The sequence below is a fragment of the Erythrolamprus reginae genome, chromosome 2 (genome assembly GCF_031021105.1).
Source record: "Erythrolamprus reginae isolate rEryReg1 chromosome 2, rEryReg1.hap1, whole genome shotgun sequence".
Lineage (NCBI taxonomy): Eukaryota > Metazoa > Chordata > Lepidosauria > Squamata > Dipsadidae > Erythrolamprus > Erythrolamprus reginae.
This window is the reverse complement of record NC_091951.1, coordinates 309,599,623-309,671,711: the sequence shown is the minus strand read 5'-3', so window position 1 is coordinate 309,671,711 and position 72,089 is coordinate 309,599,623.

Sequence of the window (72,089 nt, the reverse complement as noted above, 5' to 3'; positions counted from 1 at the left end):
TAAATTAAACATGCCCAGGGGGAGATGTTTCAGTTCCCCCATGCCTGACGGCAAAGGTGGGTTTTAAGGAGTTTACGGAAGGCAGGAAGAGTAGGGGCAGTTCTAATCTCCGGGGGGAGTTGGTTCCAGAGGGCCGGTGCCGCCACAGAGAAGGCTCTTCCCCTGGGGCCTGCCAACCGACATTGTTTAGTTGACGGGACCCGGAGAAGGCCAACTCTGTGGGACCTAATCAGTCGCTGGGATTCGTGCGGCAGGAGGCGGTCTCGGAGATATTCTGGTCCGATGCCATGAAGGGCTTTAAAGGTCATGACCAACACTTTGAATTGTGACAGGAAATTGATCGGCAGCCAATGCAGACTGCGGAGTGATGGTGAAACATGGGCATACCTAGGTAGGCCCATGACTGCTCTCGCAGCTGCATTCTGCACAATCTGAAGTTTCCGAACACTTTTCAAAGGTAGCCCCATGTAGAGAGCATTACAGTAGTCGAACCTCGAGGTGATGAGGGCATGAGTGACTGTGAGCAATGAGTCCCGGTCCAGATAGGGCCGCAACTGGTGCACCAGGCGAACCTGGGCAAACGCCCCCCTCGCCACAGCTGAAAGATGTTGTTCTAATGTGAGCTGCGGATCGAGGAGGATGCCCAAGTTGTGGACCCTCTCTGAGGGGGTCAATAATTCCCCCCCCCAGGGTAATGGACGGACAGATGGAATTGTCCTTGGGAGGCAAAACCCACAGCCACTCCGTCTTATCCGGGTTGAGCTTGAGTCTGTTGACACCCATCCAGGCCCCAACAGCCTCCAGGCACCGGCACATCACTTCCACCACTTCATTGACTGGGCATGGGGTGGAGATGTAAAGCTGGGTATCATCCACATATTGATGATACCTCACCCCATGTCCTTGGATGATCTCTCCCAGCGGTTTCATGTAGATGTTAAATAGCAGGGGGGAGAGGACCGACCCCTGAGGCACCCCACAAGGGAGAGACCTAGGAGTTGACCTCTGTCCCCCCACTAACACCGACTGCGACCGGCCAGAGAGGTAGGAGGAGAACCACTGAAGAACAGTGCCTCCCACCCCCAGCCCCTCCAGCCGGTGCAGAAGGATACCATGGTCGATGGTATCGAAAGCCGCTGAGAGGTCAAGGAGCACCAGGACAGAGGATAAACCCCTGTCCCGGGCCCGCCAGAGATCATCCATCAACGCGACCAAAGCGGTTTCCGTGCTGTAACCGGGCCTGAAACCCGACTGCTGGGGACCTAGATAATCGGCTTCTTCCAAGGACCGCTGGAGCTGGAGTGCCACCACCTTCTCAACAACCTTCCCCAAAAAGGGAAGGTTGGAGACTGGACGATAGTTATTAAGCACACCTGGGTCCAGGGAGGGCTTATGGTTTGTTTTATTTGTTCATTCATTCATTCATTCATTTGTTTGTTTGTTTGTTTGTTTGTTTGACTTGTATGCTGCCCTTCTCTGAAGACTCAGTTTCCCTCTCCTGTCGTCTGATTTGGTAAGTCCACTAGTTATAGAGCTTTTATCTTACTAGTCTAGACAAGTAACAATTAATGCAATTATTCCAGAACCCTAAGTAGTATTAGAAGGAAAATTTAGGCTACAAAAAGAGAATTCCATGAAGTTACAATCCTCTCCTTCTCCCACACATTCTCTAGCATAATATTCTTTTATTTGTGGCTTTTAATGTATCAGTTCTCTGGTTTAATCTTTGTAGGCTTTTTAGAATCACAGACAACAAGTGAATGACCACAGAAATTCAAATTATTTTTTAAAATGCATTGAGGAAAGTACCAAAATAAGGCTACTAGACCCAGGTCACAAATATATAGATGCTTACCAAAAAATAGCAAAGAAACTAAATATTATTTAATTTTTCATTATCAACTAGTTTTGCACAGATCTGAGATCTTTTCAACTCTGTTTTGAAAAAAAATAACAAACTCCCTGATTTTATAATTAGATTCATTGAAACTAAAGTCCTTTGTGTCCTCTCATTTATTTTATTCTTCAACAAATTTATTTACTCATTTTTAAAAGAAGGATCTTGCATTAATTGGAAGAGGGTTTGTGTTCTGCCGGGCTCTCTGATAGGAGCTTCCTGAAAATCCAAGGGTACAAATTTCAGACACATACACCGTTTGAAAATTCAAAACAATGTTCTTTATCACAAAATTCAAAATAAACAAAGCACTCTTTTTGTATTGCAAAGAGCACTCTTCCCAAAACAACCGGGTAGTCTGTACAATTTCCCTTAAGCAATCATTAAGTACTTAGCTAGCAGCTGTGAAGAAACTACACACCCCTTCTTCTTCCAATGAAGTGAGACACACACACGTTGCTCTGCTTTGGTTTCAAAGGCGTGAAAAAGCAACAAAGTCCAGCAACACAAGATTCCTGACGAACTCCAATCAGATATTTTTCCACAACAGCTAAACTCACATGCTGCTATTTATAGCAGCAGCCCTAATTACTGGAGCCCCACCCAAACACAGGTGACCTCCCTTATTTACTGTAATATGTTCTTACTTGGTCTCTTATACGCATAATTCTGCACTTGCGTTGGTCCAAAATGTCATCATCTGAATCAACAGAAGATAAGGGAGATTGACTGCCTGGGCTGTGTGCTCTCCTCTGCTGAGTCACTTCCACCTTCTTCTTCGTCCGAGGAAACTAAACTCTGTTCAGATTCTGAACTGATTCTATCGGCAATAACACAGGCCTGTGACATGTTGAATTTTCCCTTGCATCCACCTCCCCATTCCCTGGGGCAGGAACTGGGCCAGAGCCAACCACAACAGTTTGTAACTCATATTTTGCCTTGGGACACTTACTGCAATTACATAGGAAGGAAAGAGTACAAGTGCCCATTTACGCACAGCTTCTTTAAATATAAATGTTTTAAATGTATCATAAATATGCAGGATTGTTATTAAACCAAGAGAGGTTTGGGCAGATTTGAGGTTAAAGGTAAATATCTTTTTCAAGCCAAACCATAAAGTTCTTTTTAATTAACATTTTTTTCCCCTTCAGTATGATCAATACTGTGATCTCATTCAATGAGCTTCTATGTGCCAAGGGATTATATGAATTCCAAGAGACTTGGATGTTTAAAAAAATGGACAGCTACCAATAAAATACAAGCTACAGTGAAGGTAAAAGGAAACGTGTGCCTGTATAATTATTTTTATTTCAACTTATAGTTTCTTAACGAGAAAGAATATGGGTACATTAGTTGCCTTCAGTTGAAATGAAAGCATCAAGCACCCAAATAATTCTATAGTTGTTCCTTAAGGATGATTTATAATGTGTAGCCCTAATATTGGCAAATATGTAGTAAGTAGCCTTCCCTTTGACAAAAAAGCCAGATATAGCACTGACTTTTTTGACCCTCCTCTTCCTTCCTCTTCCAGCATTTAAGAAATACACCTTTTACAAGGAAATGTACACAGCATTTGCTTTATCCAATAGTATAGGTGTAAATCAATATTAATTGTAGATTGGTTTTGTGCCTAATTCAGTAATTTGGAGAACAGCACAGTTTTAAGCTACAAGCCTTATCACATTTACAAACCGTAGCTTTTTTTATCCCTTACTTATTAGAAGGGATAAACTACAAAAACTGCTTTTTTATTTCAGAAGATTAAATTTACAGCTAGAATAGACATTTCTAACAGTTTGAAACCTGTCTTACTTCAATGTCATTTTTTTCAAAGAACCTACCTTTGCTGGCAGGCGTGGGGGCCATGAGTGATGAGACTATCTCCGGCCGATACGAGATAGGATTGGATTGGATTGGATGAATGTGTGTGAGTGTACATGGGGTCTTTTAAAATGTTTTAGTAAATTTAGTAAAACTAATTTGGGGGAAATAATTATATTATATTAGCAGACATAGTTTTCCATTACTGAAGGGATTAAAGCTTTGGTTTAATCTTTAATGTTAAAGGGGTCAAACCTAAAGTTTAAGCTTTAATGTTTTAACAAAAGGTGATTTTTATAGATGACTAATTTTCACTAAGAAATGTCTTTGAAAACTGTGGATATAATTGGGAGACCTAGAACATTAATTAAGTCTATTAGGTTAGCTCTCTGATATAAATGGCACTTTCTGAATTGTCTTTCTTGAGTCTCTTAATAGGTAAAGTATAGTTTAGCTAAATGAAGTTGCCTCCTTCTCCATTAGCACTGCCTTGTCTAAACAATTTGGAATGTTGTTCTAATTTTAACCCTAAGAGCACTACTCTGTTACCGGAAAAAAAATTACAGAGAGCTCTCCTAAAATTTTCACCATTGTATAAAGACAAGTATAAGATAAAAATAAATATTGCTTTAAAGTTTTTAAGCAGCCTTAAGAATTAATTATGAAATAATATTTATAGTCTGCGTTTAGAAAAACAAAATTTCAAAAAACAAAAAAAATTCACTTATTCAAGCATGGCTTTCTGATAATTTTCTAACATCAGGTCAGACTGTACTTGGACATTTCAGACTGTCTGTGAATTGTAACTATTTTAAGCACTTTCACCCATTTCCATCTGGATCACTCAGTTTTGGAAGAAAAGTCAAGCAGCGTACTAGTTAACATGAGATCTATGTTACGAAGCCTGGCCTTATCAGGATTATGCAGCTGGTCACACGCTGCCTGATATAGTCATGTACAGCACATAGCATAGTTCCCTCTAAGCTGAGCAGTGAGCAATCGCTCACTTAAAAATCAACATCAACTCAGAGTTTTTCAAACCTGCCCAGAAGCCGAGAGGGAAAGAGTGAGAGGGAAGGAGAGAGAGAGAGGAAGAGAGGAAGAGAGAGAAACAGATAGAAAAAAGAGAGGAAGGAAAAGAGAAAGAAAAAGAATGGGAGTAAGGAAGAGAGAAAGAAAAAGAATGGGAGTAAGGAAGAGAGAAAGAAAATCAAAATCTAGTTTGAAACTAGCTCAACTATTTAAGTGGTACTGTATTTTGATATTGATAGAGTTGCCCTATTATGAGCTCACTGTTATAGACACACAGTACAGTATTTTATTTTGAAATTCTCTGAGGCAAAACAGGGTGGGTTTTTAATTTGTTTGTTTGTTTGTCTGTCTGTCTGTCTGTCTGTCTGTCTGTCTGTCTGTCTGTCTATCTATCCATCCATCCATCCATCCATCCATCCATCCTTCCTTCCATCCATCCATCCATCCATCCATCCATCCATCCATCCATCCATCCATCCATCCATCCATCCATCCATCCATCCATCCATCCATCCATCCATCCATCCATCTATCTATCTATCTATCTATCTATCTATCTATCTATTATTTCTGTGCCACCCAGTCCCGAAGGGACTGCCGCTCAGACACTATACTTTTCTGCCCACCCCCCAAAAAAATTAGAGGGAACATTGGCGCATAGTCTATAAGGAGGGGTTTCCAGGTGGAAAGCTCTCATGTAAAAGCATTCTTTGTGGACACAGACACTAACATCTGGTCAATTGTGGAGAACTAAATCACATGGCTTGTGTGTTTACCTCCTTAGTTATGCTTAACATCAAAATAGGACTTTTGAATGTTAATACCACAGATGTTTTTTTTCTGATATCCAAGTGTCTTTGAAATTAGGTATGATTATTAGCTGAATGAAGTGAAATCAAATAATCAGCACATTTTATTTTTTTTAGTTCTGTATAGTCAAAATGCTGAAGTAGTGAAAAACTGTGCAATTCACAGATTGATTAGCACCAAGTTTAAAATGTGGTCTCGTTGCAAAGCTGTTTGAGAAATAAATAGAAAAATCTGCCATCTGTGCTCTAAGTATCTAAGAATTATAGCAGCAGAAGATTGAGAAGTCTGAGAAAATGAAGAGATGGGAGATGAGTAAGGTCTTTCTCTCTGTGTGTATGTCATAATGATACTCCAAATCTTCTTCTTCTTTTTTTGGTTGAGATGAACTGGGAAAAAAATTATATATTTGTGTATTTTAAACATTTTCACCTTACTCCATCCATTCTTAAGGTTCTCAGAATGGCTCACAAAATCCACTGAATAAATAATGCCAGCCTCATAAATATAACAGGAAGAGACATACAAAAAGGAGAAGGGTTGTTGTTGTTGTTTTTTACAGAAGATTGGGGAGCCAATTTATGTCTGTGCCTGTTTTCATTACTGACACCATATCAAGCCCCACACTGTTCTGAAGGGTCCAATGGTTATCTGGTGCACATATTAAACTTCAGGAAAGCTCAATGCAAAAAGAGCCCTGAGAAAAAGAAAAAAAATACTTTTCCCTTTTCTATGTTTGTGCAGCTGTTTATAAACTTGATGATGTATGTGAATAACAGAATAATAGAATATTGATTTTATTTTATTTTATTGGATTTGTATGCCACCCCTCTCTGTAGACTCGGGGCGGCTAACAACAGTAGTAAACAGAATATGACAATCCAATATAAACAGTTAAAAACCCATATTGTAAAACCAACATACATACAGACATACCATGCATAAAATTGTAAAGGCCTAGGGGAAAAGAGTATCTCAATTCCCCCATGCCTGGCGGCAGAGGTGGGTTTTAAGAAGCTTATGAAAGGCAAGGAGAGTGGGAGCAATTCTAATCTCTGGGGGGAGTTGGTTCCAGAGGGTCGGGGCCGCCACAGAGAAGGCTCTTCCCCTGGGTCCCACCAAGCAACATTGTTTAGTTGACAGGACCCGGAGAAGACCCACTTTGTGGGACCTAACTGGTCGCTGGGATTTGTGCAGCAGAAGGCGGTCCCTGAGATAATCTGGTCCAGTGCCATGAAGGGCTTTATAGGTCATAACCAACACTTTGAATTGTGACCGGAAACTGATCAGCAACCAGTGCAGACTGCGGAGTGTTGGTGTAACATGGGCATATTTGGGAAAGCTCATGATTGCTCTCGCAGCTGCATTCTGCACGACCTGAAGTTTCTGAACACTTTTCAAAGGTAGAGAGCATTACAGTAGTCAAGCCTCGAGGTGATGAGGGCATGAGTGACTGTGAGCAGTGACTCCCGGTCCAAATAGTCTGTCAGGGGAGGGTTCCTGTTTTCTTTGCTGCCAGTTTATTCATGCCGCTCATGTAGTGCTTAAAACACAGCTTCTGCGCATGCGCAGGATAAAAAAACAAGAGAGCTGCTTCAGTGGGGTGGAAGGCCTGATTTGCTGCCAGTTCTAATGACCCAGGCCATCAGGTTACTACCAGTTCTATAGAAATGGTCCGAACCAGGAGGAACCCACTTCTGAGTCTGGTGGGGGAACATATTACATTTTTTCAAGGTTGCTTGCCCCCTTTGGTGTCCACTTGGCACCCAGACCTACCTATGGCTTCTCTTGTTCTGCCACATTCTGGCAAGCTCTTAGGGAAGCAGACTAAACCAGATGATGATAGCTGATGGACCTTAAACCTTCAATGAGACACCGCATTATGGAAAGACAGACTCTGAACCAGGGGTGGGCTCTGGCTAACCTCACTGCCAGTTCGTTTCTGGCTTAGCTCAATGCCAGTTTGTAAAAAACAGCTTTTGTGCATGCACAGAAGTGAAAAATAAGATAGCAATGTCTACGGTACTGCTGAGAGAACTGGTTTGAGGGCATATCCAGCCAGCCATTGCTGCCAGTTCGGCAAGCAGTGGCAAATTCCTGCTACCAGTTCTATAGAACTGGTCCAAACCATCTGCTCTGGAGACTGAGTGGATGAGATCATTGGAAGATGTAATGGTCATAAAGATGGTCTAAGGAATGCAAAGAAAAGGACATCCTGATCATCCACTATGCCTAATCAAATCTCCAGTTATCTTGATTCTGTCTTGCCCTATATTCAGATAGAAATTGGAAAGAGTTATGAGTTATGAAACTCATTCTCACTTAAATCCAAATGACATGATAGTTTCAACATTCTTGGGCTTCAGTTGGACTTTCCAGTATATCCGCTTGTTAGAAATGATTAAAGTTATAATGCAAGAACAGTTCCAATATTGCAAATTCACTACTACTATGACCCATGTCTACATAATATTTGAATCGCTCTTGGAAAAAATATTGAAGTTTTGAGGAAGTGATAAAAAGATTTTGATTAAGCCCCAGGGTTCTGCATATTGGATAACTCACACTTTTCTTTGTATTATTCAATAGCTAAATGAAAATGAAATCAAAATGGAACCATCTTCTAATTTCTAAATAAACACCATTATATCCAGACAGAAAATGTTGCTTAAAACATACCTTATTAATGAGCTATTATCACATATGGTTAAATATAATCCTAAAAATTTGTTAATCATTAACTTTTGACAAAGGTTAGTTCCTTGCAATTTTTTTCATACTTTTATACTCATATCTGATGAAATTTAAAAAGGCAATATTCACACTTTTCCATGTTTATATCCTTTTTCCCATTAGTATAAAAGCATTTTTATTTGGTAATGACCTAACTTGATGTTTTATTTTTTTGCATTTGTTTGTGGTTACTGAGTTTGTTATAGGGCATGTAAAAAATCAGCTATTGAAAATAACTTAAATCTTTTAATAGAAAGCACAAGTGCATACCATAATAAAAATCTACCTTGTGTTCAGGTCTGTTAATGGGAATGTTTTGCTTGTTTTAGAACTAATGTTCAACTTACAACTTGTTTTGACAGAGACCTCATCATGTTTCAAAATTGTGAGGTCATATGATGCTGCATTTTACAATCATCATGATTTATGACCAAATGGTCGGACTCCATTATAAGCATGTCAAGGACTATCTTCAATTAACAAACGAGTAACTATAGTTATGGAAAGGACCAAAATAGCTTGCATGTAAACTGCAGTCTTTCTCAATAACAAGTTTGTAGGTTTCTTGTAAATCTGTTATGAAAGTTGATTGAGGGTGGATGGTTAAACATATTTTGTTTTGTTTTGTTTTGTTTCTTTTTTAAATTTTATTTTATTTTTATTTTTTATTTGTCAGCAAGTGCAAGAAAACAGGACACATGTAAAAATGGCACAAATAAATGGATATAAAGAAGCAAAACATAAACACATAAAATGAGTACATACAAATGGGCACAGTAGGACAGGAATAGTAGGCATGCTGGTGCACATATAGATGCCCGCTTAGGGACTTCTTATGAAATATGTAAAAAAAAAGTTTAAGGTAAAAGGTATGGGAGTTAGAGAAGGGCAGCGCCGGACTTACCCGGCAGGCAGGCTTTGCTGGAGGGACCGGGAGACACGGTCCCTCATGGCGGCCGCCATCTTGGATCCCGGGCGAAGTCTCGCGATGCGAGACTTCGCTCGGGAGATCAGGGCCTGATTGGCCAGGCTCCTGATTGGTCCGGGCGGGGCCTGCTCGCCCTATATAAGGGCGAGCAGGCCCGGGGCTCTCCCTTTTCGCCCGGACTGCAGAGAAGAGCAGACATTCATTTGTCTGCTCGCGGCGGCCATTTTGTTTGGCGACCTCGTGCGAGGCGCCATTTTGTGGCCTGCAGCACAGCGGAAAGCCTTTTTTTACTACAGCGGAGCCAGCATCGGCTGGGCTCCGCTCCGGTTTGGAGCCTCATTGCCTGGTTTGGGTTGTGGGGGGGTGCTGCCTTCTGGTGGCCTCGCGGGCCTGCGGGGGTTACTGGGTGGTCTTTGGCCTGGGGATAAAGGCCTGGTGGGGGCCTTGCTTCCCATTGGGAGGGGGGTGGATTCGCTTCCTGGGAAAGTCTGCACTGCTGAGACCTGCTGTTTCAGGCAGGCCTTGCTAAGGGGTGCAGGGTCCTTTGGGGGGTTTGGTCACACCCTCTCTCCTTCCCTCTGTTAAAGAATAGAACCAAGCTTAGGTAATGGCCCCTAAGAGGAGGCAAGCTCAGGCCCTCCCTGCCCCACCAGTGGTGCGGCCTAGGAAGGCTGCCAGGCCATCTGCCCGGGCTCGGGCTGCGGCAGAGGGGCCCCCTGGGGGGGTACCGGCTGGGGGGGGTTTATACCCACGGTCCCTCAACCCGAGATGTCCCCTTCTCTCTCCTGGGCCAGGGTCTTGGAGCGGCTTGATGAATTGGAGAGGTGGCAGTCGGGTGCAGGCCCGGAGGGGCTTCCCTCGACTGCCACCGCAGCATGGGGCACAGACCCCGAAGAGGAGTCGACCCCAGAAGGGCAAGTGGCCCACAACGTGCAGATGGCCCACAACGGGCAGACGGCCCACACCGTGCAGACGGCCCACACCGGGCAGATGGCCCAGTCGGGGCAGTGGTCATCGTTCCAGGGCCCAACCAGGATGGGCCCACCGTGGATGGCTTCTACCCCTTATGGGGCAGGTGAGGTTGCACCACATGTAGGCACATCACCGCTCCTTCCCGTACAGGGTCCCAGGTTCATCCCGCCCGCATTGGGGGGTGGCAACAGCTTTATGGGGACGGCTGCAGGCACCTGTGGACAAGTCTGGTCCCCGCCGGCTCCGCCAGTAGGGGCGTCAGGGGTACCTGTCCCACCCGGGGCGGGGGTGGGGGGTTGGATCCCTCCTCCACCGGCCATCATGCCACCGGTCCCGTTCATGTATCCACCGGGGCTTGGGGTGCTGGGCTCGGGGGCCACCACGGTGTGGGACCCGTTCGCCAGCATCAAGCCTGGGGCCATCCCTTGTGGGTTGCCCGCGACGCCTTTAGGGTACCATCTTCACCCGTCAGTGAAGGAGGCAATCTGGCGGGGGGAGTATGTCGATCTTTTCTCCATTTTAAACAGGGAGGTCCCTAAACAGGACAAGGAGGTGGTCCCTGGGGAGAAGGTTAAGAAAACAAAGGTCACAAAGTGCTTCAGCTCGTGGCTGTACGCCTTTCTGACCTTTGCGTCGGTGGTAATTCAGAGGCAGCCGGGTAGGGCCGCTGCCTTGCTGAAGTACATCGACCTTATAGCGAGGGCCCATTTTGAATATGGGGCACCATATGGAGGCATTACGACAAGGGGTTCAGGATGCGTATTGCCCATGACCCCTACTTGCCTTGGGATATGGTGGTTCCGGACCTGTGGTTCCAGGCCACGCATATGTCAGGGAAGGAGGGCTGCGATAGGACCGATAGCGGTCACTTTATGGAAGAGGAGGCCGTGGCGGGTGCCGTTGGAAAAGGGGCCTCTTTGGTGTGTCACGAGTTCGCTGCAAAGGGGGCGTGTTTCTGTCCCATTTGCAGGTTTCGGCACGCCTGCGGGAGTTGTGGGGGGAACCATCCCGCAGCCGTGTGCCCCCGCCCCAAGAAGGGGATTGAAAAGAAAGGCTCGGGTCCCCCAAAGCCTCCCCCACCTGCTGGGGGAAAAGGGGCCCAGCCCAATTAATTTAATGGTGCTCGAGGGTTGGTTGGGTGACTACCACCCTCGCTCGAGAGCGGCCGCTCTCTTGCTAGGTTTTTCGGAGGGATTTAGGATCCCTTACCTGGGTGTTAGGAGGGCCTTCATGTCTGACAACCTTAGGTCGGTTGTTGGTCATGAAGACATTGTTAGGGAGAAGATTCGGAAGGAGGTGGCCGAGGGCAGGGTCCTCGGGCCTTTCCCGGAACCGCCCTTCCCGAATCTTCGCGTGTCTCCCTTAGGTGTGGTCCCCAAAAAGGCGAGTGGTGAATTTAGGTTGATTCACCATTTGTCTTTTCCAAAAGGGGAGTCAGTGAATGATTTCATTCCTGACGAGCTGTGTTCAGTCCGGTATGCGTCCTTTGACGCAGCCGTGACTATGGTTAGGAAGTGTGGGGTGGGAGCCCTTATGGGTAAATGCGACATTAAGTCGGCATTCCGGCTCCTCCCCATACACCCAGACGACTTTGAGCTGTTGGGCTTCCATTTCGAGGGGGGTTATTACGTGGACAGAGCCTCGCCCATGGGTTGCTCTGTCTCGTGCTCTCTTTTCGAGAGTTTTAGCACCTTTTTGGAGTGGGCGCTCAGGAGGCAAAGTGGTCTGGGTACTGTCGTTCACTACCTTGATGATTTCCTGTTGGCGGGGCCTGCGCATTCGGAGCAATGTTTCGCTCTGATGCGGGACTTCGAAGCCCTTTGTGCTCAATTGGGGGTGCCTTTAGCCTCTGAGAAGACCGAAGGCCCCGCTACCAGGATTACCTTTCTGGGTATTGAATTGGACTCAGAGGAGCAATCTTCCAGATTGCCCCTAGAGAAGTTGGTTAAGATTAAGCGGAAGCTTGATGAGGTGCTGGGCTGCCGGAAGGTGACCCTACGGCAGCTTCAGGAATTGGCAGGCATTCTTAATTTTGCCTGTCGGGTAGTGGTTCCTGGTAGGGCTTTTTCCAGGAGGTTGTATGATGCGATGAAGGGGCTCCGTTTGCCCCATCATCGTACCCGCCTTGGCGCTGGGGTCAGGGCTGACCTCGGCGTGTGGCGGGATTTTTTGGTTAGGTTTAATGGTTTGTCTTTCTGGAGGCACGAGCTTCTTTTGGAAGCTGAGTTGCAGCTCTGCTCTGATGCCGCGGGGACTTGTGGTTTCGGGGTGGTGTTAGGTGACCAGTGGTGCTGGTCGGCATGGCCTCCGGAATGGAGTGCCTCTTCGTTGGTTAAGGACCTGACGTTCTTGGAGCTCTTCCCCTTGATAGTGGCCTTAGAGCTTTGGGGGGAGCAGTTTAGGGACAAGACCGTGCACTTTTGGTGTGACAACCTAGCAGTTGTCCATGTGGTGAATGCCCTGTCCTCGAAGAGCGACAGGGTCATGCGGCTTGTCCGCCATTTTGTGCACAGGTCCTTGTCTCTAAACGCATTGTTTTTGGCTAAGCATGTCCCCGGGTTAGATAACGGGGTTGCTGATGCCTTGTCCCGTGGTCAGTTGTCCAGGTTTCGGACCCTGGCCCCGTGGGCCCGAGAGTTGCCAGAAGCGTTCCCCAGCCACCTCTGGAGTCTGGGGGGGATCCAGAGTGGTGGAGAGATGAGGCATCCCGGGCAATCTCCTTGTCTGTAGCGCCCGGCACCCTCAGGGCATACCAGCGTGCAGGTAAGGAGTTTGGGGAGTTTAGGCAGGGCAGGGGTTACCAGCTTAGTTGGCCTGTCCCTGTAGAGCATTTGGCCGAGTTTTGCGTCCAACTTAGGCAGTGTGGCCTGTCAGTTAGGACGATCCTGTCCCGGTTAGCCGGCCTCGCCTTTCTGTCCAAGGCGGGGGTGTTTGCAGATCTTTCGGGTGACTTTCGCATCCGGAAGATGCTGGAAGGCTGGCTTAGGGAGCAAGCGGGGGCCCCTGGTGACACTCGTCAGGCTCTGACGGTGGAGCAGCTGTCTTTAATCAACGTGGTTTTTGACAGTCTGTGTTCCTCATTGTACGAGGCCCGTCTTTTTAGGGCAGCGGCTTGTGTCATGTTCTTTGGGGCCCTTCGGGTCAGCGAGGCCATGGCTTCATCTCAGGCTGACACTTCGCTCCGAGCCTTCCAGTATGCTGATCTGGCCTTTAGACAAGGGGGGGTGTCCCTTGTAGTAAGGCGGTCTAAGACGGATCAGCTGCGCAGAGGGGTTACCATCCAACTTAGTGCGGCCACCGACCAGTCAGTGTGTCCGGTGGCCGCCCTACAGCTTTATTGTGGTCTGCGGGGGTCAGGTCAGGGGTACCTATTTAGGCATTGGGACGGCACCCCTTTGACCCGTTTCCAATTTTGGGCGCTGGTATCCAGGGCGATGGCCCAGGTGGGCATGGATCCCTCCGGTTACGGAACACATTCGTTCCGTATCGGAGCCGCCACTAGCGCGGCACTTTCTGGTTTCCCGGCCCATCGGATTCGGGAGATCGGCCGCTGGCGGTCAGCGGCATATTTGGGTTATGTTAGGCCCGCTGAGGATCCTAGGCAGGGCTTAGGCTAGGTAACCTCTGTGTGTGTGTGTCCTCTTGCAGGTCCCCAGGCTAACATGAAACCGACGGCGCTGCTGTGTGGCCACAGCATGATTTTCTGGGCCGGCCGCGCGGCAGCCAGGAGCGCCATCGGGACCCATCTGTCCCTGGGGCAGTGGGTCAAGGTTACCTGGATGGGCCGGAGAGGTATGCGGTGGGAGGGTCTCCTACCGGCGTTGTTGGGCGGTCAGCATTCTGTGGCTGCGCCCAGCAATATGGGGGGCGGCTCCTGGAGTCGTGCCCAAGGGGGTCTGGGTGGGCAGCGTCCTGTGGCCGCACCCAGGTGGCTGGTATTGCACTTAGGTGGCAATGACCTGTGCATACTGGGAGGCCTGGCGCTGATCATCCAGGCACGCGAAGACCTGCGAAGGCTTCGTGAGGTATGGCCCACCACGCAAGTGGTGTGGTCAGAAATATTACCTAGGCTTGTGTGGAGGGACGCCTCTTCCCTTAGGGCCATTCACCGGGCTAGGCGACGGGTGAATAGGGCTATGGGTAAAACGGTTAGGGAATTGGGTGGAGTGGTAGTACCCCATCCCCTTATCTCAATAGACCGGCCATGGCTTTACCGGGACGATGGCGTTCACCTGTCTGAGCGGGGGAATGCCATTTTCTTACAGAACTTGCAGCGGTCTCTGCGTGAGCTGGCGCAGCTAGAGGGGGGAGTCGGGGGGCCAAGATAGAGATCTGACCCCCACTCCTGTGGCAGGTTAGGGGCGGAAAACTGGGGTGGTTTATCAACCGCGTGTTCTCCCTTGGGCATCTTTGGGGATGATTGACAGGTTCTCCGCAAGCTCATGGAGGGAGTTTCTGCCTGAGCAGCTGGGGGGAACCTGTCTTTGGGTCCTGCACCTTTAATTACCGGATTCCGGTTAGCCGGTGGGACCCCCCTCATGCACAGCATGGCAGGGTCGCAGGTGACGGCCTGGCCCTCACCTGGACTTGCATCGAGATACGCCCATGAGTTGCCCAGGAATGTTTTTTGGCATAACGTCATTTCCGCCCCGGAAGTAGTTGTTTGACCCTGCAGGTCCATTTCCGGGTCATAGTTGATTATGCTAATTTGTGCAAAGTATTGAATAAATTATGCAAATTTATGTTAATAAAAATGACCCAATTTAAATCCAGCTCTGGTGTCCGTGTCGTTACTCCGTCTCTCCAGCAAATGAACAACATGATCAGGTAAAGTATTCCAGACATTTACTACTTTATTACAGGAGTCGTATTTTCTACAATCAAAAGTAGAGTGGATTATATGTATTGATTGATAGCCCTAGTGTTATTGTGGTTGAAATTAATGTAGTTGAAAACAGGTAGGACATTAAGATAGATGATCTTGTGTACTAACCTTAGGTCATAACATAGACAGTGTAGTTCAAGGTTATCCAGGCCTAAAATTTCAAGTCTATGGAATAAGGAATTTTACTGTGAGCAGAGGACTTGAGTAGTCTTCTTGTAAAATACCACCAGACCAGGGATGGGTTGCTACAAGTGTGGTAGGCAACCGCGCACCAGTAGTGGCTGCCAGATTGTGCAATTTGTGCATGACCACTCCGGTACCACTATTTCAGGTACTGCCATCTTTTTTGTTTAATTTTTGGTATTTTTTGCTTCCTGCGCATGCGCAGAAGCAAAATCTCATGAGGGGACACTCATGCTCATGCATGTTAGATTCTGGTGATTTTTTTTGCTTCTGCACATGTGCGAAAGTAAAAAATCACCAAAGTCTTATACGCACGTCCCCTCACAAAATTTCATACGTGCATACGCGGAAGCAAAATCAGGCTGGGGACACGCTTGCATGCATAGCAGACACATGCACAAGGCTCCCCATGCTGTGCATGCAGCACACCAGTAGCAAGAGGTAAGAACAGTCCTCCCCTGCTCTAGACCCTTTCTGATGTATAATGTCTGAAATATAGTGTGGGTTCCAGGCAGGGTAGCAGTATTCAGGGATAGGTCCGGCAAAGGTTTTGTATGCTCTAGTTAGAAGTAAAATGTTACCAGAGAGAAAACTTCATAAAATAAGTTTGACAACTCTTAATGCCTTTTTAGCAATGTTGTTACAGTGAGCTCTGGGACTTAGATATTTTGAAATGAGTACACTAAGGTCCTTGACAGAGTCATCTTTTAGATTGTTTCCATCCAACTTGTATTTGATGTTCTTGTATTTGATGTTATTATTTTTATTGCAGATATGCAGGACATTTGTTAGCAAAGATTTGGAATTGCCAATTGTTTGACCACATAATCTAGGTCCAGGGTAGACAAAGTTGGCCCTTCTATGACTTGTGGACTTTTGTTCCCAGAATTCCTGAGCCAATCATGCTAGCTCAGGAATTCTGGGAGTTGATGTCCACATGTCAAAGGAGAGCCAACTTTGCCTACCCCTGATCTAGGTCATTTCACATTGTCAGGAAGACGTAGCTGCTTACAATAATGCAGTTTTCAATATATACAGTATTACAATATTCTCAATATTGTTTTGTACAGATGGAATTAAACTTCCCACCTTTGTAGATTTGCTAAGTTATATATGTATAAAATGTATAACTGTTATATACACAGTTATAAGTTTTATATTTCAAAATCATCACTACAGCTTTAAGAGTGAGACTACATCTCATTATTATACCATATATCAATTCACATTTTAAACTCCGAGGTCTCTCAAACTAGATAAGTCTTTGAAGTTTGCCAACCAATAAGCTAAGGTTTACTGAAATGTAATTAATTCCATTAATTAAACATAGAATATGTGCAGCTGTAATCAATTCTTACTGTTTCTTCAGCATAAAATGATCCATATGTAATAAATCAGTATCCATTAAAATGCATACTTGCATCTGAATGTCAAAATGCACAGTGCAAAGTACACTGCAGTGATCCATGATAATCTAAATGCTCCTAAACTCTCATTGGTCTTTTTAGTAACAATAATTCTCTTGATGTATTAAAAAAAATCCACCCTAAACTCTGTTTTAAGTTGACCAGGTTCATCAAATCAAAGGAAAATGAAGCAATATTATCATTCTTGGTTAAAATTAGGGTGGTAAGATACTGTATATAACTATGGAAAAAATATTACATCCCTTGTTGGATCTGCCTATTTTTATTTCATGTATAAAGTAAAAGGTAACAGTTATATTTAATATCCAATACAGATTCTCTACTTTTCCCTTGAGCCTTGAAAGAAAACAACCTAACAGCTCGGGGCTTTGGGGAAAAGCAGTTTCTTTCAATGAATACCGAAGTCTAAAAAACGCCTAAAGTCAGCAGCATACAATTGATAGCTTTCACTTGACTGAGAGGACATTTTAAAGAAATTCTTGTCTCTAATGGACAAGATTGTTGCTGGATGTAGAAATGTCATACTATTCCCCCCACCCCCAAATATTATTCTCTGTAACATAAGTCCAATAAATGCCACATTTATAAAAAGCCCAGTAAATTCCTTGTTGTTTTTTTTAATGGCTCCCCCACCCTCCTTGCCTTTCGTAAGCTACTTAAAACCCACCTCTGCCGCCAGGCATGGGGGAACTGAGATACTCTTTCACCCTAGGCCGTTACAATTTTATGCATGGTATGTCTGTATGTCTGTTTGGTTTTTATTATAATGGGTTTTTAATTGTTTTTAGTATTGGATTATTATTATATGCTGTCTTATTATTGTTGTTAGCCACTCTGAGTCTCCGGAGAGGGGTGGCATACAAATCCAATAAATAGATAGATAGATAGATAGATAGATAGATAGATAGATAGATAGATAGATAGATAGATAGATAGTTTGATAAGTTTGATAAGTTTGATAATTCTGTTCAATGGTAGTCAGAATATATTAACCAAATGATATGATTGGAAAAAGAAAATAGTCCAATATAAGACACTAAAATAATTCACTGGTCTGTGGTTTTTTTACATTAACCAGTTTTTTAAAAATCAGTGATGAATTGGGAATTCCAAGTCTACCCTCAAGATCTGAGAGCTATGTCATAAGGCCTTGGGATCCTGGGAGACTTCTGAAATTTTAAGACAGTTCACCTATTCTGATTAACTCTCACTTGTGCCGTGTATTTTTATAATTTTTTTAAAGATAGTTTACACATGTGTTTATTATTTTTAATTAAGTGTTGCATGTTGTCCAAAGTCAGCTTGTGTGATATAGGTAGATAAATCGAATAAATAAATGAACAAAATCTGGTGTGGTTTACTAAAACGTAAAATGGTGCCATATAAATGGTTTGCAATAAGGTATACTTATTTCTTTCTGCATTTATTTCTAGAACTCAGTTGAATTACAGTTGAATATCAGAAAGCACACACAATTCATGCTGTAACTATACCCCATTATAATAAACCATGCTTTGTGCCTAATTTACATTAATTCAGCCAGGGATGGGCTTCAAAAAATTTAGCAAGAAGGGGTTCTCTACTTGATTGGTGGGTGGGCATGGCCATGGTGAGCATGGCCTAGTCAACCTCCTGCACCATGGCACAGAGAGCGTTTTTGCCCTCCCTGGCCTCAGAAGTCTTTCCTTGAGCCTCTGGAAGTGCAAAAATGACCTCCCCAGGCTCAGAAGGCCCATTTCAAGCCTTCCCAAACTTCCAATAGGCCTGTTTTTTGCCCTCTCAAATACTCTTTGTGTACTCTGCACTTACCTGCATCCAAAATGGACCACGTGAGGACTTCTGGGGGGCAGGGGAGCAGGGGCAACCAGGAGTAGGATTTGGGGATTCTCCAAACTGCACAGAATCTTAGCCACAAATTCTTCCAAACCCCTGCAAACCTCCAACAGCCCACCCTGCATTCAGCCAAAACTTAACAAAATAGATTATTACTTTGCAGCACTATCTTACAGTTGTTTTTTAAAAGGTTTGCACACATTAATAGCCTTTTTTGTCACATGTAACCTCTGGGAGATGAAATCTACATTTCTTTACTTATTAATATTCTCAGGAAAGGGAGGCAGACAGCAATTGGGCAAATGTTTTGCATGAAAGACATCCAAGGAGGGTAGCATTTGGAGCAAATTATATAGAATTACTGCACAATTTACATAATTAATCTAACTTTAATGATGACATGAAATACATGTTGACACTGTGGTGGATGACCATGGAAGAACATCCTCATGAGCTTTGTCCAATAATACCCAATAGTAACATTATGACATATGTGTGCCTAAAAAGCTGCTGAAAGACAAACCTGACAAAATTTGAACATTGTAATAAAATAGTTTCCTTCTTTCAGCTGGGTAGTGTTAAGAGGATCAGAACATTCAACGTTGTTTAAAATATTTTTCTTCTAAACATATATAATCAGTTTTCTATTTTATTGTTCTGGATTTTTCTTGTGAACTCCAATTTTTGTAGCTAATGATTCTATACATCTATTTAATTCAAAAGCCAAATTATTTTTATTTTGTTCAACTGTTAGCTAGCGTTTGGTCAAGGTTAGATACATATATAGAAAAGGGAAAAAAGGCTTACTTTTGATGCCCGGAAGTAAGATTGCAGCCTTAAATATACTTGCTTTTAAGTATCACTGAAGTCAGTTGGAATTATTCCTGGATTAGTAGTCATGCGATTTGGTTTTAAATCTTGCTGCCCTAAATAACTTCAAATCAACATCTCAAGAGAGATGACCCAGTCAAAAACGATCACTTCAACTACCCATGATTTTAATGTGATATTTCTTCAAATGAAATAAGTATATAATTTAGTCTGCATCATTATTACAAAAATATTATAAAAATTAAGATTCTAAAATTTTAACTAGAAACATCATAAATTAAAATTATATTGGCTTGTTTTTATACATGTAAACTATAATTTTTCAGTTGTCATTTAGAAAAATGAGGTTGCAAAACATACTCAAGTAAAGCAAGCAAGCCATGCTTTGTTTTAGGGCAAGACAAAGCTCAGTCATAGCTACTGCAAGCTGTACTGCCAGTAACAACAATGAAATTCAGCAAATAAGAAGCATTGGCATACATTAAATAAATTATATTCTGAATCAAAGTAAAGACAGTACAAAAATGAACTATTTTATGTTATGTTTGTGTCCTGCTCAAGAAGCCTTCCCTGGATTTGGCTATTCTTAACAACTATTGCCTTGTCTCCAACCTTCCCTTTTTAGGGAAGGTTGTTGAGAAGGTGGTGGTGCTCCAGGTCCAGGTCCTTGGAGGGGTGAAACTGTATCCTATGTTTTTTTTCCGTAACTTCAAGTTTTTTCCTTCCAAACATGGAAAATTTATTTACATAACAAACCAAAATGAAATTCTCACTTTTTCCTAAATTTAGTCACCATTATTCAGAGAAAACTTTGAGTTCTATTGTACTTAAAATAGACAAATAGAATAAGCTAATAGAATTCTTTATTGGCCAAGTGTGATTGGACACACAAGGAATTTGTCTTTGGTGCATTTATTTATTTATTTTATTTTTATTAATCAGATTTGTATGCCGCCCCTCTCCGCAGACTCGGGGCAGCTAACAGCAATAATAATACAATGTAAACAAATCTAATATTTAAGTTAATTTAAAACCCCAATTTAGAAACCAATCCTACATACTGACATACCATGTATAAACTTTATAAGCCTAGGGGGAGGGAACTCTGATATCTGGGGAGAGTTGGTTCCAAAGGGTTGGGGCTGCCACAGAGAAGGCTCTTCCCCTGGATCCCACCAAATGACATTGTTTAGTTGACGGGACTCGGAGAAGGCCAACTCTGTGGGTCCTAACTGGTTGCTGGGATTTGTGCGGCAGAAGGCAGTCCCGGAGATATTCTGGTCCGGTGCCATGAAGGGCTTTATAGGTCATAACCAACACTTTGAATTGTGACCGGAAACTGATCGGCAACCAATGCAGACTGCGGAGTGTTGGTGTGACATGGGCATATTTAAGAAAGCCCATGATAGCTCTCGCAGCTGCATTCTGCCCGATCTGAAGTTTCCGAACACTTTTCAAAGGTAGCCCCATGTAGAGAGCATTACAGTAGTCGAGCCTCGAGGTGATGAGGGCATGAGTGACTGTGAGCAGTGACTCCCGGTCCAAATAGGGTCGCAACTGGTGCACCAGGCAAACCTGGGCAAACGTCCCCCTCACCACAGCTGAAAGATGTTTCTCTAATGTGAGCTGTGGATCGAGGAGGACGTCCAAGTTGCGGCCCCTCTCTGAGGGGGTTAGTGATTCCCCCCCCAGGGTAATGGATGGACAGATGGGATTGTCCTTGGGAGGCAAAACCCACAGCCACTCCGTCTTATCAGGGTTGAGTTCGAGTCTGTTGACACCCATCCAGACCCCAACAGCCTCCAGGCACTGGCACATCACTTCCACATATGCTCTCAGTGTACATAAAAGAAAATATACATTTGTCAGGAATCATGAGGTACAACATTTAATGATTGTCATAGGATTCAAATAAGCAATCAGGAAACAATCAATATTAATATAAATCGTAAGGATACAGGCAACAAGTTACAGTCATACAGTCATAAGTGGGAGGAACAATGAGAAAAAACTAATAGTAATAGTAATGCAACCTTAATGAATGATTTGCTTAGCAGATTGATGGTGTTCAGGAAAAAACTATTCTTTTATCTATTTTATCTTGGTGTGCAGTGCTCTATAGCAATGTTTGGGGGGGGGGGGTAGAAATTGAAACAACACTCCAAGATGTGAGTGGTCCATAAATATTTTCACAGCCCTCGTTTTGACTCATGCAGTATGCAGGTCCTCAATGGAAGGGAGGTTGGCAGTAATTGTCTTTCCTGCAGTTATTGTTAGTACTCTGCCAAATGGTTAGGTAATATATAAATTGTTGTGGTTGGCTCTGAGCCAGCTCCTGCTCCAAGGACTGTGGAGCTTGATGTGGGAGAATCCTCACATTATCAGAGGCCAGTTTTACTGCCAACAGCTTCCAACAGCGAAGCGTCTGTGTCAGGGGAAGATTCTAGCAAAGTAGTATCAACGGAGGAGGTAATTACAGGCAGCCCAGTCGCTAATGACCCCATTAGTGAATCATCATCGTTATCATCAATATATTCAGAAGGGGAGGCATTCATAGATGTTCGCAGACGTAGGTTGATGTCAAGGAAGGAACAACTGCGCAAGTATTACTGGAAATAAGGGAGAACACCTGTGGCTGGGGCAATTAGGCTAATAGGGCTGCTGATAAATTGCCAGCATTGTTGCTTCTTGGCATGGAAGTTTATCCCTTTGGAGAGAGAGAGAGAACTTTGTTTTACGTCTGGATTGTACAAGGACTATTTGAACTGTTTCAGGATTTTACAGGACTCTTGGACTAATTCACAGTTAAGTTTAAGCATGAGGACTCTTGAAGGGGGGTGGCTGTGAGGTCTTCACAGCTGCATTTTATCTGCTTTGCTTTTGTTTTGTTTTTCACAGCATTTAAGGTTTGTTGTGTATGGGAGAGCATTTTGGCTGATTAAGAGTGTGTTTTGGACAGTATTTTCCTTTTCATAAACCAACTTTGTTTACTTTACAAATGTGTGTGTTTGAATTTCTCCTTTGGACTTAATTGGAGGCTTGTAACGTGAAGCCCGGCATAACATAAACAAGCCAACTATGTATGATTGTATGGATTGATGTAATACAGCTTTAAAATTTATACTATCCTATGAGGCCAATTTTATCTTTCCCTCATTTCCAGCACCTGGAGTTCAACTTCTAAGCAAAAGCTAACCTGATTGCTTTATAACTTTCAGTAGCCATGTAAAGACTACTTAGTTAACAAATATAAACTTGTTTTTCCAATCCCTGCAACCACCACTCAAGCACCCCAACACTGGCATTTTTTAATGGCTGGCTCCTGGGTCTCTTTTGCCTTGCTTTTGCTCTTTTGCCTTGATTTTTCCTGTGGAGTAGGGATAAGGTGTCCTGTTTGTAATTGCTGCAGAATGTTGATCAGCCCAGTAAGGCAATGACTTTTCCCTCATTCTCAGCATTTGGAAATCAACAGAAATTTATAGATGTGATTAAACAAATTAACAAGGCCTTACGCAAAGATTGTATATTGCATAAACCAGCTGCTTGTTTACTACTTTATCTTTTCATCCATAGAATTGGTTCAAGAAGGAGTGGTTTCCCAGTTGTGTAGCTCCAGCAGGGTTTTGGACGGTATCAGGTTTTTAGATCCAAAGTGGGCATTCATTTTGCTAAATTGATATTTATCATTTGTTCTGGGAAGACTTAATAATGAAGGTAAATAAGACCTGCTTCTGAATAAGCCCATAAGCACAAAGGTGACTAAAACTGATTGTTGTACTATTAGTATTCATTAAGGAATGATTACATTAATGCCTTTGGCTGAAATTCCCCAGGCAGTTACATTGCTTAAATTCCATTGACTTTGCTGAGATTTAATCAGCCTAATGCTTTACAGGATGGCAGCTTTTCTGAAGGCTAAAAAGTTGTAATTCGCCTGCTGGCAGACACTTATTGTTCTGAATTTTACAGTTGTTTCAAGGTTCAGAGCACCAGGGTAGGGTGCTGTCTATAGGGTGACAGAGATAAAGCTTAAAAATAAATGAAATGAAATAGAGACATCTTTATAGTTTTCCATAGTAATTTGAATCAATAAGGTTTCTCTAGCTGCCAGTCATGGGTTGACTTAAGAGGCTATCACAAAATGACTATGATACTGAGAACCAGTTCACAATAAATCTCTTTCTTCCCCATGCTGAAATCAGCAGGTTCTTGGCTTCCTGTTTCCTTTACTGAATATTTTTCTTATCATTATTTAAAAGTGTTATATCGTAGAAGATATACAAACTGAGGCAGACATGTTTGAAAGGCTTACAAGTTTATTCAGCTCAAGGTAAATACCAACAGTGAAAGCACTAGTCTATCTGCTTAGTGCGACACGTTGAGGCTAATAGAGAGCAGTGAAATCAGTACCTTTGACAGCTCCTTATATAGTTGGGCCAGAATAGCTGTGACCAATCAGCCTGCAACAGCAGCCCAGCATCAGCTGAGGATTTGAGGGAAGCCTGGATGCAGCAAAAACCATGTTATGTTTTGATGCGCTCTGAGTTTGTTTGCTTGCTTGCAGATATTCTATCTCCTATTCCCACTACTCATCTCTGTTTATGAAGCCATTAGTTAGAGCCTGAGGCCTTCCCTTACAAGATAAATTTAAGTAGTCTTAAGTGCAGCTATTGGGATGAATCATTTCCCCTATTATATAGATAATAAACAATATCTGGTTATTTCAAACATTTAAACTACAATAAAGGTCTATAGTATTAGAAAGAAATAAAGTATTCTGAGAGGATTCTGATTTTTATTAAAAAGGGGGTGCTGAATCTCCAGAATAAGAGATTACTTGAATAAGAGGGGCATGAATTAACCTTTGGATGGCACGGCTACTTATGGTTTGAGAAAAGGAACCACCTTGTAATAGATCATAGTTGTTAAACTCGACTGTGTCACATGATGATTTTTGCCTTTGCAGAAGTGGGGTGGGCTTGACCTGTGCATGAGGTATCTGATCCTTGGGCCACCAGTTTGACAGGCCTGTAATAGATAAAGAGACAAAGTTGTTGAAGAATGTAAACAAAACAAATTTGTCATATGATGAATGCTTCCTTTATAACTAATCAAATATGATAAAAAGATATATAATTACAAATTTGAGGAGGCAATATGTTCTGATTAGGCACGGGTATTAGTATTATGAGTCAGAAAAGCGATCTTTCCGAAAACCAGGCAATAACACATAATAAGGCAAATTTATTTATTACAAATTCACAGTTCACCAGAACCCCCCAAAATGGACAATTTGCATGCAGTTCATACATATGAAAGCAATAAAGCTTACCCTAAATACTCAGTGGGAATATATATCCATTAGTAAATCATTTTGCAATGCTCAAGTAATTTTTCCTTTAATGCTCAATAAGCTCTGCTATATAATTCAGTTGATGTTCAACTGCTTCAATTCCACAAGTTTAAAAGTGCCCCAAAGTCCCTAGAAAAGTGCACATGTGCATTCAACCAGCCTGTGCACTTACAATTCAGTTTTAGAAATTGGCTCGTGTAATGAATCACTAATGTTAAGAGGTTAAGTAATCAAAATTTAATATTAAATAGAGATGATTTTTCCAATATCCTTAATAGACTTACAATTAAAACCAAATATACACTGTACATGTGGGTAAAAGACTTTACTCAATAAATTATATTAAATGATATTAGAGTTTAGAGCAGTGAATAATATATTTGAGTCAAAATACAAGAAACCAAGTAGCATATATGAAATTAGACCGGTTAGGTCCTACAGAGTTGGCCTTCTCCTGGTCCCGTCGACTAAACAATGTCGTTTGGTGGGACCCAGGGGACGAGCCTTCTCTGTGGCGGTCCCAACCCTCTGGAATCAGCTCCCCCCGGAGATTAGAACTGCCCCCATCCTCCTTGCCTTTCGTAAACTTCTTAAGACCCATCTCTGCCATCAGGCATGGGAGAACTGAGACATCTCCCCCGGGCCTATACAGTTTATACATGGTATGTTTGTGCGTATGTTTGCTTTTAATAATGGGGTTTTTAGTGTTTTTTAAATGATTAGATTTGTTTTTACATTGTCTTTGTTATTGTTGTGAGCCACCCCGAGTCTACGGAGAGGGGCGGCATACAAATCTAAATATTATTATTATTATTATTATTATTATTATTATTAATAATAATAATAATAATAATAATAATAATAATAATAATAATAATAATAATAATAATAATAATAATAATAATAATAATATTCCAAATAAAAATAAAATGGCAGTGGCATATGACCAGGCTTGAAAAGCTGCTGGGTGAGTTGAACTGAAGATGACGATGAGGTTTCCACTCCCCACCCCCTGTCCGCTTTTTTTTTTTTTTTTTTTTGACGTTGAAAGGCTGTGAAGTTGAGGAAACTGAGGACCAGAAAAAGTTGAAGAAGAGTGGAGGGGTTAAAATTTGAAATGGATAGTGCAAATAACTTGACAGACAAAGAGACATAAATTGTGAGGCAGGGAGACTGAGAGATGGAAGTAGTGTGGAAAGTGAATGGAGAATCTATTGATGTGTGGATAGCCACTGTGGATTGTGTTCACCGAAAACTCACACACATGTGCATCCTCTTGTGAGATTTTGGTGCATTTTTGCTTCGTGAACATATGCAGAAGAAAAATCACACTAGGGACACACACATGCATGCACGTATAGCATGCATACGTACGAGAGATGACGCAAGCTATGCACATAGCTCACTGGTAGTGGATGATAACAACAATCCACCCTGCAGTGGATCCACTTCAGTGACATTACCAGTGGGTCACTACCAGTTTGGATAATCAGATCCAAACTGGGAGGAACCCACACCTGGTTGAAACAGATGTTCAGATAGATCAGAGGTCTTCAAACTTGGCAACTTTAAGACCTGTGGACTTCAAATTCCAGAATTCTCCAGCAAGCATAGCTTGTGGACTTCAACTTCAATTCTGGGAAGTCTTAAAGTTGCCAACCTTGGGGACCCCTGAGATAGAACAAGTTTATCTTTTGAAGGAAACAAACTTGAAACTGTGTGACAAAACATTGGAAGTAGGGTTATTTTACTCTGAGCGAAAGCAACATGTATGTTTCAGCTTGTTCATATTTGTGATTCTGAGGCAGAGTAGAGTCTTAAGAATAAAAGAAAGTATTGGATATTCATGCATAAGTAGATGGTTTTTTTCCTGTTTTACAATAAAGCAAGTATTATTTATTTATTTATTTATTTATTTATTTATTTATTTATTTATTTATTTATTTATTTATTTATTTATTTATTTATTTATTTATTTATTTATTTATTTATTTATTTATTTATTTATTTATTTATTTATTTATTTATTTATTTATTTATTTATTTATTTATTTATTTATTTATTTATTTATTTATTTATTTATTTATTTATTTATTTATTTATTTATTTATTTATTAGATTTGTATGCCGCCCCTTTCCAGGGACTCGGGGCGGCTCACAACACAATAAAACAATTCATAACAAATCTAATAATATACAATTTAAAATTTAAAAAATAGTTTAAAAACCCCATTTTTAAGCAGACATACCTACAAACATACCATACATAAATTATATAGGCCTGGGGGAGATATCTCAATTCCCCCATGCCTGACGACAAAGGTGGGTTTTGAGGAGTTTACGAAAGGCAAGGAGGGTAGGGGCAGTTCTAATCTCTGGGGGGAGCTGGTTCCAGAGAGTCGGGGCTGCCACAGAGAAGGCTCTTCCCCTGGGACCCGCCAACCAACATTGTTTAGTTGACGGGACCCAGAGAAGGCCGACTCTGTGGGACCTAATCGGTCGCTGGGATTCGTGCAGCAGAAGGCGGTCTCGGAGATATTCTGGTCCGATGCCATGAAGGGCTTTATAGGTCATAATCAACACGTATTGTTGCATACATTTTCCTTTCTTTCCCTTTCATGTTTTTTTTTATTTTTGATTTCTTTTTTCTCAGATAGACCAAGGGGCACAATGAAGGGTGAGCTTTAACCAATTCCCCCCCCCGCCCGATACAATTCAAAAGGTTACAGGAACTTTGCCCATTTTTCTTAATGTAGTAATTTTTAGAACTGACCCAGCTCCTGCAGCAGCATTTACCTGAAACTGAAAGCACTGAATTGGAAATTAAGTTTGGTATTTTGTGTCTCGTTTCTGCTTCAAATCCTTTCTGCTAGACTTAGAAATATCAATACTAATTTTGAAAGTAAAACTATAAGACTAAACATTTAAGATGCACCTTTGACTATTTCACAGTGAAGATACATTTTCAAGCAAGTAAAAATGTCAACAGCATTCTATTTTTAGAATAACTCGCTGCAGCTAATAACGTAGTTCTAAAATGACAAGAACAAGTAGTGATCAATTGCCTTGCTTTCTTTTAAAGAGAAACAAAATAATCTCAGTTGGGTTTCGTTTGTCATCCTTTTAATCCCAAAATTACATTTATTCAGCTTTTGTATTACATTATAAGCCTAAAACTATTTAGAATCCTTTGAAAAGCATCTGTTTACAAATTCTATTTTAAAAATAATACTCTAAGATCACTTTTATCTTTAGGTGTTCAATAACTGGGTTTGACAGTTTGATCATACAGGTTAACAATTAAATAGATAAATACTTGTAGCTGGTACAAATAAAGAAAATGGAGTGAAAAAGGAATGCCACTTGCTATTGTCATAAAATATGGCAAATATATTACTTTTTAGCACTAAGATGTTAAAATAAAATTAACAGTGAATCAAATCTTTACCTCCATATTTGGCATTGAATTTTTTATAAAGGAAGGAAGGAGACTTCCAAAGTAATACAAACTTCATAAGTCGTACATTTAATTCTTATGTTACATAAACAAGTGTTTGCATTTTTGCAAAATATAGATATATTTTGTGCTCTTTCAGTTTCTGTAATCTTATAAACTCTAGGCCTACCTCTCATGCAATCAGAGAACTATATATATACTAGCGTACCCTCCACTTTGGAGGGTAACCCCCTGTTTAATTTTTATTCAGAATAAGAATTGGAGGTCTTCTAGTTGAACCACCCTGCACAATTTATTCAGAATCACAGAGTTGGTAGGAACCTTGGAGGTGTTCTAGTCCAACCCCCTACTCAATTTACTCAGAAGAACAAAGTTTGAAGGGATTAACACTAGAGAGCAGCAGTGGTGGCTAAATGCATGGTCAGCCAAATTTAACAACTGACCAAAATTGCATTGGGGCTAGGAAAAACATAGCCCAAGCGCTTTCGCCGTGTGTGCATTGGTGATCTCGTGGGATCCATGAAAATCGCCGTTGCCAGTTTGCTCTTCCGTGTGCTGCGCTTTGTAGCTGGGGGGGCATGCCAGGTGAGCCGGATGCCTGCCCACCCTTCCTATCTTCCAGTGTGCTTTGAAGCAGTCATCTACGGGGGCCAAATAGGAATTTTTTGCAATCTCGGTCCTTTAGTTGCCTATTCCATACTGGGGAGTGAGGATGGACTGGTTAGGGGGTGTGGTGCATTTAGTCGCAATTTGATAATTGGCTTTCTTTTGGCAGGTTAGGGGTGGAAATGGGAAGTGATAGCAACTGTGTGTTCTCCTTTGGGGCATCTTTTGAAAGATGGGTGATTGGAGAGGGAGTGTCCTTGGGACTCACCTAACCCAATAACCGGAAGGGGATTGGATGGTGAGCCCCCCCACATGCCAAGGCATGGCCAGGAGCCAGGTGAAGGCATGGTACCTTCACCTTGCTCAGCGAGGAGCTACTCCCATAGTTGCCCAGGAAGGTTATTTGTGAATTATTTCCACCCCAAATTTTCTAGTGGCCTCTGCAGGTCCTGGTTATTGGTGGATAATCAGTTAAAGTTCATTTAACTTTAATAAAGTGACCCATTTAAACCCAGCTCTTGGTGTCCATGTTCTTATTCCTCATCTGGCACAATTACGTGCAGTTTCACAATTCTGGCGTGTGAGTGTGGGAACGACTGCAATTTTGTTTCCTGCACTGGTGCACGTAACAAAATATCACACAAACATGCATGTGCACATGTCGGGAAGCAAAAGCCTTGCTGAAATGCATGCATGTGCATCCTCATGTGATATTTTGTTACTTGTACATGATGAAAAGGAAGGGAGACCAATAGAGATCTATTTCAAGCTCTTTTGCTCTCTTCAGCCTGTGAAGTCTGCTTTGCAAGACAGCAGCTAATCTCTAGACCACAGGATCTCCTCTGCTCAGCTTTGTACTAGGGAAGAGCCGTATGATTTTTTCTGTTGAAGGAAGACCACACAGGTTCAAATCCTGGTAAGGGTATGGCTAGCTGAAGAGAGCAAAAGAGCTCAAAATAGATCTGTACTAGTCTCCCTTACTTTTCATTATCAGCAAAAATACATTACATGCATATTTTATTCATATATTCATTATCCTATTGATTACATGTGATGTGAGGATCTTGTAACAGTTATATCAATACCTATAAATACAGAGTTGAAATAAGTTAATTAATAATAGGGTGACGAAGGGTCAAGCTGTGTTTTCAAATTTTTTGAAAGCATGCAGGGATTTAAAAGGAATGAGGAGAATTTCCCATTGCTCAGTGGAAATCGAATTGTATGACATAGCAATCTGCCAAAGTATTTTATCTCTATCAGTAATAAACTACTTCTATTGGGCCCAGAGACTGGACAAAGAGGTCGCCAATAATAATTATTCAAAAAAGGTTAAAGAAGGTTAAAAATGCACATAGAAAGGAATGCCAGCTACAGTCTGCGGAGAGAGGTGGCATACAAATCTAATAAATTGTTATAGTTATGGTTATGGTTGTTTATTATTATTATTATTATTATTATTATTATTATTACTACTACTACTACTACTACTACTACTACTACTACTACTACTACTACTACAGTGTTCTGGTGGTTGGCTGCAAGCCCTGAAAACCTAGGAGACAGACAAAATTTTTGAAACTCTTTAGGATCTTGTCAGTATTGGACAGCAATGCCAGTTGGTCAGACAATTCTGATCAATTTATTGAGATTACAGAGCTTATTTTTAAAAAACTTGTGGTTAGCACTTCTTAGGCACCTGCTGTGTTGCGGAGAAAAGAAGCACACTTGTTTAGAGTTTCTATCCCCTCTGGAGAGAGGGGAGAAAAAGCACAGGTGAGGCATAAGACAACTTGTATTTATTAAAATTAATGTCAAACATGCGACTTGTGGAAAGATGCTGCAACATTTGTAAATGTGGGCATTAATTGCAAAATTATTTTTTCATCACTCATAACTATAAATAATTATTGCCCAAAGTAGTAACTAAACAAAGGCTACCTGTAGTCTATATAGACTATATATGTGTGTGTCTTCAGTAAATAAAACACTCATAAATATATGTTCATAACTACGCACTTTTAAAAAGTTGTGAGAAAATGGGAGGAGAACAAGAAGTATTAGTGTGTTTTCCAACTTAAGTTGTGCATGGGAAAAAAAGGTGGAATAAAAATCTAAGCAAAAAAAAAGCAAAAAGGAAAGACTTCTACAAAACATTACAAAAAAATAGTCATGGAATGGTCTGTACTTCACATGGATCATGCTGATCTATACAAGTGGTCTGGCAGTTTTGAAGAAATAAATTGTCCTGTAACTTGGTTCAGTAAATATTTGTAGAGCACTGGTGTTGCTGTCCCTGTGTCAAGCTTCTTGAATTGGGCTAGGTAGTGAAAGACAGAGCATTCACTTTACTCCTGGCTTGACGTGGCCATAAATCATCATGTATAACTTGGCCAAATTAGAATCTTTATGGCAGACAAAAATGGAGCCATAAACAACAACAGTCACTTGGCCATTCTCAGGACAAGGATGTAAAAGGTTTTTATACACTCCAGATTTAAAGTCAAGGCTTTTCCCACTAAATTTCTAAATTAGCAAACTCTATGGATTTATCTTTATATATTTAATAAATTTTATACTGGGGATGACTAGCATATGTGTGGGAAGGGAACTTTGACCTTTACCTATGGCTTTATAGCAAAAGCAATAGCACTGTTCTGACCTAAGCTTCCTTAGAAAACATGAAGCAGAGTCTTGGTAAAACCTCCTTTATTTACACAACTGTAAAGTCCTTTCATTGACAGTCCACAAGGCTTGGCAAACATTCTTTCAGAGGAATATTTATCAACACAAGCCTTATCTCACTTGGAATGCTGCCAGATAACCAGTTTCCAAACACAAACAAGGCAAAACGTGGCACAAAGTCAATTAGAATTTTGCACTCTAGTAATGACCAAATGAACTAATTGTTTCGTGCAAAAGCCCACATCCCATTTGTTTCTCTTTTATTTTCTATGGGAGGGGCCAATCATTCTCTAAGGTATGGCCTTACTCCCAAGGTGATCATGCTTTCTTAGTTGTTCTTGTCTTCTGGAAACTCTGCACATACACACACTGGGAACAGGTTCCAGCTGTTTCTCTGCCTTGCTTATGTTTGACTCCAGATGTAGTTGGACCCTCTCTGCCTCCAATGCTGAGCCTTTGCCCAAGCCTTACTCAGACTCCAGGACTGGCCCATGTTTGTCCCCAACCTCCTCACTGTCCAAATCTGCTGCCAGCTCCATTGGACACTGGCTGGCCACAACAAGCATTTAGACTTAGCACTTTACAGCACACTCTGGGCAATTTACAATGTTAACATATTGATTAGATTTATTGGATTTATATGCCGCCCCTCTCCGCAAACTCGGGGCGGCTCACAACAATAATAAAAAACAGTACATAATAACAAATCCAATACCCACCAATCTAATTACAATTTAAAATGAAATAAATTCATAAAACAGTCCCAAAATATATAAAAACAGGCACACAGTCAATCAATCAAATGGCAGAACAACATGGGCAAGGGGGTAATGCTTTAGTTCCCCCATGCCTGACGGCAGAGGTGGGTCTTAAGGAGTTTACGAAAGGCAGGGAGGGTGGGGGCAATCCTAATCTCAGGGGGGAGCTGGTTCCAGAGGGTCGGGACCCCCACAGAGAAGGCTCTTCCCCTGGGTCCCGCCAGACGGCATTGTTTAGTCGATGGGACCCGAAGAAGGCCGACTCTGTGGGACCTAACCGGTCGCTGGGATTCATGCAGCAGGAGGCAGTCCCGAAGATATTCTGGTCCGGTGCCATGAAGGGCTTTATAGGTCATAACCAACACTTTGAATTGTGACCGGAAACTGATAGGCAACCAATGCAGACTGCGGAGTGTTGGAGTGATATGGGCATACTTAGAGAAGCCCATAATTGCTCTCGCAGCCGCATTCTGCACGATCTGAAGTTTCCGAACACTTTTCAAAGGTAGCCCCATGTAGAGAGCGTTACAGTAGTCGAGCCTCGAGGTGATGAGGGCATGAGTGACTGTGAGCAATGACTCCCGGTCCAAATAGGGCCGCAACTGTCACACCAGGCGAACCTGGGCAAACGCCCCCCTCGCCACAGCTGAAAGGTGTTTCTCTAATGTGAGCTGTGGATCGAGGAGGACGCCCAAGTTGCAGACCCTCTCTGAGGGGGTCAATAATCCCCCCCCCAGGGTAATGGACGGACAGATAGAATTGTCCTTGGGAGGCAAAATCCACAGCCACTCCGTCTTGTCTGGGTTGAGTTTGAGTTTGTTGACACCCATCCAGGCCCCAACAGCCTCCAGGCACTGGCACATCACTTCCACTGCCCCAACAATCTGGAACTGCATTTTACTGACCACAGAAGGATGGAAAACTGAGTCAGTTTTGAGCCCTGTCAGAATCAAACTCCAAGCTATGGGCAGAGTTTTCCTGCAATACTGCATTTTAACCACTGTACGCATCACTGCTCTTTATAGCAGAGTACCTGTTGTATGTTTATGTAACAGCTGGAAACAATTGAACTTGCTCATCCCAACTCTTATTCAATTCCTTGTCCATTTTTTTCTCTGAGATTAGATATGTCACATGTTTCCCTTTGTCTTTGTATTGATCAGCTTGAATTATATGCCCTTCTCCAATTCTTCTATCTTCATTTTTTCCCCTTTGGTAGGAATTTTCTAATTTCTTCTATATTTGACCTGTCTATTTCTCCCTTCTCCTGACTCAATGCAACTCCTATCATCATTTCTTTCTTATCTCTGAATTCTCCATTATTTGTGGGTAGAGCAACATCTGTATTTCTCTTCCTCCCCTTCAGAGTCAAAAATGCTGCCAAAACATTGCAGAAACATCATTATGTGGCCAATATGGTTTAGGATTGTGAGAGTATTACAAATTGAGCTGTCAAAGGAAGAAGAGTGTGTGTATATATATATTATATGCCACCTCCCAAGAGCATCCTATATCTGATTGTCCTTTCCAATCAATCAAATATTAAAGGTTGTGCTAAGAGTTTATAATACACTCTATCACAAATTCTACCACACACCAGCTCACAGGAGAAAAGGCGGCAGAACAGAATTGTGCAAGGAACCACAACATTTTAGATTTAAGAGGAAATTAGGGCTCTTTCCTGATGTTGACCCTAAACAGAGTATTAGTAAGGTAAATGGCATGACTTTATTTTTTTATTTATTTATTTATTTACTTACTTACTTACTTACTTACTTACTTACTTACTTACTTACTTACTTACTTACTTACTTATTATTCAAGTTGAAAGGGACCTTGTAGGTCATCAAGTCCAATCCCCTCCTCAAGCAGGAAACCCTATACCACTCCAACCAGATGGCAGTCCAATTTTGTTTTGAATGTGTCAAGTGATGAGGCATTCACAACCTTCACTGGCAGGCTGTTCCACTGGTTGATCGCTCTCACCATCAGAAAGTTATTCCTTATTTCCAGGTTTGAATCTCTCCTTGGCCAGTTTCCATCCGTTGCTCCTGGTCTAGCTCTCTGGTTTTCTGGTCATGATCCTTCAGGGAACTCCATGCAGCAAAATGAACCTGAGAGACAACTGTGAAGGGCTGGGAAGCCTTCAAAAAGAGTTGTAGATGCTACTATGGGTGACCTGAACAGAGAACAGTTTAAGGAAGCCCTGAACTGAATAATTATGTGTTCTATTATAAGTTAATAATAGACTATTAAATCTCATACATTTTATTTTATAATTTCTGACATTTTAGTAGGATGATACAGTGGCTTTTTCCCTGAGTAGTAAACATTTGAAAGACTTTCAGACTCAACCTACCAATTCCATAGCTAGACTTCTGCAATGCAGTACTCTCCATGGTGCTACCCTTGAATCCTACAGTTGGTCCAAAATACAGCAGTATGGGCAAAGATGGATTTTTGAAAAAAATTCCTATGTGTGATTGATACTCCAAAAAAAATGCACTTAGTAACCAGTTTGCTTTCAGATGCATTTCCTTCCACTTACGACTGTATGACTGTAACTTGTTGCTTCTATCCTTAAGATTTTTATTAATATTGATTGTTTCTTCATTATTTATTTGATCCCTATGACAATCATTAAGTGTTGTACCTCATGATTCTTGACATATGTGTCTTTTCATCTATGTACACTGAGAGCAAAGACAAATTCCTTGGGTGTCCAATCACACTTGGACAATAAAGAATTCTATTCTATTCTATTCTATTCTATTCTATTCTATTCTATTTTATTCCATTCCATTCCATTCCATTCCATTCCATTCTAGGTGCTGGTTGAAACTATAAAGCCTTATGGCACCACACCTTGTTATTTGAAGGATTATCTGCTTCCAATGGTTTCTGCTAATCTGATCAGGCAAAGTGAGGTCCCTAACAGGTGAAATCATTTAGTGGAACTCTAAATGTGCTTTATTTGGAATTACACCTGCCTCCTGTGGAATGTTTTCATAGCTTTTAATGTTGTAAGCTGCTCAGAATCACCCCAAAGCAGGATGGGTGGAAAATAAATTTAATCAATAAATTGAGAAAAATAAAATAGTATCCTCCAAAAAATCTGGACAGCTCCCTCCTTGGAAGAAGACAATTTTCTATTTGTATTATTGATATTCTGCACAATTCTGATCTGAAAATTGTATAGTATATTTTTATATTAGATTGTGAATTTTCACTGTTTATTTTCCATCTGATATTCGATTTACTGTATCATATTAGATCATTTAATATCACTTTCCCATATTTTCATATGTAGTTAAATTTTAACTACCCTAAGATTTTATGGATTTCTTGAACTGAGCAGAATAGAGGTTCCATCGGGCAAATACATTTCTCACAACTGCCTAATTGTACAAAAGAAGAAAATTGAAACAAATAAAATATTTGTCATTAAATAGAACATTTACTGCCAAATGAATAACCAAGTTGAAATTTTGTTTTCAAAGTTTAAATGAGATTTTATTATACCTGGCAATGAAAGATTTTTCTGCTTTGACCTCCAAACTGGTTGGAACACATTTTAATATAATATTAGTTTCAGTCTATTTAAACTCAGCTAAAAAAAACAAAACAACTTTTGTTTCATGGAATTTTAAAAAGCTCTGTCTTTTTACTGATTTAAGTTTACATTATGTAAAATGTTTTTATAAAAAGATTAAACATCTTCCCTGTGTATAATTAAAAAAGGTATCCCTAGGTTCTGAAAATACATGATTCACATTTTTACTGTAGATAAAATATAATTAGGGCACTTCTCTGCAATGCTGTTTGTTTGTTTATTTGTTTGTTTATTCTTTACCTACCTACCTACCTACCTACCTACCTACCTACCTATCTATCTATCTATCTATCTATCTATCTATTTGATTTTTATGCCACCCTTCTGTTTTTAGCAGTTTTTAACAGAGCCAGAATATTGCCCCACAATCCGGGTCCTCATTTCTGATTGATATAGAAGGACTGGCAACAATGGTTAAAAGGAAACCCCCCCCCAATATATTAGTATGAATAATTGCTTTAATACAATAGAAGCTAATAGCTCCAATCCATCAATAGTCAAAATTTCTATTTTATGCAAACTTTCAACCCCATATTACTCAGAAGAAATCCATTATTTAGTATTTTCCTATTCCCGCTTGGTCTTACTTAACAAATAGGAATAATATTCTCAAAAATAGGCGGATTGTTAATAACTCCTATGTATCTTGGACCTATATTTCTTCTAACAGGATGAAGAATATATAATCTGCAATGAATCTAATAACAAAGACCAGTCGATCTATTTAAATGAGTAATTTTGAATTGTATTGATTTTCTCTTGAACAATACTAATATACATATAAAATTAATCATCAGAAAGTTTATATTTAGTAAAAGTAAATATTGACCAAATTTTAGCCAGTGTTGACCAAAGCGGTCATTTTCAATAGATTAATATTTGAGTCCACCTACTGATTCTTACAATGTAAGAAACATATAGGGCTTCAACATCAGAGCACTTTACTAGCATACTGAACCTCTGAACCTTGGTTTGATCCTGGCCTTGCCAGGAAGGGATTACAAAACAGGAAGAGAAAAGAAAAACATGTTGATGTTTGGATATAAAATTATTACTTCTAGAGATTATTGGGGTAGAAAGGAAACATTCAAAATTAAAATTTATATGATTTTCAGTGGAACTTCTTCTTTTCCTTCTCCTCCTCCTCCTCCTCCTCCTTCTTCTCCTTCTCCCCCCTTCTCCTCCTTCTCTTCCTCCTTTTCCTTCTCAGACTAATGTACAACTATACCCTGGGGGGGGGGTAGTCCACATAACACATAGCAGCATGAATGTGATAATAAAGTTGGTGATTATTTTGTGGAATATTACATTGTATACAAAGGTAGGGATGGGATTGGAAGCTGTTATCTAATCACCTGGTGACATGGCAGCAGCTCCCTTTCCATACCGAAATTGATCATCGGTATACACAAACATCATCACTAGCATTAATTGATTCAGATTCAAAAGTTGGAATATGCATCAGATCCACTTTCAGTAATGGAATGCCAGTAGGCAAATATTCAAAGTGTAATTGTACATATGATGTGGAGGTGAACGTTTGGGATATAGCTATTGAAAATGGAAGATTTTTATAGTTAATGTGTTTTTACCTATAAAAATACAGTATCCTCAACACTTATATTCTTATGTTTATTTTATTTTATTTATTGTTAGAATTGAAAGGGGCCATGAAGGCCATTGAGTTCAACCCCCTGCCCAAGCAAGAACCCTATAGCACACCAGTCAAGTGGCAGTTCAATCTTCTCTTTAAAATGTCCAGAGTGTTGGAGTTCACAACGTCTGCTGGTAGGTTGTTCCACTGGTTGATCGCTCTGACCATCAGGAAGTTCCTCCTTACCTCCATGTTGAATCTCTCCTTGGTCAGCTTCCAGCTGTTGTTCCTCGTCCAGCCCTCTGGTGCCCTGGAGAATAAAGTGATCCCCTCCTCTCTGTGGCAACCCCTCGTATACCTGTAGACTGCGATCATGTCTGCTCTGGCCCTCATTTTCTCTAGGCTATCCATGCCCAGTTCCCTCAGTCTCTCTTCATAAGTCTTGGTTTCCAATCCCTTAATCATGGTAATATGACCATAATAAAAACTGCCTTGCACGTGGAAAGGTAGATGTAATGCGCAATTGGCTATGTGAAACGTATCACAAGCACTAAAAAGAAGGTGGGAGACACATTAAGAAAGAGGAAAATGATTTCAGTTGAACTGATAAAAAATAGCATTAAATAGTTCCTTCATATGTATGAAAGGGGAAAACAGCGATACGATGCCTATATGTCCCCCTTTGTTTGAAGAAGTTAATGTTATTAGAAAACCGAACCATTATAAACTTGCAAAGGTAATTATTTGGGACATCCTAATCTGAGAGCAAGGAAGAAGAGAATTGGGTTGGGAAATATAGTTGCCTCCACTCTACACCGAAATAAAGACTTACAGGTTTATGAAGAGGGGAGTTTTTATGGAGAGTCAACAGGTAGAAAACACAATCTGCTAGCAGACAAAAAAAAAATCCCTTAACACTTGTGCTTTAAAATTCAAACGTAGACAGCTATCAAATAAGCAGAGGGTGTACTTAACCAGCTTTATATAATACTTGCCAGTAATGGCTGTGAAAGCTGAAAGCAATGCTGATGGATGTTTTAATAAAGGGAGAAAACTCACAAGAGGAGTTTTACCTTCTGCTTTGTATTAAATCCTGTGAATTTACAGGAATCCCTGTGACAACATCATTGATAGTTGAAGGTACAGAAACTGAAATTGATGTCGTTCTGAAAATAACAAGGGTGAAAAATCTAGGTTAATGTTAAATATAAAAAAATGTAGAGGTAATGTCAATAGAACTATTACTCTCCTATATCTCCTATATCTCTTCTTCTATTCTTTCATTGATATATTCTATTCCTATATATATATGTATGTGTATGTGCATATGTATGTATGTATGTATGTATGTATGTATGTATGTATGTATATGTATATGTGTGTATGTGTATATATATATATATATATATATATATATATATATATATATATATATATATGTGAATGATGAGGCAGCAGCCATCTCGATCACCGGAACATAAAAACTTTAATAAAACAACTTAGCTTTCGTTAGCGTGCTGCTAACTTCGTCAGAGTATTAAAATGCCATGGGAGACAATCACATTTATAAAGCATTACTCAGTCTGCTCATAGCCCGCGTCACTGGGCCACACCCTTCCCTCCCCAGTGGCCCAGTGACGCGGGCTATGAGCAGACTGAGTAATGCTTTATAAATGTGATTGTCTCCCATGGCATTTTAATACTCTGACGAAGTTAGCAGCACGCTAACGAAAGCTAAGTTGTTTTATTAAAGTTTTTATGTTCCGGTGATCGAGATGGCTGCTGCCTCATCATTCACACATATACCTGGAACTCGCATTTTTAGGACTATTCTTTATATATATATATATATATATATATATATATATATATATATATATATATATATATATATATGTAGATTGTTCTGAGTTCGGGTTTTGCCCTGTGTAATATTTTGCATGTTTCTTCCCATGTAGGATTTGGAAATTTCTGGCGACGTTTCGATGAGGTCTCACTCATCATCTTCAGGCTGGTGTTTCTGTCCTTGTTCTCAGGCGAACACTGCAAGACCTGAGCTGCATTCCTTCTATAAATACTGGTGGCTGGGTGTGGTTTGATGGCTCAGCAATTGCCTGCTGTGTAGAAACTTCCTGGTGAGTCAGTGGGGTAATAATTGGGGTCGTTGATGTAGCTGAGGTATGCTGATTAGCCCTGACAGCCATCCAAAACAAATACAACCCCACAAAGCACATCTTAGATCTGACCGACCACTGCCTGATGAATACATACTTCATCCACAATGGACAAAGATACAAACAGATAGAAGGAGCCCCCATGGGATCACCCCTGTCACCCGTCATCGCAAACTTATACATGGAATATTTTGAAACCAATGCCTTGGACAAATCTGAATACAAACCCAAACTCTGGCTTAGATATGTAGACGACACCTTCGTAATTTGGCCACATGGGAAAGAAAAACTGGACAGCTTTCTCACACATCTCAACAGCCTACACCCCAAAATACAATTCACCATGGAAATAGAAACCAACAACAAACTTCCCTTCCTGGATGTCCTAATCTACAAAAAACCCGATGGCTCCCTAGGACACACCGTCTACCAGAAGAAGACACACACCAACCGCTACTTGAACGCAAAATCCCACCACCACCCCACACAGATCAATTCCGTAGCCAAGACCCTCATTTCCAGAACCAAACGCCTAGCCGACAAAGTCCACCTGGAACCTGAATTACACAGTCTCACAAATGTATTAATTTCCAATGGATTCCAAAGAGAGGCAATCAACAACTTAATCCAAAAAGAGACACCCCCCCAAGAACCAAGACACAGAACAGGACAATGGTGAAATCACATTCACCATCATCAGGCTGAAGTTCCAAGCTTCGTGTTGTTGTAAAATGGAATGTTTGCAACTGTCATTTCTTCCTAGTATATAGTGTGGGGGTGGAGATTTGGTTTGAATGTAGCAAATAGATTGGGTGATTATGTTTTAGTGATCTGATTGGTTGGTGTAATCATATTTATTAGAAGGATTGACATGGTGATTTTTATGAAGTGTTTTTTTTGTTTAAGGCTGGTTTCCAAATTTCTGGTAGGCGGGATGTGTCATCTCTTTTATTTATGAAAAGGCAGGCCCGCCCTTACAGTCTTGTGGAGAGTTATCAACTGGGAGTCCTGTGACCTTGCTTCGATTCTTGGCGTCTCTGATCTTGGCTTGTGGCCTAGAAGGCTGAAAGACTTGGGGGAGGCGTGGGTTTTATTATCTCCAGTGTTGTTTTTGCCAGCAAGAATCCTGTTTTATTGCCTGGCCTTCGTGAAACCTCTGTGAAGCTTCATCGTGTTCCTGTCTGTAAGAACAGTTTTTGTTACCTGTGTTTGCTTTCCAGTATATAAACTGCCTTTGCTTTTTACCAGTGTGTCTGGATACTCTTTTTGGTTGGTGTTGGCGTCTGTGGGGACCCAGACAGAACATTACTTAAGACAGTTATAAAAAAAAAACAAATTCACATCGATGCAAACAGGTAACAAAATTGAAAAAAAAATGCTTGGTAATGAAGAGGGAAATATAAGAATAGAAGAAAACTGATCCATCTGATGTTTCAGATCTAAGGGGTTACACAGCTGCTCTTGGAATAATATCAGTAGGGATGGTTTTGAATGGCAGTCATTTGTCAATCACAAATAGTCAAATCTAATTTGAGGACACCTAACTAAATTTAACTAATGATGATGAAATATAAACAGCCCAAATGCCAAAGGGGAAAAACTAGTAGCAGTTTTGCAATGAGAGAAAAATATGTGTTGCATACATTGTAATAATTAAAGTAAACTAAGTTTAGCAAAAATATGAAAAGGACAGAAAAAACTAATTAAATAACAAAGGAAAAAAAGATCTGTTTAATGTTCTTAATATAGAATTAATCCAATCCTTCAGTTTATACATAAATCTAGATCATATGCAAACATTTAATTATACTATTAATTATCATTTACTATTTGTTTGATTTATATCCTACATTTATTTATTTATTTATTTAACATTTTTTTAAGTAATTGAATAGTATAGGACAGGGATAGGCAAAGTTGGCTCTTCTATGACATGTGAACTTCAACTCCCAGAATTCCTGAGCTTGCATGATTGGCTCAGGAATCCTGGGAGTTAATGTCCATAAGTCATAGAAGAGCCACTTTGCCTATGCCTGGTATATGATATCAAAGATTCTGGGACATGCAGAGATAAAATGGATTACTAAATATATTTAAATGAAATTCAATGGTGAAAAAATGGATGGAAACTAATCAAAGAGAAAAGCAACCTAGAACTAAGTAGAAATCTCAAGACAGTTAGAACAATTAATCAGTGGAACAACTTGCCTTCAGAAGTTGTGGGTGGTCCAACACTGGAAGATTTAAAGAAGAGATTGGACAACCATTGTCCGAAATGGTGTAGGATTTCTTGATTGAGCAGGAGGTTGGATTAGAAGACCTCCAAGTCCCTTCCAACTCTATTATTCTGCAATCTAAATAGATTGCAATTCCAGTTCTGAATTGCAAAGGACCTCTAGCACTGGTAATTTTCTACATTGACAAGCACAATGCTTATTTGGGTGCTATGTATTAACCTTCATATTTCTAGTCTGAATTATTCAAAGTAATTTTATTAATTCCAATGTCAGCCCCACTAATTGGTCCAGATCAGGTATCAACTCCACAGAAAGACTAAAGCTATTTTTATTCTAGTGGTTATAACAATAGAATATTATAAATTGGATTGTACTGTTACTCTTCCTACGATTGTACTCATGTGAATATAGAGATGTCTGTCTCTTTTGCATGTTTTCTGTTTCTTATGAACTTAATATATTATTTTAATAATATTTGTTTCTTTATTTGTTTGTTTGTTTGTTTGTTTGTTTGTTTGTTTGTTTGTTTGTTTGTTTGTTTGTTTGTTTGTTTGTTTGTTTGTTTGTTTATTTATTTATTTATTTATTTATTTATTTATTTATTTATTTATTTATTTATTTATTTATTTATTTATTTATTTATTTATTTATTTATTTATTTATTTATTTATTTATTTATTTATTTATTTATTTATTTATTTATTTATTTATTTATTTATTTATTGTTAGAGATGAAAGGGACCATGCAGGTCATCAAGTCCAACCCCCTGCCTGAGCAGGCATCTTAAAGCACCCCAGTCTAGTGGCAGTCCAATCTCCTCTTGAAAATGTCCAGAGTTGGGAAGTTCACAACCTCCGCAGGCAGGTTGTTCCACTGGTTGATCGCTCTGACCATCAGGAAGTTATTCCTTACTTCTAGGTTGAATCTCTCCTTGGTCAGCTTCCACCCGTTGTTCCTTGTCTGGCCTTCTGGTGCATACTTTTCCTTAAGATAATTGCTTTTATTTTCAGGCAGAATTCACTTTGGAAGTATTACTTAGCAAATGAATTTTACTGCTTTGTTAGATCTACTTAATTTGCAGAAAAAACAAACTCGGAACATCAGAACAAATTATGCTAATCATAAAACATACATACAAAAATGGCCAATAGGGAAATTTGGGACCACACTGAAAAATCTACACTGAATTAAGATAACTTGAGGTTCCTGAACTGTGGTGGATACCATATTGTGTTGCACTGCCTTTCAAAATAATTCCAATCAAATTATGTACAGGTGCTAAACTTTGGGAAACAGCTGTTCCCTAAATTACTCTTAGTACCGTCATTATGCCATCCAACTTCTAACAGAAATTCAATGGCATGCACAATCAAGAGACTGTTTGCAAATTCTCAGTGTCATTGTAGATGATAGATGAGATATGACTCATAAAAAACAACAACTGTTTTTCATCAGAGTACAAAAACACAGGTTCTGCTCTGCTAATCACTTAGAGAGATACATAGGGTGCCATTTCCTACAATTTTTAGCAAGGCAATGAGCTTAATCAAGCTCCATAGTTTCTCAATAGGCTACACACACACACACACACACACACACACACACACACACAATGACACACACATTGAAGGTTCCATTCTAAACACTTAGTGGAATAGTTCAAACAAGATTATATGGTTACATAGATTAGAGGATTTTGCTATTGGACTTTTGCCTCCCAGACTTATTTCTGAAAAAAAGTCATTGTTCCCACCTCGATTTTGAATAGGCTGCATTAAAATTCAAAAAAAGAAGAAATTTATTATTAGATAGATATCATGATTTCATTTTATACAGTAAGGTCAGGTTCATAATGCTGCTGCCTCCTCTTTTCCTTACAAAAAGTACCTGTGGAATGGTTGAGCTGAAAAAGAGTCACTAGCCCCAAATTACCCAGCTGGCTTCCAGGTCTAAAGTGCTCCAGTTTCCAGTCTAGCATCTTAACCTTTTGCTAAATGTGGAAGAGGGGGGCTATGATCCGTTTGTTTGCTTGTTTGCTTGTTTGTTTGTTTATTTGTTTGCTTGCTTGCTTGCTTGCTTGCTTGCTTGCTTGCTTGCTTGCTTGCTTGCTTGCTTGCTTGCTTGCTTGCTTGCTTGCTTGATTGATTGATTGATTGATTGATTGATTTCTATGCCCTACTCCTGAGACTCAGGGTGACTTACAACATGTTTAGAATTCTAATAAAACTACATTCTAAAAACACACAGTTAAAAATTAGACAACCAGATTCATGTATCATATAACCAATATTAGTTCAGGCAAGATATCAGAGTTTCAATGGCTCCAAGCCTGCTGGCAGAGATGCGTCCTTAGAGGTTTATGGAAGGCAGGGAGAGTGGGGGCAGTAAGAATCCCTGGGGGAGCTCATTCCATAGGGCTGGGACCGCCACAGAGAAGGCTCTTGCCCGAGGCCCCACCAGATGACATTGCCTAGCTGACCGGGACCTGGAGAAGGCCGACTCTGTGGGATCTGATCAGCCGTTGGTATGTATGAGACAAAAGTCAGTCCCGTAAGTAATCTGGTCCCATGTAGGGCTTTATGACCTATGGGATTCAACTCACCATTTCTTTGTTATTTGGCTTTACAAAATTCTTTCATTTCTTAGTACTGATGGGTGAAAGGCCCCTTCTGTTAACAGAAGACTAATAGAAGGTTAATAATATTGCATTACTTATTATAACCTTTCTTAGCACAGCTGTATTTGTATATTGGGTTATTGTGTTTCTGATAAGCTTGGCTGCTTATCAACATACTTCTCATCTTTTTTGCTACTGCTTTGATGTCTTTTTCCAAGACTTTGCAAGACTCCTAGCAGTATATTGAGAGACAGTTAAGGCACCAGGCTCGAAACTGTGAAACTGTGAGTTCTAGTGTGGGATACAGCTGTGCTAAGAAAGGTTATAATAAGTAATGCAATATTATTAACCTTCTATTAGTCTTCTGTTAACAGAAGGGGCCTTTCACCCATCAGTACTAAGAAATGAAAGAATTTTGTAAAGCCAAATAACAAAGAAATGGTGATTATAATCTGAAACTATTAAAAATCTTCCCCAAGAGTAAAAATTAAGTCAAGAAATTCTAATGGCCAGAGCAATGGAGAAGAAATTTGCTGTATTCCTAGAGTTCTTTAGTAAGTTGTCTGAAAATAGAAGGAAAGAGCTTTCATTTCTGACATCTAATGTTGAGATGAGAAATAGTATGAGGACTTTGTTGCAGTAGAATAGAGTAGTGTGTTGTAAAAGGTATCTTCCCAAATAAACACATATGAGCTGCACTCACTATGAAATCTATGAAATGTCCTCCATACACGTGAACTGCTTGAGTAGGGAATATTCACACAAGCTGAAGTGATCCTGAATAGTAAGTGGGAAAGAACTAGACAGGTTCAGTGGCCCAGGAAACCAAATTGTTTATATCCACTGAGCATATCTCACAGATAGCTGTCATGCTGACCTAAGAGGAAGGAATAAATAATAAGAAGGTCACCCATATGGGTTTATCAAAACATTCCAATGGCACACTGTGATTTACACTATGTCTGCCTTTGTCTTGTCTTTGAAATATAGTAGGACAAAGTTATATAAGCTACGGTCTGCTTTTGCTCAGGGCTGCTTAGCAAGCTGCCAAAACTTTGATGGGAGTTGGTGTACACTGTTTGTTGTTTGCATGCTAATACATTTATTTTATATCTTCAAAGTGATTTAGTTGCTTTAGGAGAGCCAGGTTTGACCACAACAGGAGAATAAAACATGAGCAACTTACTCAGTAGCAAATGTGACTTAATACAGCAGCCTTCAGCATAAATATATATTACTAAATCTCCTCCCAACAGAATTAGCTTTAAGACACTAAGATCCCTAAAATGAATGCTTTTCTATATGGAAGATCTGGAGAGAAGGGACATGGCCAATGTCACAGGGCTACGGATGTCTTCCATACTCTACTGTCACCATTAGCTGGAACAGCCATGATCGGAACAATTGAAATGGAGATATTGTGGATTGCCTGGGTGACAATATCTAAGAATTTGTGCTGGAGAAATGAGAAGAAGTGCTGAAGCTGGTGAGTGTTTGGCTGATTTAATGGTAAAAAGAAGAAATCCAAATCCAAATCCAAATCCAAATCCAAATCCAAATCCAAATCCAAATCCAAATCCAAATCCAAATCCAAATCCAAATCCAAATCCAAATAAATAAATAAATAAATAAATAAATAAATAAATAAATAAACAAACAAACAAACAAACAAACAAACAAACAAACAAACAAACAAATAAAAGGAGACAAAAGAGACTCTAAAATGAAGTGAGGATCTTTACATAAAATTATATAACATATATATTGGATTTTTTGTCGTAGACATTTTTAGATAATTAGGGGTTCTTTTTTTCTTTATTAATGTATATTAGAAAGTTGGCAGTTATTAACCAATGGATGGAAGTATAGTAATGAGATTAGAGTTTGTTTAAATATGGAGAATGAGTTAAAATTAAAAAAAATGAGTAATAAAGTTGAAAGGGAGATATTAAATGGGAAAAGAGATCAGAAATTTAGGACATTTAGAAATGACAGAATAAAAAAAATAATCAGTAAAGATATAAATTGAGGAAAGGAGGAATACGGCCTAAAATTAAGAGGTACAGGAGACAATGAATATGTCTGGAAGATAAGATAAAGTGATTATTTTGGAAGAAAATTGAAAATTAAAGGTGATATACTCATAGTTTGTCGTCTATAAAAATTAACTGCCTGGAAGGGGCCGAGAAGCAAAAAGGAAACAGTATGCTTCCTCCCATATTTGGGTATACCAGGGTAATTCAATGAAAAAAAATCCCATAACAATATATAACTCTTCCCTGGTACAAGCTGAGGAGAAGAACCTGTGGCCTAGAGGTGGCCTACTGCCTTATAGGAAGATTACCCAGGTTCAAATCCCGGTAAGTGTATGGGTAGCTGATGAGAACTAAATAGCTTGAAATATATCTATTTCAAGATCTAGATCTATACTAGTCCTCCTTCATTTTTATTATCAATAAAAATGTTTTACACACACACACACACACACACACACACACACACACACACAAATAAAGGAAAATATATAAGTTTAAGAATAGCACCAATGCTGAAATGAAGTCAGGGTTTTGAATTGCTCATCTATTAAATATAAAATGGATCTTGATGTACTCAGGAAAGGACAAAAGGGAGGAAGAGGAAGTAGAAGGCATTGCCAGTTTTCGAATGCAGTGGTACCTCATGATATGAACCCCTCGTCTTACAAACAACCCAAGATACGAACCCGGGGTTCAGAATTTTTTTGCCTCTTCTTACGAACTTTTTCCTTCTTATGAACCTGCCACCACCGCCGCCGAGAAGCCCCGCCGCCCGGCTGTCACTTTTTGAAAGAGCCGGGGGGCTTCTCAGCATCCTCCTGAACCCGAACGCCAACCCCAAACTTCCGGGTTCGGCGTTCGGGAGGCCGCCAAGAAGCCCCCCAGCTGTTTCAAAAAGCGACAGCCGGGCAGCGGGGCTTCTCGGCGGCGGCGGCGGGTTCGCTGCCCGACTGTCACCTTTTGAAAGAGCCGGGGGGCTTCTCAGCGTCCTCCCGAATGCCAAACCAGGAAGTTCGGGTTTGGCGTTCAGGTTCAGGAGAACGCTGAGAAGCCCACCCGGCTGTTTCAAAAGGTGACAGCCGGGCGGCGGCGTTTTTTTGCGGGGGGGGGGTGTTTCGTTGCCCAGATTAATTGATCTTACATTGTTTCCTATGGGAAACAATGTTTCGTCTTACGAACTTTTCATCTTACGAACCTCCCCCGGGAACCAATTAGGTTCGTAAAACAAGGTATTACTGTAATAACAAAACAGTAATGTTTTGTTATACAAAACAGTTATACAAAACAGTTTTCTCTTTGCTTCCACCTTTCCAGAATTAGAGTTTTTTCCAGAGAGTAAAATACTTCGAACCTGATCATTTGTGTCTCAAGTAAGGACTCTGGGCTGATTTGTTTGATGATTCATTTGTTTCCTTGGTTGTCTCTGATGTTCACAGGAGTCTTCAACAACAAAGCACTCTTTGCGTCTTGCTTTTAACACTCTTGTAAAATATCACAGGGACTACCAGTCTTCCACCTGATATCATTAGTTTGATTTCATTTATATTTCATTTTGTCCCATTTCCCCCCCCCCACCATGTTCCATGCCTTTCATTCTTGCAGCTTGCAGATTTTTTGCAGTTTTAGCTGTCAGAGTAGTGTCATCAGCGTAGTGCAAATTATTAATATTTATTCTTCCAGTTTTTTTTACAAAAAACTTAGTCATCCTCTCCCAATCCTTTCATATATATTCAGCAAACAGTTTGAATAAATAAAGGGAGAGTTTGCAGCTTTGTCATGTTCCTTTGCCAGCCTGGAATTTTTCTGAACAATTCCACAGCTTGACAAGATCAACACAATCAAAGGCCTTTCTATGATCAATGAAGTGCATACTGATTTCTTTTTGTTATTCTATGGCTTTCTCACTTATCCATCACGCAACAGCAATATGTTCCTTTGGATTTTTCCAAATCCAGTTTGAACATCTTTTCCTATGTAGGGCTATAATTATATTGGATAAGTCTAAGCAGAAAAATACAAAGATCTCGTGCATAGCTTATTTATAACATTAAAAAAAATCAAGAACAAATATCCATGCATCTTTGTTGTCCTGTCTTGTTTTACTTTGCTTTGCAATGAGCTAGCTGCATTAACAAAAGACTCTGTGTTGGCATAAAAATTAAGTGTTTGTTAAGTCAACTAGTTTACAACCTCTATGCTGTCACCTAACTTCAATTTTCAGGACTGGACATCTTTTCTTTCACATCCCATTGCCTCATTTCCTGAGGGAGACAGTTTTGCTTAGAACCTTTTCCAAAAGCAAATAAATGGATTTTGGACTATAAAAGATTAAGCTACCTACCAGACTTACACTCAAAGTTTATTTCTGACTAGGCACACATATAATTGGCTTTCTGGAATGTGCTTCTTTGGAAAAAAATATCCACTCAGATGTTCATGGAAATTTTTATTTAATTTTTCATGTACCAAGATCAAGATTCTTTGGAGAGGGGCGGCATACAAATCTAATACATTATTACTTATTATTAAGATTTTCAACAACTGGAATCACTGTGATTTATGTTTAATGGTCTTTCTACATCATTTGATTTATAGACTTAATTTTACTATTTTTTTATTTCGACAGATTTGTACTAATATAAAATTATACCTGTCCTTCTCACTCTTAATCCCACTGACATCATTAAGATGTAATGCCAGATGTTCCTTTCAATGTAAACTGATTTTCAAAAATTCTAATGGATGATTAACTAGAAACATTGTATGTGAAATGAAAGAATATTTTTCTTTTTCTTGTATTATTAGGGTTTCTGTTATCCACCATTAACCTTTGTAAAAGTAAAACTATTATAACGACTTTTAGAGTTGAAACTAAGCAGCTGATTTTTGAATATTTTCATACAATCAAACATTGCAAACTTTGAATTTACTGTAATTTGCCTAAAGTTATATTAAATATGTTCAGTTTTTAAAGAATGCTGATGCCTATAATCTTGAAACCAGAAATTGTTTATGTATTAATATGGGAATGTGTCAGAAAAATGAAGATAATGGGCACAAGATATGACTGTAGTCCCTCCCCCATTCAATTGTCTTGATCACACATTCACAACAAGAGGCAAACTTTGAACATATAACAACAGCAATACATTTGTATGCTGCTTCATAGTGCTTTACAGCCCTCTCTAAGAAGTTTACACAGTCTGCAAATTGCCCCAACAATCTGGGTCTTCATTTTACTGACCTTGGGAGGATGGAAGGATGAGTCAACCTTGCGCAGTCAGGATCAAGCTTTGGCAGCCTGCAATACTGCTTTCTAACCACTGCACTACTACTGGTCCTATATAAACCATCATATCTCTGTCCTTCTTCCTCTCCCCTTCCCCACTCTCTCTCTCACTTTCCCTCCCCATTCCCTTATCCTTTCTCTTCCTCACATATGCACGCACGCACACAGAAAGCACATCATGTGCTCCTATCTACCCTACGTATTGCTGTACACAGAGGCAGCCTGCTAAGATGGAAAGGTGATGTGTGCTCACCCCCATGGCTCTGAGTGGTAGCAGAGTCCAGTGCCATTCTTCTATCTGCACAGCTGTAGTAGCAGAATTGTGCTGGACTCCGCTAGCACTCAGACCCATGGGGGTGAGCACACATCACCTTTCCATTTTAGCAGGCCGCCTCTGCTTGTATATCTTGAGGAGCACAAGCTTGGCCGATGAGCTGATAGAGTGTAGAATAAGAATAAGATGCTTTGCATGTGGGAACAACCTAGTAGATTTTAAGAGGTAATATTTTTGTGCCTTGAATGCTTTCAGAATAGTAAAAATATGGAAACACAATTTGGGGAAACATTTTTGTAACAAAGGTGTCAAAGCCACAACAGTTACTTGTTTTTCTTAATTTAATTTAATTTCTTAATTTTGAATTTTCATTATTTCTTGTCAATTTCAACTGTGTGTTCTAATGTTGAGATTGCTACTGTTTATTGTATGACTATATTTAACAAAAAACTTTGCAAGAATAGCACAAGATAATTATCAGCCAGCATGAGGGAGGAACTATTAGTTTTCCGGTAATATTAGCTGTTGATAAGACAGCAGCAACCTTTTTAGATGTTTCTGAGTAGTAGTCACCTAGGGGAAGAGTAACAAACTCTTGGCCATATTGTCAATTAGAGTTATTAACAAATAGCATTATGATTATCATTAGTTATTGGTTATTACAATAGCACATAAGAAAGATTCTGCCTCTGAATGTGAAGAGAAATAATTTAACTTTTGTATCAGAGGCTCACATACTGCAGCTACCAGCTGTTGTGGATCATATAAGATGTTAAAGAAATAGCTAAGGTCAGCTCAGGGAGCAGAAGCAATTATGCTATAAAAGGGATGGGAAACTTGGGTTCTATTATTTGGATAGCTAGATCCCAAAGCCTCTTTTATTTTATTTTTTAGTTAGACCTGATTGTTTTTACAAAGTCCCAAAGCAAAAATAAGCATGATATGACAAATTGTCTTTTTAGGGTGGAAGAGAACTTATCCAGCGAAATGAGTTGAATTAAGAAAGTTCCCCAATAAGTTTGCTTTAGACAGAATCTATGACAGAGGTCTTTAAACTTGGCAACTTTAAGACTTGTGGACTTCAACTCTTAGAATTTTCAAGCCAGCTCTGCTGGGAGAATTTTGTGCAACTGGCTTGGCAAAAGTTGTGCCAGGGCCAGTGGAACGTGGGTCTTGGTGTGGACATTGGCAATGGCTGGGGAGATCTCAGGAGATCGCACAAGGTCTCCCTCTTGCCTCAGCGTCCTTGCAAGGCTTTGGAGAGCTGGGGGGTGGCAGGTGAGCCATATAAATAGGGCTTCACTGAAGAGGCTCTTCCTTTTCTCCCAGCTCTCTCTCAGTGAAGAGCAAACACCCTCCCTCCCTCCTCTATCTTGCACTGTGCCTTATGGGGCTCACCTTTTAAGGGCAAAGTAGGAATTTTTTATGGTTTCAACCTTTGTTGCGGCCATTTTATTTTGCCTACTTCACACTGGAGGGTGCAGATGGACTGGTTAGGGGGTGGGGTGCAGATTAGCTTTAATCTGGTTATAATTGTCTTATCCCTTTGGTCACTGGAGTTGGCAGGTAAGGGGTGGAAATGGGCAGCAGTAGCAACTGTGCATTCTCCTTTAGGGCATCTTTTGGAAGATGATGGGCGGCCCCTCACCAGGAACTATGGGCAGGAACTGCCTGAGCAAAATGCCCTATTCTCACATGAGGATTGGAGATTGAGCCCCCCCACATTTGTTTGTTTGTTTGTTTGTTTGTTTGTTTACTTACTTACTTACTTACTTACTTACTTACTTACTTACTTACTTACTTACTTACTTACTTACTTATTTATTTACTGGATTTGTATGCCGCCCCTTTCCGGAGACTCGGGGCGGCTAACAGCAATAATAAAACAGCATATAATAATAATCCAATACTAAAAACAGTTAAAAACCAATTATTATAAAAATGAAACATACATACTGTTGTGGTTCCGTCTGAGGCCCCTCCGGGAACGGCTGACCTTCTGTCGGTTTCCAGCTCAGAGGGAGAGGCTGAGGAACAGGAGGTGCAGACAGACGAGGAGGAGGAATCCCAGGCTGAAGAAGAGGGAGGACAGCCAGAGTCCCACCAGGGGGAGCTCTCCCCAGCAAGCAGCCTGGATTCCTTAGAGGAAAGTGCACAAGCCATAATTGATCTGCGACAACGAAGAGCTACTCAGAGACGGAATCAATTGGCTAAATACTTTCAGCATTAAAGTGGCAACAGCTGGGTTTGGGTGTGGTGCTCTTGGGAAAGGCTAAAAGGCAGACCCACCCTTCCTGGCTTGTGGAGTTTTATCTTTGAGAGTCGTGGGACCTGACTGTGAACTTTGGCGTCTTGGAATCCTGGTTTGTGCCTTTGACTATTGAAACCTTGGGGGGGGTGTGCCAGCAAGAAGCTTGCTGTATTGTCTGGACATCAGGACCCTGCTGTACCGTATTATATCCTGTCTGTTGGGAAGAACAGGTTTTCCTCTGTGCTTATTTTTTCCAGTTATAAAATACTTTTGGCTTTTACCAGAGTGTCTGGCTGTTTTTTCCAGTTGGTGTTGAGGTCTGGGGGAACCCAGACAGAACACATACAGACATACCATGCATAAAATTGTAAAGGCCTAGGGGGAAAGAGTATCTCAATTCCCCCATGCCTGGCATCAGAGGTGGGTTTTAAGCAGCTTACGAAAGGCAAGGAGGGTGGGGGCAATTCTAATCTCTGTGGGGAGTTGGTTCCAGAGGGCAGGGGCTGCCACAGAGAAGGCTCTTCCCCTGGGTCCCGCCAAGCGACATTGTTGACGGGACCCGGAGAAGACCCACTTTGTGGGACCTAACTGGTCACTGGGATTCGCGCAGCAGAAGGCAGTCCCCTATGACACATCCTGCTCTGTGGGTGTGTCATAGAACATGGTGATGGGTTTGTCCCCTCACCTTGATTGGCAAGAAGCTATGCCCATAGTTGTCCAGGAAGATTTACCAATTGGAATTTCCACCCTGTTTTTTCTGATTGGCCTTTTGCAGGTTCTTATTATTAGTTAATAATCAGTTTAATTGAGTTGTCAATTAATAAAGTGACCAGTTACTTCCACTTCTTTGTGTTCTCGTTCTTATTCCGCATCCGGTGCAACTGGAAGTTGAAGCCCACAAGTCTTAAATTTGCCAAATTTGGAGACTCCTGATCTATGATGACAAAATCTTAAATGGGCATGTAGGGAAATAGACTGTATTCTAATTTTGTTGCATATGCATACAGGAGAATAGAAGTCAGTAGATTAGGGAAAGAAGAACTGAAAAAGAGCTCTGTGAATGCACATTTCTGCCACCACGGAAAGTTTCTATAGAAAATATGGCTACTACCGATCTGAATCAGAGGAGTTTATATTCATTTGCATTTAAAAACAGATAACTCTACAAATTAAAATATTTCAGTGATGCATATTATTACTAGTATGGTTAAGCTTAAAATTAATAGCTCTCCAATATACTAGGCAAAAAATAAACTTGGACTTTCCCCCGAGGTTGCCAGAAAATCATGCCAAAACAGCAAGGGTTGCTAAAATTAAATTTATCCCAGACAGTTAGTGTAATTGATATAATCACATGATTGTGCAAATGACATAAATATATAGAATGAATTAAACTTGAAATTAACTGGCATTTGTGTTTAACAGACACCCTATTAAATCACGATTTTATTGTTCTGCAATTTTCATTATGGGGAAGATTATCCTATAATATATTTTTATCTTTCCGTTTTGACTTTTTCTTCAAATTTGTTAGTGCTCATATTAGCTAGATGCTAAAGCTACATCCTTTATAATCTGCATATTTGACAGCCGGAGCAGCCTTCTTTGAATCAGCAATTGCTGTAATGGATAGCAGAAGAATAAAACAAAGGCTAGGGTACTGTAATTGCAAAGATACTCCATTTCAAAAGGTACATTACTTTCAAAGAATATACAAGATTCCTAGGAACACTGCCCTCCTCATCCCTTATTTAGGAGCCAGAATATCTGTCCAAATTTTATTTTATTTCTGGTCTTACTGATAAAAAGACACATATTCCAGTAATGGGCAGCCAAAATTTTTACTGCCACACTGTGGATGTGGCTTATTTTGTGGGTGTGGCTTAATGGTCATGTGACTGGGTAGGGGTGGCTTTCCGGCCATGTGATCAGGTGGGAGTGGCTTGAGTGATCATCATAATTCAAGTGAACTGTTTAGTCCTCAACTTACAACTTTACCAGTGTTGCTCGCCGGGGTGACAATTTGCTTTGCGTTTCCCATGGTCTCTTTCCTGGGTCCCCTCCCACCTCAGGCTGGGTAGCTAGGTGAATGGGTGCTGCCAGAAGCATAAATTCTGCCAGCACTGCTTCCACCCACATCTTCTGCTTGCATCTCAGATGGGAGGTGGTCACATGAGACTTGAGGGGAGCCAGGCAGGAGAGAGAGAAGCTCATCCGAGGCCAGGAAGGAGGAAAGAGGAAAAAAGCAAGGAGCGCAGATGCAGCAGCAGCAGGGGGGAAAAGGAGAGCCAATCTGAGACCAGTAATTCAGGAAGTGACAGCTGCCAATCAGCTGGAGCTGTGCATGCATCTTAATTTCCGCTGGTGGAACTGCATTCCACCCTATCCACCCCTGCATCATTTACCTATATAAGGTAAAGTTCAGAGATGCAATCAGAGATAGTCTAATGTGAGAACTAAACTTTTATCTGATCACCTAAGAATCCAGTTAAACCTTTTCTTTTCTTTTGCTTTACTTTGTCCTGAGTTTATCAGGCAAGAGTTTGGTTAGGCAAGAATATGACAGAATGTTAGGAAGGTTATTCTATACCAATCAAAGAAAACATACAGTATGTACTGCAGCTCAGGGTTGAACTGAGTTGGTACTTCCTGAGTTTGGTTGTTTTCTTGCAGACATTTCATTACCCAGACAGGCAACTATGAGGTCAGAAAGCACCAAGGACTCCAAAATTGCACCATGTTTTTCTAGATGCTTTAATTGAAGACAAGGTTCATGTTGTTATTGCTGTGTAATTCTGTATAATAAGGTTTGTTCAATTGTGAGTAAATAACACCCTCCCCCAGAATCCTATTAAAGAAAGGAAAATAAACCACTGAAATACTAATAACTGCTAAAATAATGTCAAGTCAGCTTTTTTTTTAATACTACCTGCTCTGTAGTGCTTTAGATTTTTCACAGACTAGCTTGACATTTTCTTGAATGGTTCTTAATGAAGCTGTTGGAAATAAAAGTATCTGCTCACAGCTTTTGTTATTGAACTATATTTCACTTAAAGACAAAAGAAGATAAATGCTCAGAAGGTCTAAGGAAAAGAGAGAAAAAGATGGGAAAAAGCAACAAAAAGTGAAAGCCACCAGAAACCATTTAAAAATTAAATTTACTAAGCATATACTAAAAATAATGTTGTTTCTCCACCCCTAGATAAAATGATATACTTTTTTTGAAATTTAATGGTTACATTAGAATGGAAACCAAATTTTTATTGCCAATTTTGAATTAATTTTGAGTTGCCAGTATCTAAAAATAGATGATAGATACATAGATATAGTACAGCAGATAGAATGTGATAATAATATAATAATAGAATGATAGAATGATAGGTAGAATGATAGATAGATAGATAGATAGATAGATAGATGATAGATAGATAGATAGATAGATAGATAGATAGATAGATAGATAGATAGATAGATAGATAGGATAGATGGATGGATGGATGGATGGACGGACGGACGGACGGACGGACGGACGGACGGACAGACAGACAGACAGACAGACAGACAGACAGACAGACAGACAGACAGACAGACAGATAGATAGATAGATAGATAGAAGGTAAGATGACATCAGAGGGGGTAGCCAGATAATGTGATTGGGAAAATAGAAATATTGAAGACAAATGAGAACTGGGAATTGGATAAAGAAGTTTGTTAGATTTAAGCATAGTGGAAGAATACATCAGAGACTGATGTATAGAGATTTACCAAACCATCTCTTAGCTCATCTGTATTTGTTGGAGTCATTGGAACTAATTCTGATCTATTGGCAGACTATATAGGCCCAAAATCAGTGTTCCTGCAGGGGAAAAGTGTGAGTGCCTATGTATTAAAATTTGGTTTTACGGGCAAAGTAGGGGACCTAAAGGTGTACCAGTAATTCTTCCTTCATTGGTTTTCTGGTGGTGAAGTATTCAGACAATTGGTGTTGAGTTATTTAAACCTCATTTGACAAGTGACAGATCAAGACACTTTTGGTTCATGATCTCCATAGCAACTAGCAACAGAAAACCAGTTCTTAGTTTTAAAGTTTTAAAACATATAGATTTAACTTTACTATAAAAATACATATAATGCCCTTTCTAAGTATGTTGTTCAAGGTGTTAGTATTATCTATAAAGCCTATAAAGCATAAGGCCTGGTTACTTGATAGACTTCATCTCTGCCAAAATGTCTGCCTGGCTGGTATAAGCAGATCTTACTTACTGATCATTCAAAGAGACTTAAAGATAAGGCTTTTATTCCATGTCTTTGTCAAAAGAATTTGAAGCCCTGCTTTGGATTTGTGAATTTATTTATTCATTTTGTCTTGTCCACTTTTTGCTACTGTTCCCATCTTTCTTTCTTTCTTTCTTTCTTTCTTTCTTTCTTTCTTTCTTTCTTTCTTTCTTTCTTTATTTCTTTATTTATTTATTTATTTATTTATTTATTTATTTATTTATTTATTTATTTATTTATTTATTTATTTATTTATTTATTTATTTATTTATTTATTTATTTATTTATTTATTAATTATTTGGATTTGTATGCCGCCCCTCTCCGAAGACTCGGGGCGGCTCACAAGTGAAACAAATCATAAATAATCCAATTAATTAAAATATTTAAAGATTTAAAAAACCCCGTATACTAACAGACACACACACAAGCATACCATGTATAAATTAAGCGTGCCCAGGGGGAGATCTTTCAATTCCCCCATGCCTGATGGCAAAGGTGGGTTTTAAGGAGTTTACGGAAGGCAGGAAGAGTAGGGGCAGTTCTAATCTCCGGGGGGAGTTGGTTCCAGAGAGCCGGTGCCGCCACAGAGAAGGCTCTTCCCTTGGGGCCCGCCAACCGACATTGTTTAGTTGACGGGACCCGGAGAAGGCCCACTCTGTGGGACCTAATCGGTCGCTGGGATTCGTGCGGCAGGAGGCGGTCTCGGAGATATTCTGGTCCGATGCCATGAAGGGCTTTAAAGGTCATAACCAACACTTTGAATTGTGACCGGAAATTGATCGGCAGCCAATGCAGACTGCGGAGTGATGGTGAAACATGGGCATACCTAGGTAAGCCCATGGCTGCTCTCGCAGCTGCATTCTGCACGATCTGAAGTTTCCGAACACTTTTCAAAGGTAGCCCCATGTAGAGAGCATTACAGTAGTCGAACCTCGAGGTGATGAGGGCATGAGTGACTGTGAGCAATGAGTCCCGGTCCAGATAGGGCCGCAACTGGTGCACCAGGCGAACCTGGGCAAACGCCCCCCTCGCCACAGCTGAGAGATGGTTTTCTAATGTGAGCTGTGGATCGAGGAGGATGCCCAAGTTGCGGACCCTCTCTGAGGGGGTCAGTAATTTCCCCCCCCAGGGTAATGGATGGACACATGGGATTGTCCTTGGGAGGCAAAACCCACAGCCACTCCGTCTTATCCGGAGTTTATGTTTGTTACCTCTATTTTTTTCCTAATTTGTTACTATTTTTTCTCTGTACCTAGCTGGAGTCAGACAGTATATATAACCCATTAAAAGTTATCTTAGAATACCAATATTTTTGAATAAGATTAACATAAGATCTGTGATCTTATAAATTACCAACAGATGGCAGTGTTGACATAGCAGAAGCTCTGACATATTCTTGAGCATTTTTTCTTTCACTTCACTCATTGGTAAGTTGCTTCAGTACTTTTTTAGCCCAATACATTGCTCAAGCAAGAAACCTTATACATGTCAGACAAATGGTTGTCCAATCTCTTTTTTAAAACCTCCAGTGTTGCCCCCACAACTTCTGGAGGAAAGTTATTCCACTGATTAATTGTTCTCACTGCCAGGAAATTTCTCCTTAGTTCTAGGTTGCTCTTGTCCTTGATTAGTTTCCATCCATTGCTTTGGAGAATAGGTTGATCTTTTTACACCATGGCAAACAAAACTGGACATAATATTTTAAGTGTGGTCTTACCAAGGAATTATAAAGTGGTAATTATACTTCATGTGATCTTGATTCTATCCTTCTGTTAACAAAGGGGCGTACATAAGCGCACTAGAGTGCCTTCCGTCCCCTGTCCTATAGTCTCTCCTATATCTCGTATTTCTTCTCTACTATATCCTCTATAACCTTCATTGTGTATTATTGTGTATTGGTCAAAATAAATAAATAAATAAAATGTTATCTTTTCTGAAAAAGATAACTACAACACACACTTGGCTCATATTTAAGTGATGGTCCTTTGGGACTCCAAGATCTATCTTCCCCCAGCCTCTATCTGTCTATCTGTCTGTCTGTCTGTCTGTCTGTCTGTCTGTCTGTCTGTCTGTCTGTCTGTCTGTCTGTCTGTCTGTCTGTCTGCCAGCCTGCCTGCCTGCCTGCCTGCCTACCTACCTACCTACCTACCTATCTGTTTGTTTAGTTTCCTGAGACATATATGGCTTGATATCATGTGACTTCCATCTTTTTCTCTCCCAGAAATGAGTCCTTACTGCTTTATCATCTTTATTTTTTTTGACATCTGCTTCAGAGGTGGTTCAGACCAGTTCTATAAAGCAGCAGTAACTTTGCAATATGAGTGTATGACTTAGGCATGCAATGCCACTGAATTGGCTCTCTCGTGGTGCCTACAGCAGTGTCATTTTGTTTTTTCCTTCTGTGCATGAGCAGATGCTGGGTTTTTTTAATTTCTGTGCATGCAATAACTTAGATTTTTACAATTGTGCATGCATGCACACCCCAGTGAGGGGCCGTACTTATCTCCATTTACCAGGATGCATCCAAGTGAGCGGTAGGTGTGGGCAGGGGTGTGTGATATGAGGGCAGGTAGACAAGGTTTGGGCGAGACTCCCCAGCATAACATTTTCGTCCTGTGCATGTGTAGGAAGCAAAATGATGCGAGGACACACATGACCATGAGATTTCAGCAATTTTCGGTGGTTTTTTGCTTCTGGTATGCGCGGAAGCAAAAAATTGGTGAAAATCATAGAAATCTCACAGTCATGTTGGTTATGACCTATAAAGCCCTACATGGCATCGGACCAGAATATCTCCGGGACCGCCTTCTGCCGCACGAATCCCAGCGACCGATTAGGTCCCACAGAGTGGGCCTTCTCCGGGTCCCGTCGACTAAACAATATCGTCTGGCGGGACCCAGGGGAAGAGCCTTCTCTGTGGTGGCTCCGACCCTCTGGAACCAGCTCCCCTCAGAGATTAGGATTGCCCCCACCCTCCTTGCCTTTCGGAAACTCCTTAAAACCCACCTCTGCCGTCAGGCATGGGGGAATTGAAACATCTTCCCCTTGCCCATGTAGTTTCTGTGTATGATTCGACTGTGTGCTTGTTTTTTATATATTGGGGTTTCTTTTGGATTTTTTAACCTAAAACTGTAATTTAGATTGCTAAATATTAGATTTGTTACTATGTATTGTTTTTTACCATTGTTGTGAGCCGCCCCAAGTCTACGGAGAGGGGCGGCATATAAATCCAACTAATCTAATCTAATCTAATCTAATCTAATCTAATCTAATCTAATCTAATCTAATCTAATCTAATCTAATCTAATCTAATCTAATCTAATCTAATCTAATCTAATCTAATCTAATCTAATCTAATCTAATCTAATCTAATCTAATCTAATCTAATCTAATCTAATCTAATCTAATCTAATCTAATCTAATCTAATCTAATCTAATCTAATCTAATCTAATCTAATCTAATCTAATCTAATCTTCATGCATAGGAAGAAAATCACATGCCGGGCACGAATGCCCAACCTCAGAGCAGCTGGAGCTGTGCATGCAGCTCCATTTCCATTATTGGAATGAGGTTCCCCCTGTCCTGGGAGCAGCTCGCCCCTGGTGCACCCACACAGCATGTCTGGAAGCAAAGTGGCAGCGAGATAAGCCAGAACCCACCTATGATTTGCTTGACTCAAATGAAGAGCTGGAAAGGATTGTCAGGATCTGTACAGTATTCTTTTATGATAGCTTTTAGAAATTTCTCCATCACCAGTAGAAGTACTGGTATTAGCAAATACTGGTGATTATATAAAATAATCACAGGTTACCAAAAGATCATTTCAAGGATTATTTTCCTGTTCCGTTTATTAAAATAGTCCTATTTAAGTAAAAGTTAGAAGTGCAAGTATTATTTTTCATTCAACTACTGTAGTTAAGTACCTCATGATTAACAAAACTCCAAATATCCAAGTAGTAACAATAACAAGATTCCCCAGAGGCTTTCCTGCAGCCTGTGAACACAAGAACAAGGGGACACAATCTGAAGTTAGTTGGGGGAAAGATCAAAAGCAACGTGAGAAAATATTATTTTACTGAAAGAGTAGTAGATCCTTGGAACAAACTTCCAGCAGACGTGGTAGATAAATCCACAGTAACTGAATTTAAACATGCCTGGGATAAACATATATCCATCCTAAGATAAAATACAGAAAATAGTATAAGGGCAGACTAGATGGACCATGGGGTCTTTTTCTGCTGTCAGACTTCTATGTTTCTATGTTTGTATGTTTCTGTTTCAGCGTCAAATAGGAACCAGGAGCTTATCCTTCAAGTGATCAAGACATGCTGGAGCCACCTTAGTCACATCCTCAGATTCCACACAACACAATCAATTCAGTCACAATAACTGTTCCATGTGTCACCCAAATCATGATATGAGCCACCACAAATCATCTCACTTGAAAATAATATTATTTCACTCATATCTATTATCTCCGATGTTGAGGTCTTTATGAACATATCAGTTAAGAAAATGCATTAATTACTAAAGTCTATAAAATTGAAGGTTGTCTTCAAAATAGTATGACATTCACATTTACTATATGAACTTCTTTTTATTCCTAACTATGGTTTGCTTGGATGAAAATTATTATAATGTTGCCTTAAAGTGTTCCTATAATTCTGTATATTCAGTTTGTAGTAATTACTGCTGTTAAGAGGCCTTTGGGTTGAACAATAAAGCTATGATGATGAATTTGTGAAGTGCACAGAAATTTCAACCCATCACAAGGACTTCAGTACAAAAAATGTACCTTGCTTGACAGTTGGTATAAAGTTAATAATTATTATTACAATAATAATTATATGCTTAGCTGACTTAGTACATATATGCAATAATAAGTCTGTATCAGGGGACTATCTAACAGACTACTGCAGGTGTTCATAGCAGCTGCTCTATTTAGAGCCAGGGAAACAAATTTGTAATTATTTTTTCATGAGGATTTTTTTGGGGGAATGTCACTTTCGGGTACATATATTGAGCTATGTAGTGACAAGACTCTGTAGGTCACCTTTTTGCATGAGAGAAGGTAAAATTCAATGATGCATATGCATTCAATGTGCATATTAAAATATAGGGGTTTTTTTCTGTATAGATTAAAAAATTACCCCAATATACAGTTTTTGCTATGCACATGTCCCTCATTTTTTTAATGTAACTTTCATTATAAGTATCTTGCTTAAATACAACTTAAACTACATAATTTATGCAACTTTGCTAAATATGCACTGATTTTATATTCAGCATTTTCAATATGGCATGATTCATAGGAACCTTCTTTTAAAGAGAGCAATAGGCTTCAGAAGAAACAAATTATTAGATTTGCTGCTGAGACAACAGATTTGCTGCTGAGACAATAGCTTTGATATTTTGTAATATTTTGTAAAGAAACCTTGTGATATAGTTTTTGCATTCCAAAGATTTTGAGTTGATGAGTAATGATTATTTGTGTCTTACAAAAGTGTGAGGATATTGACAGATTGCCTTACAAAAGTGTAAGGATTAACACATTTTCAGGAAAGGGGATCGGCCTTACGTTGTATTTAAGCAAGAACTGGACAAGTTCAACAGTTGTTTTACACTAAATTTCTGTAGTTACTCTGTTCTAGCCAATAAAATAAAAATTGAATAAAAATTCCAATTAAGACAATTCAAAGCATTTAAGATCATGTAAGCAGGCGTCCAAGAGTACTTTTCCTGTTCAATGACTTTTAATCTGTTGGAGATAAAGCACTACCTGATCATTGGGCTCAAAAATCAAAGGAAAACCCCCCACTAAGTATAACAAGCAGTTGGTTAAGTCATATTAACAGATGACTAGTAACCTAATTTTGTTGCAGCAAATAGTTTGGAAAGGAAGACTGTAAAGTTGAACTTCAAAAACCCATTGCTGGACATTAGATACCACCTTAAAGTGTATCTTCTGTTTCAGAAAGATTAGATTCAGAAGTGGTTAAAACTTCAGCCAAGTTTCTGTGCCTTTCAGCCCCCTTGCTGATACAACATCACCACCACTTTTGGCCTAAACCAAATCAAAATAAAGAGGTGTAAGTATTTTGTTAGCAGGAACCAGGTAGCTATTGCTTTTCTCACAGCTCAGGGCAGAGAATGTTTATCAGTCTGAAAACTCTGAAATAGACCACAAACATGCTAAGATATGGTGTCAGCAATGGTAGAAAAGACTATTTGGTAGACAACATTTCTTGCAGGATGCTTACTTAAGGGGGTGGCACATGGGAACAAACAAACAGATGGTAATATTTTTTTTTCATCCATGGCTTTCTCAAAAGTCACATTGCTTCTTACCTCATGTTGTCATGTAGGGACAACAGTAGTAATTTTCTCAGATTTCATATTACACCAAAGGTGAAATGTTCCCAGTTTGCTCGACTGATAGACAGGAGCAAACTGGGAACACTTCACCCCTGTACAGTAATCCCTCGTTTCTTGATGGGGATGCATTCCAAGACCACCCGTGAAAAATGAATTTCCGTGAAGCAGAGGAAATATATTTTTATATATATTTAACATGTATTTGGACTTTTAAAACCCACCCTTTGCATTAAACAGTCATTCTATAATGTTTCTCAGCTGGAAATACATGTGATATCCTACCAGCTTCTTTAATAGAGTACAGTTGTACTGTAGAAGAATTTTATGAATTTTCAATGGATTTAAAATTTTCAATGGATTTAAGCCCCCTTTGAAAACCCATGTAGTGAATCCGCAAAAGATGAACCGCGAAGTAGCGAGGGATTATTGTATTACACAATTGAGTAACAGTTGTATCTTTGCAATTAAAAATGATTCAAGAGGTATACTATTTTGGAAGAACATTATAGAGCTTGACATGTATTTTACTAAAGAAGGGGGACTTAAAAAACAGAGAATGTTTAATATTGCTTACAATTAGATGTATGCATGTATTTATATTAAATGCATATGCTACCAATCTCACCATCAAGCAAATTAGTTTAAATGTTTAGTCATGGGGATAAACTTCATTAAAAAATTTCAAGTTGAAAGAAAAATATAAAAATCTGAGAAGGTAATCAATTTTTATTTATTTTTTTGCATTGTCTGGTTGCGCATTTGAGCAAACAAGGTAACTACGGTTGATTTATTGTACATGAATACAAAAGCTGCAAAGGAGAATAGCAAACCAATCTTTTCCAATTGTTTAGCCTGGATGTGTCTCATTCAGACAGGCATGAAAAAAACCCCAGCTCCCTCATACATATCCATTTATATATTTTAGGGCTTTCTGAAGCTTTTGCTACCTTTTAGCTAAAAGCAGGTGACAAAAACAGTTACAATCAAGAATTCTTCTGAACGTTCTTCTCTTCCTTTTACCTTCTATGCAGTAACTGGAAGATCACAAGCAACTATTCTGTGACCAGAATAAAAAACTACTTTTTTTTCCATTCTGGGTGCAAATAGCTCCAGTAACTGGAAACCAATGGTTAATTCCCCCCCCCATTTATTTCCCCAGCTATTATTATATTATTTCAATGTCCATGATAAAACAGTACAATTTTCCCAGTCTTCCTTTATTTCCTCTGTCTCTCTATCTTGCTATCTAAATATCTAGCCACATAGCCATATAGCTATCTTCTGTCCAAGTGCAGCTTTACATTTTAAACTCATTTACCTCAGTACTATGAGGGGAAAAAGTTGAATTTACTTGAGAATAGGAACAATAAAACAAATACTTGTAACACGTATGCATTGAATCAGCCAACCTGTTTATAAAATGATGACAGAAAATATATTGAATGGCTCATATCCACCCCAGTATGTTAAGGTCCAAAGAGAAAGAATATTCATTTGAAAAGAAATTATCATATCATAATGAAGTTCAAGACAGAAAACGCTTTCCGCAAGATTATGCATAGAATCTAAACCATTATAATATCTATTTTAATAAGATTGTATCTTATTCCATCCATTCATCATTGGAACATATATCCTGTTTCCAACCAGTTCATTCAGATAATCCATACCTATTCAAGAAATTTGAAATAACTTCCAGGACAAATCTCTGAAGCTATTTGAATAGAAAATAATCTATATGGCATTTGATGAAATCCATGTTTGTATAATCATGTAGGCAATCCCACGCAATAAATAGCACTGGCATTCATTTGGAATCGAAGTGACATAGCTAGCAAAAGTGCTTGCTAATTTGTCATGGTGGGTGTTTAGATGTCAGTGATTTCCCATTGCCAAATCTGCATAGCAGTTGTGTTCATTTCATTTTATGATGATCAATTAACAGTTTTCATAATTGCATAAAATGGTCAGTTAGAACTCCAATGGAATTTCAAGGCATGCTACTGTTCAAAATACCATGCAATTGGAGAGTATAGTCCTGTCATTTTCATGTATCTTTGATTATGATTAAATGGAAATAAATCTCACTTAATTGCCCTCATTGAGTATATAATTTTAAGAAAAAAGAGAGAGATGGTATGCATTCTTATTTATTTGATTAGTTTATAGTTCTTCATGACCAATATTTTAAAAGCCAACTGTATTTTATCTTCGAAAATAATTGACTTTATCTGCAGGGTTTCTGTATCCGTTCTTGCTATTTGTTTTTGCTATTTCTTTATCATTTTATATAGTTTAGTAATATGTTGTATTACTGTTCAAATCAATAGCCACCCCTTTTCTACTTCAATTTTCCTCTCTTGAGTGGCCACAGTAATGTATGAATCAACATTTACCAAGAATGGTGTTAGTTTTCCCAGTCTACTTCATTTCGTATTTATCACAATACAGTTTTATTGCTTTTTATTTTTCTGTATAATTTATGAAAGTCACTTGCTCCTCTTCACAATCTGCTTTTATGCTACACACATTCAATTTAGAATGAACTGCAAGTTTGTTACTTTATTTTTGTGAACTTTGAAAATACATTTTCTGTTTCAGATTTTCAAGAGCAACATGCCTATATATGTACAAAGCCTCAGGCATATCCAGTCAAAGGTTTCAACAGTTTCCTTTCTTTTACAAACCAATAAATAAGGGTTGCTACAAATGATCACTAGCATAATTACATGACAATTTAACATTTTCAGTAAATGTCGGCAGGTTATTTCTGTTTCTACAGGTCATGCAGATATATACAATTTTAACAGAGGAAGAGAGAAACTGTTCATTTTAGGCATTTTTCATAGTAAATAGTAAAAGGTTTACAATTTTACATGCCATAGGCTTTAAAGAAGTAAGTGTTATCAAAGAGCAATCTTTTGTTTTTTTGTAAAATGAAATAACAAGTTAAGATGCACTCAAGGTTTAAAAATTGAATGAAACATCATCTACTTTAAATCTGAAATAATTCCAGGTAAAATTCAACAGTACCTTTCTTTAGCTACTTAACAAAGGACATCTACATTAGGCAGAGAATAATTTGTCATACATGATGTCTTATACAAGAGTTATGTTTAAAAGAATTAAGGAAACACGCTGTATTCCTACTGTTTGATACCTCTGTATAATCGTTGGCCACCAGAAACTTTCAAAACAGTTGAAATAAGATTCCCACATCTCTGAGACACAGTTGAAAATCACTAACATGGTCACAGACACCATTCTGAGGTAATTCTAACCTCATTCAGTGACAATCAGTGCTTTAGTGATTCAGCTCCTGTTCTGGTGCCTCCGTTCAAAAATCCCACCTTTGTCACCAGTGTTCCATTCCTGGAATGGTGGGTCAATGAAGGTTTCAATGCTAACAGCTACTTATTTGCAAACAGTCAAGCTAACAAGTTGCCAAACGTGGCAGCTAACACATGCACCCTTTCAGCTGATGGTAAAAGCTGAGGTCCTGTTTGACAGCTCCTTATAAAGGGAGCTGTGAAACAGGTAGCCAATCAGGAGACAGAATAGTGCCCCCCGTAGAGGGTCATAACTGTGTCATAACAGTCTGTTACTGCAGTTAACTCTTTGAAGGATTATTGCCTGGACTTTTTGATGTGTGAATGCCATTAATTCACAGGAGATAAAGAGGAGTTTTTCCTGACAATGGGTCTGTTTCTTGTTTTGGCTAAACTGGGTCAGAATATATATAGCAATAGCACTTAGACTTATATACCACAATGATATACCACACCAAAAATCTGGATCCACATTTTACTTACCTCAGAAAAATGGAAGGCTGAGTCACCCTTGAGCCTCATGAGATTCAAACTGCCAAATTGCAGGCAACTGGCAGGCAGCAGAAGTCGCCTGCAGTACAGCCTTCTAACCATTGCACCACCACAGCTCTATAAATGTTACATTTGGAAAAAGCCTGACCTTTGATTAAATACTGGCTGAAATTTCACTGACTAAGGACCATTTTGTAGGATATTAGCACAATTACATTTAAAACAAACTCTTAGAAGCATAGAATTCATTTCTTGATGATGACTCACTGTGATTTTTTTTTTGTAAGACGGATACATGGAATAGTGAATAATTTCAAGGACTTTCTTTAAACCTACAAATGGAGAAAAACCTCTTTGAGAACTTTGCTACTTTCCATTTTGTAAACATGTCTTAGGATGACAGAAGATCAATATATAGCCAGCTGGATTTTCTTTTTTGTTGTGATACAATAAAAGGAAAAGACACTCTCAACTATGTTAACCTTTTATTTTAAAATTGCCCTTTTCAAATACTCTAAGCCAGAGGTTCCCAAACTTTTTCAGTCTACCGCCCCCTTGGTGCTACAAACTCATCCTCATTTCCTCTCACCCCCACCCCCTTAAGGGGGCATATCTTGGTGATCAAATGAACGGGTGGGCATGAGCAACTTGTAAAATGTAAAACTCACTTAACAATGCTCTTGCTTAGCAACCAAATGGTTAGCAATTGTGGTCATAAACCTTTTGTTCTTTCTTCTCTCCCTCCCTCCCCCCTTCTTTCTTTCTTTCTTTCTTTTTTTCTTTCTTTCTTTCTTTTTGTCTCCCTTCCTTCCTTTCTAGCATTTTGCAGTTGAAGAAAATTAGATGCTTTCATTAAACCTTTAAAGATCCTCCGTGAACAGCAATTGTAGTAGTTGGAAGGAATAAAAGTTACATTAAAAGGACTCAAGGATGAACCTTCCAAACTAAGATTGTTCACCTGTGCTGCGCTATTTGCATCATTGATTGTTGAGTCTTGGAAAACCTTGATGATGGATACAAGCCAAAAGAATATCTGCATTACCAAGAATGTCAGAACTATGAAGTGTTCAATAGTCATTTCAAAAACATCATCAAAAAAGCACAACAAAGAATGTCCTTTCTGCGCCAGCTCAGGAAGCTCAAACTGCCCAAGGAGCTGCTGATACAGTTCTACAGAGGAATCATTGAGTCTGTCATCTGCACCTCTATAACTGTCTGGTTTGGTGCTGCAACCCAACAAGATCGACACAGACTTCAGAGGATAATCAGAACTGCAGAAAAAACAATTGCTGCCAACCTGCCTTCCATTGAGGACCTGTATACTGCACGAGTTAAAAAGAGGGTGGGGAAATATTTACTGACCCCTCACATCCTGGACACAAACTGTTTCAACTCAAAACGTCACTACAGAGCACTGCACACCAAGACAACTAGACACAAGAACAGGTTTTCCCCGAACCCCATCCCTCTACTAAACAAATAATTCCCTCAATACTGTCAGACTTTATACTAAATCTGCACTTCTATTCTACTAGTTTTTTTCATCATTCCTCTCATCCTTTTCCTCCCACTTAGGACTGTATGACTGTAACTTGTTGCTTGTATCCTAAGATTTTTATTAATATAGATTGTTTCTTCATTGCTTATTTGACCCCTATGACAATCATTAAGTGTTGTACCACATGATTCTTGACAAATGTATCTTTTTCTTTTATGTACACTGAGAGCATATGCACCAAGACAAATCCTTGTGTGTCCAATCACATTTGGCCAATAAAATTCTATTCTATTCTATTCTATTCTATTTTAATAGTCTGAACAATATCCAATGAATTATTCATTCACTGTTCCTTGGAATCTTTTTTGTTAATCAAATGGACTCTGGAAACTGTATAGACCAGTTAAAAAAAAGCCATTAATCCAATTGTTATAACAATTGAACATTAGCATTAAAAATGTCGATATAATGAGTAGCCAACCCATATCTGGAATATAGACATATCCTTGCTTCACTGGACTGAAGTCCAGTTAAAAGTTAAACATATATTTTTTGTCATCACATTATTTAATCTTCCATCTAAGCTTGGTTCCATCTGTTCAGCCTGATTACATTTTTAAGCAGCAACACCTGAGTGATTCTTCTCAGTTATGCAAATTGAATATAACCATATGTTTGCTGTTAAGTGAGATGGATAACATATAAATGTAATAAATAAATAACTGTCCTCCAAAATCCCATACTTTCTGCAGTTTATGATGTTGAATCAAAGCATGTGACGAGGCATATATTATAGAGATATATACCAAGTGGCAAATGTGAGGGAATTCTGTCTTTCAAATAAATACGATTTAATGCACAATTTCAGAGTAATGAAGATATTCAATGGATCAAAATTATGACTGCATTCATTCCATAATGAAATTAATTGGATTTAAATCAACATGCAAAGTTTCCTAAACAAATATATACTTAATTCTTGTGAGAATTAGTTACAACACATACAATCTAGACAACTGCCAATTATACTTCCATTCTGCAATTCCTTCAAGGCTCTCTAGTGAACATGCATACCTAGGTTATCTCCAATTAATTAGCCTGATCATGCTGAGACTACTCATATTGTAACTCAGGCTAAAGGGAGATATAAACATAGGTCTTTCCCATGTGAGCCATATTCTACCCACTATACTGGGTAGCTATTGATTCAACAGCTAGAAGATTTATTTGCTTAATAATCATCCAATCTCTCCACAAAAGTATCTTATGAAAATTCCTAAGGGCAATTTATATTTTGTTTGGTCTGAAAATGTTTGGAATATGCAAATTGGTAAATCAATTAATTTTATAAATGAGGTACCATGCACCCATTTTTAATTGCATTCAGTAGTTGTTAATGAAGGTTATTTATTTATTTGTCCTGATTCTGTCCAATTTTAGGGAAGGGAGGAAGGGAGGGAGGGAGGGAGGAAAGAAGGAAGGAAGGAAGGAAAATTTTGAGGACTGGTTTTAGCTGTACAGTATTGACTAGATTAGAAAGAGTGCAAGATTTCTGTGTGTATTTGTATTGTTTTGATGCAAGTATACTACTATATATGCAAAAATATAGACAGCATATAATTAAAACAGAATTGTTAGATAACAGGCAATATACTACTGTATTTCATACCTGTATAGTAAATGACTCATTTAGAATATGAAAACCCAGAGACAGAAAATAAGTAAAAAATAAAACGAAGTATCTTAGTGTTGTTTTTTTATAATGAGATGTTAATGCAATTATAATAGGTTACAATTTGTTAATGTTCTGCTAAAATTCACTTCCCATAATTGAATGCAATATTCTTACAGTGATATGAATTTGATCTTAATATTTTACTTTTACTTGATCTTATACTTTTGTTACACAGACTAAGGTTATATTTTCTTTTTCTGTTTCTTTTTACCTGCATCACACATTTGCTTTGGCTTTCAATCTAGTACAACATGTAGATTCTTTTCATGTGTTCTTCCATGATATCTTTGATTTTCTGCACATAGATAAAAGACTGCATTTTTTTCATTTTGCAATTCAATGCACTGACTTCCCCCTCTTGAATCTTCGTGCTGCTCTAGATGATGTTCACTATCTCTCCAGTTTTGTGTCATTTGCCAGATTGATAATTATATTTTCTAATAGCTTGTCCTAGACAATGCTTATAAATAGATTAAATAGTAGAGACCTAGAATATAACCCTTTAGCAAGCTACTTGTAAACAATCAGCTTACTGTGGAACTAGTGACGTGTACAGCTTGGTATGATTATTCAACCAGCTGTACATTCATCTAAAGATAACATGTTCCATTACACATCTTGTTATCTTTAATAAGATTTCATAGGAGACAAATGTTCTGCTCAAGTGAAGATGCACTATATCATTCTATTAAAAAGTTCAGGTTCATTTGGCAAGACTTTTCTTGACAATGTATTATTTTCCAAACACTCACAGATCAAATGCTTAATATTACTGTATGTTTCCATAGTTGTTGATATACTTTGGACCCTTTAAACTTGATTTTATGATTGTAGAGGTTTCATTACCTAAGTAACATCAACAGTTTTCTCCCTATAGTGGTACCTCTTCTTAAGAACTTAATTCATTCTGTGACCAGGTTCTTAAGTAGAAAAGTTTGTAAGTAGAAGCAATTTTTCCCATAGGAATCAATGTAAAAGCAAATAATGTGTGCAAACCCATTAGGAAAGAAACAAAAGCTAGGAATTTGAGTGGGAGGAGGAGGAGGAAGAAGAAGAAGAGGAGGAGGACAGTCACTGCCGAAGGAAGAAGGTGAGGTGAGGGGAATTTAAAAAAAATCCAAAAATTTAAGGCTTAAAAAAAAAAGAGGGATTCTGAGGCGGCAAGGAGGAGATGTGCCTCCCATACGCCTGGCGCAAGGCTGCCTCCCATACACTGCACCAGAGAGAGAAACCCAGGCAGGTGAGAGGGGGGAACCTCCCGCTCTTTTGACCAAAAGGCGGCGGCTGCTGCTGCTACCTGCTTCCTCTTCCTTCCCATGCTGAAGGGCTCCCCTCTCCTCTCACTCTCTCGCTTTGTAGCCAGTGCCTTTCCTTCACTGTGGTGACTCCTTGGTTTGCTGAAGCTGAGTTTATCCTGCTGGGGCAAAGCGCTCCCTTTTGCCTTTCCGCACCCAGACACTCCGGGAGGAAACCTCGTGCCGGATATATTTATTTAATATGGGAGGCAACGTGAGGGAGTTATCACAGCAAAGTGATTTATTCCCTCTCCAAGCACGCAGAGAAAGGAAAATGCTCCGTTCACTCTGGACTGCCCAGAGCAAAGGGAACATTTCTTTTCTCTGTGCACTGGCAGAGGTTTATTCCATCTCCAAGTGCCCACAGAAAGGAAAATGCTTAATTCACTTTGGACTGCCAAAGCCTCCTTAAGCACCACTGAAAGGCTCTGGCAGCCCAGAAAAACCAGAGATGGCTGGGATTAAAGGGGGAAGACTTACTAATTAGTAAAATATTGGAATGCGCAAAATAGAATAAACTTACCTTAGAGTTACAGAACAAACAGGATAAAGAATACTATACCGTGGAGGCAAATTTTGTAATTGGATTGAGAGAAGAAAAGAAAATTTAAAGAAAAATAGAGAAACCGAAGATTCGGAACTGTAATTATAAATATGTATTTTGCATTCAATGCTTTCGTTACACATTGACATTTGTTTTGCTGTTTTGTTGTTTTTGTTTTCAAACAACCCAATAAAATTATTTTTTTTAAATGAATAAATATAAACAACTTTATTTAAGATGTTTATGTGC